This window comes from Mytilus trossulus, chromosome 11 (assembly GCF_036588685.1).
Source record: "Mytilus trossulus isolate FHL-02 chromosome 11, PNRI_Mtr1.1.1.hap1, whole genome shotgun sequence".
In the NCBI taxonomy this organism is placed as follows: domain Eukaryota; kingdom Metazoa; phylum Mollusca; class Bivalvia; order Mytilida; family Mytilidae; genus Mytilus; species Mytilus trossulus.
In genome coordinates this window covers 26,069,754-26,141,842 of record NC_086383.1, presented here as the reverse complement: position 1 = coordinate 26,141,842, position 72,089 = coordinate 26,069,754, and the positions used below count along the sequence as shown (strand labels likewise).

The following is a 72,089-nucleotide window of genomic DNA, read 5'->3' as shown; positions in this document are numbered from 1 at the left end:
GGATATAGTTACGATACTGTTGTCAGGTCATTAAAGATTGCATATTTTGGCTTTAACATTGATTCACTGATAGGGTCTTTGCATCGGAACTAAACACATTTATTTCTAAAAAAAACAGTTGTTGGCATGACACGGGTTATGTTCTTCTCATATATTTTATGATGGTATGATACTAAACCCCTAACGGGAGGAATTGTACCTGATATTCATATGATGAAGACATAATCTTTCAATCAGTTAAATTGAGGTCTTGAGCTGGCATGTCAGTTAACTGCTAGTAGTCTGTTGTTATTTATGTATTATTGTCATTTTAATTATTTTATTTTGTTACATCTTTTGACATCGGACTCGGACTTCCGTGAACTGAATTTCAATGTGCGTATTGTTATTCTTTTTCTTTTCTACATTGCCTAGAGGTATAGGGGGAGGGTTGAGATCTCATAAACATGTTTAACCCCGCCGCAATTTTGCACCTGTCCCAAGTCAGGCGAATCTTGCCTTTGTCAGTCTTGTATGATTTTGAATTTTAGTTTCTTGTGTGTAATTCGGAGTTGAGTATGACGTCCATTATCACTGTACTATTATGCATATTTTAAGGGCCAGCTGAAGGACACCTACGGGTGCGGGAATTCTCGCTACACTGAAGACCCATTGGTTGCCTTCGGCTGTTGTTTGCTCTATGGTCGGGTGGTTGTCGCTTTGACATATTCACCATTTCCTTTCTCAATTTTATGTAGTGCAGGAAACAATATTTTTGTTGAAAAATAATACTTTTCATTGGTTATAAGATATGAATAAAAATAACTAGCTCATTTATAATGTAATATATTCACATTAAGTTTTCCGTATGGTGTTTTTATCAATAATTTTCAGTGAAAGGTTGTTTTATAAATTGATTTAAACAATAAAAAAGCAAGTTGATTTATCTACTAGAATTTGGAAAAGTGAAAAGTTTTGTAATATAATTCATGATCCGAATAGAAGCAGACCACGGAATTTATAACAACTAACAAAGTATGGATAAGTAGAATGACTTAGTAAATAGCATTGATGTTAGAAATGGAGGAACAGATAAGCCATTTTTTTTAAACAATACTTACTGAATTATAAACAAGAACATGACTCTTAATTAATTTTATGCGTCTGTGGCAATGATCTGAATAATCTGAAAGATGTAAATTCAAATAAGTCTGCTTGGACAGGATTCAGCAGAAAATTTCTCCATTAATACATATTGATAAATCAAACGTAAATATATTGGTCGAACAGTGATTATCTGTTTATTGGGTATATATCGGTATGTTTATTTAACTAATTCTAACATAAGTTTTGATTTTATAACCCTGCATACCACAATTCTTCATGTCAAATTTTTTAATAGTTTTGAATAGGCATTAAAAGACAAAATTTATTTTTTCGTGAAAATTGCATTTTCTGACGCCCAACACGCGAAACATTTTTTTTTTAATTTGAAAGAAACTTTTTGTGTTTTTAGAACAGGTTTGTTTGTCTTACGATGATAACTGCTGTAAACATATTTTAACTATTTTACCGAATATGTCTGTTTTGTTCACGTATCGTTGTAAAAATAACGGAATGCAATGCGACTGTCATAAAAGTGAGAGTTTTAGCACTATAAAACCAGGTTCGGACAGTAAAACGTTACATTACATAGACATGTTAATTGACTTCGTAGTATGACTTTATCTTTAATTGCTTTCAAAATATTCGAACGAAAATATGACTATTATAATAATGGTTATTATACAATCTTTATCAAATAATTGTTGAAAGAAGATGTCGAACATATAGATTTTCAAGCAGAGATTTGTTTTAACACATCAATCAATAATAGAATTGGAGTAAAACATTCAACACATCTACAAGAATAAAATACCGACGTAACACAAAAATATGAATATATATAACGTATTTAACACCATGCAGTGACGAAAATTTACATTAACCGTTTCGTAACTGGAGAGCATAATCTGCTTGCTCGTGCGAAACGCATAAAAATCAACCCGGTTGTTGGTGGTGTTGGTGTTGCTGAGACTTTGGTTTTGTATGTTTTGTTATGTGTACTGTCTTTTGTCTGCTTGACTTTTTCTTTTTAGGCCAAATTGTTGTAAATTGTTTAAGCTTTTGAATTTGATTGTCCCTTTGATATCTTTCGCTTCTCTTTTATATACTTCTTGTTTTGTGAGTTGAGTGATATAATGCAATTTAAGGTCAAGTTACAGTAAATGGGCTATGTCTTCGATTTCAGTAAAATTTGGCATACAGCTCTGGCTCGATGAACTTCAACTGAAAATCGAAATAATAATGCATTTATCTCAATTCTCATTTGAACTATTACTAATTGAATTCTTACAAAATGGGTGAACATTTGTATAGAAACCACATAAAATCGGCGAAAACCCTTCTAAAATTTGTCTTAAAATCGCCAAATCTCTAATTCTACTCCATAGATTTTTCTTAAAAAACTATATGTTGTTAATACATACATTTTCGTTATAATGATGCAAAATAAAGATAGGGCCACCGACTTCGTTTTTACAGTATACATCATTCAAAGTTGCGTTCTTTGTGGAAAAAACCCAACAAAACGTCGAAATAATCGTAACGTTATCGCGTTGCAGGCCGTAAAACGTTGATTTTCGACGTTTTTCACTACTAATAAGGTAACAAATTGATTATTCGATAAAAAAACGAAGTCGGTGACCCTATGATTATTTTATATCATTAAAACAGAAATTTATGTGTCAACAATATATTGTTTTTTAAGAAAAATCTATGGAGTAGAATTAGAGATTTGGCGATTTTAAGACACATTTTAGAAGGTTTTTCGCCAATTTTATGTGCTTTCTTTATAAATGTTCACCCATATTAAGAGAAGTCAATCTGCAACTTTTCAGCAAATAAAAGAGATAAATGTGTTATTTTTTCGATTTTCAGTTGTAGTTCAACGAGCCAAGGTTGTATGCAATTTTGTAGCAAAATCTACGACATAGCCCATTTACTGTTCCTTTACCTTAAGTAATTTCATTGTTTTATTTCAGTCTTATCTCAAAATACGTATACTATCAATATTTACACATTGTAAAACAATACTAAAAAAAAAACAGTGCCATTATATACAACATTTTAAAAGAGACTATTAAAATGCATAGATAGAATACATTCAACTATATGGAATGAATTACGTTTTCTGTCGCTACATTATTATTCATTTTAAAATCTATGAACTAGTAATGCTTTACAATATAAACATTTCACTGTGCGTGTTGTTGTGTGTGGGTTTTTTTTGCCTTGGCCAGAGGTATAAGAGGAGGATTGACTTCTCAAAACACATGTTTAACTCCGCCGTATTTTCACGCTTGTCTCCAATCAGAAGTCTCTGGTCTTTTTGAGTCTTGTATGATTTTTAAGTCTAGGTTCTTGTATATAATTCGGAGTTTTGTATGACGTGCATTATTAATGAACTAGTTTACATATTTATTAGGGGCCAGCTGAATGACTCTTCCGGGTGCGGGAGTTTTTCGCTGCATTGAAGACTCATTGTTGGCCTTCGGCTGTTGTCTGCTCTATGGTTGGGTTGTTGTCTCTTTGACACATATCCCATTTTCATTCTCAATCGTGTCTGCTCTATGGTTGAGTGGTTGTCTCGTTGACACATAACCAATTTTCATTCTGAATTTTATATACTTTTATCTATTTAAGAATGGTAAGATAAAAGATTCACCTGTTTTATTATATTAGAAGTGTACAAGTTAGTAATACGATGTAATATTTATATGATACTGGTCTGTTCATTGCACATATATCTCAATGCAGTAAAATGGCACCGTAAAAAAACCTCTCCTGACCTCTATTCTATCTCCCTACCTTTTTCTATATCTAAGACTTAATTATTTTAGTTGTTTGTAATTATTGTCTCCAGCATCAAATATTACAAAAAATAAGTATTATATGTTATATGATTTCAATATGGATAATCATGTAGATGTAAAGTTTGGTTTAAATCGGCGCCATGTTGTGTTTAATTGTTTTTCAACAAAGTGTGTTTTCTCGTTATAACATTGACCCTGCTATCAATAAAAAAGTAATACTTGTCAGATTTTTTGTTACATGTACAACAATGTATTGAATAATTTAGGATTCACCGTATCAGATCAGATATGAGATTATTAAAAATATCATACTTGTGTAACGAGACAGTAGTTTACCAATGTTCAAATCACGTAAATGGATTAGAAGAAACAATATTTAGATAACAAACAATCACTGAGGGACTTTCTTTATGGCAGTTTTTTTATTAGGAAAATGTATCAACAATTAAATAGCAAGACTAGAATTATCAGTAAACTATTACCAGCTGCCGTGTCAATAAACATGGTACAGAATGTGAAAATTTCCATAATCGATTTGTGAAATTTATTTTAAAAAACATGGATGTGGAGAGTTCCATCATTGTTTAAAAATATTACGCACAGACTGTTAATAAAAAAAAACATATTATACGTTCATCATATCAAAACTGTTTACTTACAGAGAAGCTTTATATTTACAAATATTTATAAAAGGTCGCCATTTTTAAAAGAAAATTAACTTCAAATAATGCACATAGTTACTGAAAAAACCCAAACTAGAGGTATTGTAATGTGAACTGCACAGTGTAGATGGCAACAATTAATAAACATGAACTTATGCATTCAATAGTCTAATAGTGAAAACATCGTCAAAGGTTGAAATCTCTTTCAAAACTAGTCTAAGCTAAATGTCGATAATACGTGGTTGTCAATTTTAAGGCGAGACAATGCCAAACCAAGAAGTTGTTTTCTGGTAAAAAGCGTTAACAAAACGGTATCGGTGAAAGTATGTTTTTACAAGTTAAAACTAGACAAATAAGAACAAAACATTAAAACAAAATAGCGCTCCAGTAGATCAACTCTAAATAACGATAGTAATCCTACGAAGTAAATATGAAACCATTTTTAACAAATATTCTTATAAAATTAGTTTTCACAATACGTGCGTTGGATGAAGCAAGTTGTATTCACTCGGTTGCAATACGATTATCGGTGAGGAAAATATCAGAATACCGGTTATCAGAAGTGATACAAGCTGTTGTCCCATTAAATGAAATTTGTAGAAAAATTTGAATTAAATCAACGTTTCTTGCTTAATCAGTTGCAAACAAAACTACACGTAACAGAAATCCTCCAAAGTAAAAAAAAATTCGGGGGTCCAGGTACATAATGAGAGAAAACTTTAAGTTTTATAAAATATGACGCCTAATTATAAAATTTGGACAATTTTTCATATTGAGAAATATTAGACACATAAGTTCCAGGAAGTAATAAAATCAAGAATTGACAGGAATTACTTTAACAGAATAATTATGAAGCATTTGGGGTTTAAATCTGCATATCAAAGACATTTCATCTGCATATAACAAGGACAAACAAGTTCATCATATTTTTTTTTAAAGCATAAGTGTTCAGTATTTACAAAGAGACATTAACATTGCACAATGTAGAAAAAAAAATCTTTTAAAAAACTAATATTTAAAAAAAATTTAATAGTTAATGAAATAAAAAGTTATTAACATACTCCAATTTTCATCATAAGAGTACGCATTTATTACTTGTTAGTCTAGACCCGGAACCTGGTCCATATCCGATTATTTACTGTTTAAAAAGTTCTAGATCAATATTTACGCACTTGCTTAGAACATCAAAGAACATCCTTATGCAGATTTATATGTACTAAGTAAATGTTTTGGAAGGTGATATAATGTATTCATTAATTAAATCTAAACAGGAAGAAAAGTATAGCATGTACTTTCATTATTTAAAAGTTCATTGACAGACTAAGACTAACCTCTTTTTCCAGATTATAATTCGTTCAGTTGTATGTGTCCCTTAAACTACAGAAAACATGCATTGAATCCTAACCAATATTTGTGACCTGATTTCAGTAGAGTCTCTCTATTTTATTTCTGTTTGAAAATATAAAGGAAGCGTAATGCTGAAAGTCCAGCAAAATGAAAATGCTAAAGGTTATCACTAAAGCAACAACACCAATAGTTCCGATACATTTTGAGGAAGGTCTATTATCATTTATTGATATTAGTGAGCGTTTGTATTTGTTCGTTTTCTTTTTATCCACAGTTAGTTCTGATCTTAATTGTACAATCTTTCTGATTAGTTCAGGGTCCGTAAAAGAGATGTAGCTTACATTATAACACACACATGTACACTGAATAACTGTTGATGAAAGATTTGTAGTCGTACTGCTTGTAGTTGGTAAAGTTGTAGTAGTGTTTTTTGTTGTTGTTACTGGATAGGAACTTCCAGGGATACATGCTACAAACGATAAATATGGTTTAGTCAATACTGTATTAGATTTGACAAAATTATTGCTATAATATCGTTCTAGTGATACATTGTTACTGCGTTATTTCATTTTTTACAATTCAATAACGTTGTTGTTCATTTAGTCTAAACATATTGCCCTAGCTGCATCCTTTTAATTTTCACATTTACAAGTGTCTAATGTGATCCATATAGACAGTAAGGCAGCAACCATTTGATTTTCTGGGGGGTGGAGGGGAGGCTTTTTTTTTTTTTTGAAAACAAGTTTGTTTCCAGTTTTTGCAGTCACTAGTTGCCACTATATGTAATGCTAAAATTGTGAAGAAAAAAATCCATAGCCTCCACCCCACCCCCCCCCACCCCCCCCCCCCCCCCCATCTCGCCCCTTAAAAAATCAAATGGTTGTTGCCTAAGTATTTTTCTCTCGCCATTTACCAACAAAATTATTGAACAACTGTCATGCAAGTCGGATACTAACTTTGTTGTAACAACTCATTTTTTCATTCAGATGGTTGATAAACTTTACAGTTACATTTGTCATTTGTATTTGCCTTTATCTTTTTGCATCTACCTTATGGTCTGTATTATGATATACTTTTTTGTTAATGTGTTCAGTGTAATGAGTGACAGCGTTTACCGAGAAACATTTTTTTTTATGTTAAAATTTGTTTTGAACTTGATTTCCATACCTGTCGGCTGCATTGAGATAAGTAATTTATGTTCTTATTTCTTGCATTGTCTTTTTTGTGCTGCGCTTAAGTTGATTTGACGAGTCAACTACGTGCTAATTTTCTTTTTTCTAATTGGACTTTTTGTGTTACGTCATACTTTTTTGTAGTTTACAAGTTCTGATTCATAATTAATCAACCTGAGGTCGAGTTTGCAGATGGTTCAAATATCCAATACACTGGACCAGTGGAGGTTATTTGTATGTCAACTATAGGTGCATCGAACCAGTGGTCAATCCAGCTGATGAACATGGTTCCACCAATACTGGTACCAGTACCTGCCTTCAGCGTTTTGTTAGACCAGGAAACCCATAAAGGAACGTAACAGTTGCAATCTAATCCTGACCAGGAAATATTGGCATTTGGGTTAGTCGTGGTCATTGATCGTATTTGGGAATATTTATTTTGATTTATTCCAAACATTACATTGTACCTAGATGTTTCATTGCTTATTTCATTAAGTAAGCCGATGCTTACTTCACTACAGGCTTTGATCTTAAAATCAATTGACCCTTGATTTCTCATACTCAATCCGTAGTTGCTTGCTAGCTCGCTTGATCCATTATTCGTATTGATGTATTTCTCTACAAAATGAATATTTGAGTTATTTATACGCTTACAATTTCCATCTTTTAATATCTACTGAATAATATTTGATTAAACGAATGTGGCAAAGATAAACCATCTTTGGGCCGAGAACAATCAAACCATTAATATTAATGATTTCATTTATAAACTTGTTATCAAACCATTAATATTAATGATTTTATTTATAAACTTGTTATACCACTGTCCCATGTTAGGGGGAGGGTTGGGCAATATGGCCTTTGCTCGTTGTTAAAGGCCTTACGGTGACTTATAGTTGTTAATGTTTGTGTAATTTTTGTCTTTTTGTGGGTAGTTGTCTCATTGGCAATCATACCACATCTGCTTTTTTATATTGATCGATAGAGATGAACGGCCATGAATTAACCTGTCGCTGGATAACGTTGTCATATCATTGCAGACATTTTACATTACAAGAGGCCGCTCAGAGACACATTATAAGAGGCCACCAAAACATCTTTAGCCATTGCGTTGTCAATTTATTTTCGATTTATGAGCGTGACTGTTCCTCTAGTATCTTGTGTTCCTCATTTTTGAGGAAAAGGGACGGAATATACCATAGGAACATTCAAATTCATATATAGAAAATAAACTGACATCGCTGAAAAAGAAACAGACAAATGATATAACATATAACATTCAAAACTAAAAACTAAGCAAAACGAACCCAACAAAAAATTTCAGGTGATCTTAAGTGTTACAAAAAGGTATTCAGATCCTGTTCCACATGTGGCACCCGTAGTGCTCATACTACTTCTGCCTTATTCATGTTATTTTAAACCCGGTAAATAGTCTAATTCGGTATTCAGATTAGTGAAAAAGGAACGGGATGTTAGTTACGATATAAGGAACATAACCGATATCATCTTTGAAACGGATATTCCATAACAGTCAACCAATTCAATTTACCATTTGGAACTCTTGGTGTTATAACTTCCTAATGAGCAGCAACTCTCTAGCAATTATCAATTGGGATATAAGTTCTCCTTATGCAGGCGCTGCTGGGATATTGTTACATAGGATTCGAAAGTTTACATAGAAACTTGAATCATCGGTTTTGTCTTAAAATTCTGTTTTCAACTGACCCTCATTGACAACTTCTAGATGTAAGTAAAAACATGAGGCTGACTTAATATTATCTATTGTATCCTTTGTCTCTAGTTCGATGGGAGAGATGCGTTCAACAAAGTCACCACATTTGGATTTTTTTTGTAGAATTATTTAGTGAGAGAACATCATCTATATTGCAAATTGTACTTGAAAATGTTTCAAAGTATCATTTCAATTAAAAAAAAAAGATATTTTTTTTTCAAATACATGTCTCAAATACATCATGTACATGTATTATAAACGTGCAAAATATACTAATATCAAAAGAATACATAACATTTAATAAAACTGATCATGAGTATTTTTTTAAATAAATATTTGAATTACGAATATTACCACAAAAGACAGAGGAGGCACATACATTCAACAATATGTCCACAAGTAAATGGATCATGTATTCATCACCATAAAATGCTCTATGAAATGAAATGATTTTTCTGTTATTCCAAAAATCCGTTATCAGGTACGTCTTCTCAATAGTTGTTCATTGTGGAGTTTAATGGATTGATATCTTGCATATTTAAAAAAAATCAAACGATATTGCTACATAATTATTCATGTAGCAAGTTATTACGGGATGTGCTTCACAATAACAAGTTAATGATAAAGATAGGTTTAGATTTTACAGCAATGCTATAGAAGAAATAAGTTTAAATATAGTGTTATTGATGACATGTTTGTACTGAAAAATAATTTGAGAAAGCTCTTGATTCTGAAGCTCTTTCAAGATGTGGACGAATAATCTATTTTAACAGTAAATGGCACCACTTCATTTTGCACTGTACTTGTTTAAACTATTAAAGTAACTACTTAGGACATTGTGTGAAGATTATCGTCTAACTACAGGTGATTATCGCGCTTGGTTCGTTGCATCGAGTAAAGTTATGACGTTTGCCAACTGCAGTGGCGTTTGCAATTACGCATGTGTTTAAATGCAATATTTGTCATTGGTCGCATAATAATTTGACTATTGCTATTTAACTACAGAATACTTGATACCACATTATTTAAATATATATTTCTTATCACTAAATAAGGTTAAAATACATATAATAAACGGCCCAAACGGTGAATAGTAATATTGTCATTCATAGTATGATGACTGGCAGTAAAATCTTTGCAAAGCTTGTCATCGGTCTGACACGTCAAGTCAGAATTAGAACGTGAAATAGTATGTCTCTTGTAGATTTGTAGAGATTCCCACTATCTCTGTACATTTAGATTCCTTGCTTTATCCTTTAATTGGCCCATAGGTAGCATATGTATCTTTATTAAATGAACCCTCATTTTCCAGTGGCAGTCAGAAAAATTTCGAACTTTATCTGTCTCTCTTACATTATCCACCTATTGAATGTATTTTTAAAAAGGTCTCGCTTGGACATGCATAAAACATTTGGCACTGGCATGAACTATAAACAAAATAAATTGACTTCGAACACTTCAGTCATTGCTCAAGAAAGACTGAAATTAAGAATATTCATGTATTCAATTTGAGGGAACGACCACTATCTATTTCGAACATGTGGGGGAAATTAAAACGAACTTTAAAATTATGAATTAATCATTTATCATAGGACAAACAAAAATATCTTAACAAAAACAAAGTTTTCAATAATATTGTCATTTTGTGGTAAATATAATATTTTTTAATAACAAATACTTAAATGCAAGAGTAACATAAGAAAAAATATTGAGCTCCGATGAAATTTTCAACACTATAAATCCTTTATCAAATGGCAGAATCAAAAGATAAAACAAATCAAACGATTAGAGAAATACTGTCATAATCCTGACTTGGTACAGGCATTTTACCATGTAGACAGCGTTGTGTGTACAAAAAAAACAGACATAATAGCAGTAATATAGATTAAGTTTTTCTCTGTTTATGCACCCTATTTATTTTTCAGTTGTTATCCATTTGTTTGAAGTATTCGGCGTTCGTTATTTTTGTTATTCAAATTTTAAAGCAAAAAAGGGAAATTCTTTTTTTAGAATACTCCGCCGATTGTATTGAAAATTAGGTGAAAGAAATTGACAAATAAAAAATATTCACTGATGTTTAAGTTGCGAATGTTAGAAGCATATTTTCGTGTTATGGAACAAACGAAGGTCCATCAATTTTATATGTTTCGTTCCCGACTTTATCACCAGCCCAGTAGTCAGCACTTCGGTGTTGACATGAATATCAATTATGTGATCATTTTTTATAAATTTTCTGTTGCCAATACTTTGAAATTTTCGAAAAAATAAGGAAGAGATAACGTTAGCCGTATTTGGCACAACTTTTTTAGAATTTTTTAGCCTCAATGCTCTTCAACTGTGTACTTGTTTAGCTTGGCTTAATAAACTTTTTTTATATGAGCCTCACTGATGAGTCTTGATTAGACAAAACGCGCTTCTGGCGTACTAAATTAGAATCCTGGTACATTTGATAACTATTATATTAATTATTCTTTCATTTAACAGCGAGACTTAGGTTCTAAAAGCTCGCCAAAAGTATAAATACCAAATATTCAAAATATATTTAAAGCTTAAGCCATCATGAACAGAAAGAAAACATTCTATTTGCATCTGATAAAACATGTAAAGTGTTACAGAAAGACGAATTGATAATTAAATGATAAAATACTAAAGATTAAAGGATGTTTTATAAAAAAAAGTTAGTTTACACAAATAAGTTAGTACAGTCGAGTTGGCAATAATTAGAAAGTAGAAAAGACCCATGATTTTTATTAAGCATGATATAAAAATTATACTATACCGCTGAAAAATCGATAGCAAATTACAGATTCTTATCTTTAATCCAATGTATTGTTTATATTCATGCAACAAACTTAATGTTTTCCTGAGATCTGCAAACAATTTTATTAATCGACAAAACTATAAAAGATTTAAGCATGACAATAATACATGTTTTGAAATAATATAACTTCCTTGTTGAAGCCGAAAAATGGTGCGCCTCTAAGATAATTTACCTTTCATCAGTTTTTGAATCAATATCAAAGCACTTGATTGTTAATCTTAAACATATTATAGAACAATCTTCTTTAGAGATTATCAATTTCTTAACGTTAAAACCAGATTTCAATGCATAAATTCATAAAAATTAAAATGAATCGATTTTTAGAGTAAGCTTTCTACTTTAAATGATTTTCTCACCAAATTTTCTGAAAAAGATGTGCTTATTGTCAAATTATACAGCGAAGCACAGCACCAAAGTATTTCAAAACCTGAATAGTAGAAAAACCTTAAATAGCTTATTATACTTAAAAGTATCCAAAGTATATTAAAATTCTAACATAGTATCAGAGCAATGAACAAGAGAAATAAAATTCATCACAATGCGTCTGTTCATAAATGGAAGCACAGACGAGCTGTCTTCTAAAGAAGTTATATACTCGGGGCAAACCATTTCATTAGATGATGTATTGATCAAGTGGTAGTAATATTTCTAACGGTACAAATAATAAGGTATATAACCAGCAATAAATAGGTTTTACAAGTTTTAAACAGTTATATTATAGAATGCCTCTATGTACTAATATTAGTAAAATGAAAAAAAAATCTTTGTCGGTAGGTCAATCGTGAAAGGGGAAGAGGTTGTAGTTACGAAATACAGAACATATTCAATATCATCTGTGAACCGGACATACCATAACGGGCAACCAACTGTGAATGGCGTCCGTAAAATTAGCGAAGAAATGATTTCAACTTCATCATTTGGAACTATGGGTTTAATAGCTTATTTTTGAGCATCAACCCTTTTTGAAGGAAATCAGGATAAGATATGCAAGCGCAGGAATATCCAATGAATTTGGAGATATATACTCTGTATAAAGACGATGCTTGAATGTTGCTTCATAAAAATGGAAATTTAACAATTTGGAAGATAAAATTATAACATATGCATGCATGACGTTATAGTTTCGTAAAATTGGCTTTCGTTTGTGCAAACTTTATTTTACAAAGCGTACACTAGTCAGAAACCAGTGGTTGTCGTTTGTTGTTGTTTATGGTTTTATATAAAGACGGCTTATGATTTTTCTGTTATTTGAGTTATTTATCACTAGCCATTTCGGGCCCTTTTTAGTTTGCTGGTCGGTGTGATCGACAGCACAGTGTACTTTGACCTATAATTGTTAACTTTCTATACATTTTGGCTTCTATAGTGAGTATTCTCATTATTTAGATATCTTAGTTTAACCCAAGAATATTTGCTATATCAAAACTCTAAAACAAAGCAAATTTCCTTCAAAGACTCAGGGATAAATATGATAAAAATTAAGTTCAATCAATTTAATAATGATAAACCTCTCATAGCGCATATCAATTAATGACGGTCTTCTTGACTATGTAAATATTATATTGGCGTTGATAAATATTTACTATTGACTTATTGTAAAATAATAAATGAGTTGACAAAATTTAGAAGCAGTGCCCTGAACTTGAAATAAAAAAAGGAAAACACAACGGAACATTCCAAGACAAAATATATTGATGTCCAATGCAGAACTTAGTTATAATAAAACGATAATATTTATACATTGCAATGGATAGTTTTATGAATATGAGAAGAGTAAAATGGAGTAATAAAACATAAAAAAGCCCAATGTTCTTCTTTCAATAATACAACGATACTAATTGTTTTCACTCAATTATCATCCTTGGAATACACTGTTTGTTGATTATATTTTGCTATAGAATTTTAGCTATTTTGTAATGTAGTGAAATAGTTCATAACCAAAGTCACCACAACCATATGGACACTTTAATTTCAACTGTTACGGTTCTGTTCCTTGGTTTCGTTTTGACTTGATTTTAATGTGAAAAAAAGCGTTGCTGTAGTTGTCATTGGCACTTATACCACATATTGTTATTCATATTGTCAAATGATAAACAAACAAATAACAAAAACGGAATCAGTTCAAAAACAGTTAAATACTTGCAGCACAGTATTCAGTTTAATCGTAAAATGTACAACTTTAAGCTAGCATCAATTACATGTTATTAAAAGTAAATACAATATTTGCAGTAAAGATTATCAAAAATGTTGTTGAACTGATTCAGAAAAAAAGAAATTCCAGACAAAACATATGCAGAAAGCTTCGTATCAAGTTATTAGATCTGAATTTTTTTTGTTTTTCCTTACCAATTTCATGTTTTGCCTTGACATTGTCAGTTTGTGAACTACTTTTAAGTTTGAATATCCCCTTTTTTTTCGTCTCCCTGGTAGTAAGTTAATTTTCGAATGGAAAGAGTTCTTTTTTTTTCACTTCGTGTTGGCGACTAGTCTAAAAAAGAAAAGTGTTACACATAGTTATCTGATTACAACAAAAAACTTAAAATTATTTTTGAATATCCTTTATAATGTATTTTAATAATTTAGAAACTGTTATACATTAATTTTATATATACATAATGAATATCACATTTAAGATAAAAAATAAAAAAGCAGGATGATCAAAGGATGTAAATTCTGGTTGGATTCAAAAATATCATGTTATAAATAAAGTTTTGGTAATGATATATTACGATCATATAGCTTGATATACAGCCAAAATACTAGAATTTTCAACAATAATTCAAATATATAAAAAACGATTTTTTAGATTATGTTATTTAAATTTTATAAGATGATGTTATTTAAAATGTTTTACTGACCAAGAGTGATCTTTTTAATGAGTATGTCTCAAGCAGAACGTATTACCTTATCAGGAGAAAACTATAATTCATATCTTTATTTTCTTATTGCTTTTTAAAATGTATATTTTATAAGAATATGTAGTGATTTTAATGGCTGTTGTTACAATGTACCTGTGATAAAACTATTGTATGTAACCATGAATCATATATAGTTTTCTATTCAAGAATTAAGGAAAATCATGTTTTGTTTAACAAATACAAATGCCACACATTAAACACCTTAATGGTGTTATATAACCCTCAGTATAGGGTCAGTGTTCAGGTTAAAACATTTTTAAAACTAGAATCAGCTTCTTTAATCATCTCTATTTCATTCATCTGAGAATATTGTAAGGATGTAACAATCTGTCTGACATGAATATATAATAAATCATATTCTTTTTTTTTGTAACATATTGCTTGTACCCCCATTATACAATAAACTAATGAAAAATATGCATTTAAAACAATCAATACCAACCTATGGAGTTGGTTTATCAGACACATATTTTCAAAACATTTTACAACGAAGTTATCTTAACAAACAAAATATTAAAAAGTAGAGGATATTCGGTCTTGTATGGTTCAGACTGTTCGAATATTGATCAGACAATTGATTGAGTATAGTTCAGTCTGAAAAATAGTTCGAGAGCTGGTCAATTATTGGTCGAGTACATGTCGAGAACGGGTTAAGGCTGTTTCAGAGTGGTCGAATACTAATTCAGACTAATTTCACTAGCAAAGATAAGGTTCAAGTATAAATCAGTACAGTCGATTATATAAGACTAGGTCGAGTGATATTAAGTTAAATTCAAACCATATTTTTAATCGTCGAGTACAAAAATCAGTACCTTCGAGCCATTTTTTATTTGACTAGTTTGAAGTCACAATAAAAAAACGACAACAAAATACCACTTCGAGGGGCTTAACATATCCCTCGCATCTACTTATTAAGTGCAATATCTGATTTGTACTCGCTATAAGTACAACAAAAGACTAATATAATTTGTGTATTTGAATTAAAGATGTAAATTTTACTCACGGATTCAAAGTACAACTTCGCACATTTTACATTAATTCAAAACGATTAGATCCTCCAACATTTGTCTAATTTTAAGAAACTGTCAACAAAGTTTAGACATGAGCAACAGCTCTATACATAGCATAACCTGCTAAATAGGTATTTACAAAATGTTGCGTATCTAATATATATTGTTAATAATATATGTTGCTCACATACATATTTTGACAAAAACACAACACTTGAAATTGTAATCATAGCAAGTGTAGGTAATTTTAAGTATGTTTTTGACGTCAAAGTGTTATCTCTTTCTGTCAAGTAAATCTTCAAAATCTTCAAAATCTTCACGTATTTGTGTATCAACAACTTTAATATAGTTGTGATTATGCAAAAATAACTATAAGATGTTATACGATTGCAAACGTAAAATTATACGTCAGCGAATAACGGAGTAGGTCAAAACTACAAAGGTCATCAAACGCATAATCGATGTACTAATTTTTGTTATTGTTGGATACAATTCATGAATCTTATGATACATTTTCTTTTACATTTTTTGTAAGTATTCAGTATCTGATTTTTGTCATTTTCTTTTTTAATATATAGGAACCAAAATGTTGAAGGTCAAGCAAAATAAAAATGCTAAAAACTATTACCAAGATAAAAATTGCAAAGCATCCGATACATTTAGAGGAAAACCTGTCATCAGCCATTGATATAAGTGACCGTTTGTACTTGTTCGTTCTCTTTGTATCCACAACCAGGTCTGATCTTATCCCTTCAATCTTTTTGAAAAGATCATCTTCTTTGAATGAGATATTGTTTATATTACTACACAAACAATAACAAGAATCATTTTTTGATGAAAAATCTGTTGTTTTAAGAATGTTTGATTTTCTTAATTTAGTCATTGTTTCTGTGGTGCTAACAGTTTCAAACTCTGAAATGAAATCAATTATATATGGATAAATACATTTTGATGAAGGATGTCTGTTATCCGAAAAATTTAGAGATAATTTCAATTAATGTTTCTTTTTTATAATCGGTGTTGTTTTCTACACTATTTATCCGTTTATATATAAGAAATCGAATTATACACATGCACCATACGAAACAAAACCGTCAGTACATTTGATTCATGTGTTTAAGGTGGCTCGGGACTATTCGACTGCGCATAATTTCACGCATGAATTACAAAAGTATTTGTCGTTAATTCGATATAGTTTTTTTTAAATTTTTTGAATGATTTGAAATGTTAAATCATTGTAGTTATATGACTAATATAATATTTTCGTTATTATCCGCATTTGTCAAAGGGTCAAAATGACACATCACCCATTTTGACCATTTTCCCGCCATAATTGGGGTTTAAAGGCAAAAATTCTTTTTTTTTTCCTTATCGGTGACCTATGTTTTTTATTGGCCCATTTTTTGAAGCTATTGTCATAGAACGTTTTTTTTGATATTCCGATAAAAATATGTCAAAACCTTTATTTTTACCTATTATTTCATTTAAGGAGGTAGGCCTAGGTTAAGGGAAATAACTCTTTAAATCATCAGTATGTTTGTGTCAACCATTTTCATAAATATATATTCTAAGCTTCTATGTTACATAGATTATTTTCAATCTGTTTCAGGTTAATGCTTAAAATGCGTTGATGAAACTTGACTTTTACAAGCGCATAGCTGATTTTAAGAGTTATTTCCCTTAACCAAGGTCTACCCCCTTAATACCTGTGTAAAAGTATGTTGAGCTTAAATGGTCTGTGACCCCCTATTTTTTTCCACCAACTTGATTCATTTTCTTTAAAGAATAAAATAACAAAAAATATGGCACTTTTGATAGAAACTTCGAAAAGTCCCGAGCCACCTTAATACCAGTGTAAGATTTGATAGGAAATACTCCAAGTATTTTCAGGAAATTTGTGTCTCAAACATGATTTTTGTAGATGGAATCGACGTCTGGCGTAAACAATTTGAATCCTTGTTGGTATCTTTGCTCACTTTTTTTCACGGATGTAAATTTCGCGATTTTGGCGGTTTTTATTTTGACGGATTCTTTAATCCAATTAAATTTTTTAGCGGATACTGAAATGGTAGCAGAAAAACGTTTCTTTAATTGTATATTATTATGGTTAAATGATGACAGCCAGGGAACAATATTTAATTCGCATTTCTATTAAAAGGTCAAAATATAAGACTCTGTGGCATATTTTAAAAAGTTATAGAACTTAAACGTATAGTACATTTCTATTCCTCCCCTATCTCTACGTTTGGACCTCCTCAACATTAAATTTTCGGCACTACCATGTTTTTCCATATTGGTAACATTCCCAAGTTATATATACGGGTTGAAAAACAGAAGGTCCGAGTAAACAGTTATTTCGTAATGCATTTTATTTCGACAATAAATAGAAATAAAAAAATCCCACGCTTTTTCAATATTATTTTTACAGTGTGTTGTACTACGTTTTGGACAAATTATATCAAAACAAGTAAACTGCGAGCTACTGCTCACTGATGATACCCCCGCCGCAAGTGGATAATATTAATAGTGTAAAAATATGCAAGTGTTCGGTAAACAGGAAGTTGTCAAGTGATCAATCTGAAAACGCATCACACGGTATAGCTGACTTATATAAATCCTGAAACAAAATTTCAGAAATCCTTGTATTGTAGTTCCTGAGAAAAATGTGACGAAAATTTTCAACTTGGCTATCATGTGTAAAATCATACAAGTGTTCGGTAAACAGGAAGTAAGCAAGTGATCAATCTGAAAACGCATCACACGGTATAGCTGACTTAGATACACCCTGAAACCAAATTTCAGAAATCCTTGTATTGTAGTTCCTGAGAAAAATGTGACGAAAATTTTCAACTTGGCTATCATGTGTAAAATCATACAAGTGTTCGGTAAACAGGAAGTGGTCAAGTGATCAATCTGAAAACGCATCACACGCTATAGCTGACTTAGATAAACCATGAAACCAAATTTCAGAAATCCTTGTATTGTAGTTCCTGAGAAAAATGTGACGAAAGTTTCATTGGACGGACTGACTGACGGACGGACTGAAGGACTGACGGACAGACAGAGGTAAAACAGTATACCCCCCTTTTTTAAAGCGGGGGTATAATTATAGAAAACTTCATCAGCTCTAATTCAAAATATGGACAGTTATATGTAAAGCGGGTCTTGAAATCTTTTGACAGCTTCCGAAATGCAAATTTTTATCCCCCTTCTTGCAACTTGAGACATACAACATAAAGAAATAAATTTGGAAGGGGTATAAACAAATTGACATGTAATACACTGTCCACTCTAGGGACTATATTCGTGGACAACGAAAATCAAGGGACAATAACTGTGTACTCGGATCAGAAATCAAATCTGGGAACCAGTACGTAAATACATTAACAAATCTTTGAATATTATTAGCCATATTGTGCTTTTTTTTTTTTAAATTTTGGGTGCTCAATGCTCTTGAACTTAAAACTTCTTTAGCTTTCTAACTATTTCGATCTGTGCGTCACTGATGAATTAAGACGAAATGCGCGTCTTGTGTATCAAATCATAAGCCTGGTACATTTGATACTTATATATCCCCATAAGAGGATATGTTTGTGAAACAGCAATATTTACAAAGTGCAACCTTTAAGAAAAAAATATTCAACAGTTTTAATTCAAAATACGGATAATACTATTTTAGAGGGTCTGTTATTTAGTTTATAAACAGTTGTACTTAATTTTTACCTTTCAAAACTAGTCTATCTAGTCTTAAATTACTACTTAACCTTAAATACATGCCGATTTTTTTTTACACGTAATTTTATCCATCTACTTTCTATTGTATGTATCAAAATAAAACGAAATTGATTTGAGAGGTATATGAAAAGTATTGCAAAAAAGAAGTAAAAGCCACAACGGAGACATTAAAACACAAAGATCGAAAATAAACTAACAACGCCATGGCTAAAAAAACCAAGGCTTTTCTACCTCAGGCATATATTACCTTAGCTGTTTTTGGCAAAAGTTTAAGGAAATTTGGTTCTCAATGCTCTTCAACTTCGCACTTTATTTGGCCTTTTTTAACTTTTTGGGATTCGAGCGTCACTGATTAGTCTTTTGATGACGAAACGCGCGTCTGGCGTTTATCTAAGTTTGGTCCTGTTATCTGTGAAGAGTTTATGTACATACCTTGCATGGACATATTCTGTATGTGCATATCCGAAGTCATGAGGTAGAGATTAGTGCAAGCGTTTGTTTTATGTATTTGTTTTTCTTACATTAGTCATATCGGGGCATTTTGAAGCCGACTATTTGGATTCACACTTGAAAGTCAGAGTAAATTTCATGTTTGGCTACTTCAATGTAACTATTTACCATTTTTACGAACACTCCAAATAGTGGCTGTTATGGTGCTCAACGTTTAGAGAGCGTAGCCATAAATTAATACGAGACATGTGATCAAACATTCCTATTTTGACAAGGATTTAAATGCCAGTAGAAAGACCATATGTTGTATTCCCGACCTTTGGGCATTGTACTAACATGATGCTAATGAAAGGAAAGACGAACATCGATTTAAATAGTTATCAAAGTTACCAGAATTATAGTTTAGTACGCATTACAGCAATATACATTATTTCTAATTTCACACATTTCGATTTTTAGTTTACCTGTGATTTCTTCTGCAAGAAAATCAAATATCCAGTCGGATGGATTAGGCGAAAATATCATAACATTATCTATATTAGCAGTATAACTGATGTCAGTCAAACTGATAAAGATGCTTCCAGCAATCGTGGTACCTGTTCCAGCCTTGATGGTTCGATTTAACCAGGAAATCCATAAAGGTACGTAAGAGTTGCAATCAAGTCCTGACCATGATGCATTGGCTAGTTGAAGTTGTTTGCTTTCTCTATAACCATAATAAACAATATGTATTGTTCTGTCGAAATGTACCTCAAAGGTATGCAAAAACATATTTATGTTATCAAATAAGACCATGAATGCATCATCGCAGGCCTTAACCTTGAAACATAACGACTGTTGGTCCGTTACGTGCAGTCCGTGGTCTTTCAATAATTCACCTTGCCCATTAGTTGAATGTATATGCACTTCTATAAATAGAAATCTAGTTATTAATATGGTTTATCATTTTCTAATCTTCGAGTACCATCCAATTATTTCCGTATGACCTGTATATTTTGTATACAAATTTGATTTTATGGACAATGTAATTTTGCTATATCTGTATATGACTGCGAATGCTTTGTATAAAGTTATTCCTTAAGGTCTTATGGAAAAAAGTCAACTCACAAATATACGGATTTCTAAGGTCAATTCGAAACGGAAAATCTCTAATCAAATGGCAAAATCAAAAGCTCAAACATATCAAACGAATTGATAACCACTGTCATATTCCTGACTTGGTATAAACAATCCATATTTGTCAAATTACATTTTATGTTTTTCTGTGGTTTGCATATTCCTCTGAGGCCAGTTTGGTCGAAAAATGTGATCAAGTCAGTTTTATAATTGAGGTATCACATGTGGCTGAACAAATATGTAAATGTTTTAAAGATATGGTTGAATTGGAATAAAATTTCAACATCCAAATCTTCATGAAAACAAATGTTTACCAACCAAATCCACTGTTTACTAAGAAACAATAAACGCATTATAGCTACCAGGATTAAAATTTTATATATTTACGCCAGACATGCGTTTCGTCTTCAAAAGATTTCTCAGTGACGCTCTAATCAAAAATTGTTGAAAAGGCCAAATACTGTCCGAAGTTTGAAAGCATTGAGATTTGAGACCCAAAATTCCTAATTTTTTTGCCAAATTCAGGTAAGTTAATCTATTCCTGATGTAGAAAAGCCTAAGTATTTCAAAAAAGCAACGTTTTGTTAACAGTTAATTTATAATTATGAACAAATCAATGATAATTCAAGTCAATACAGAGGTGCTGACTACTGGGCTCGTGATACAGAGGTGCTGACTCCTGGGCTCGTGAATTAAAACTCCATCAGGAGTGGCATCGATCATTATCGAAATTATACAATAAAAATACAGCAATAAGGAAACAAAAACTTTAAAATATAAATCCTTCGCCCTTTTAAAAAAATGACCAAATTGCGAACAAATGTGCGAAATCCGCGCAATATATAATGTTGTGTCACGATGGTGACTGCAATTTTTAAAGTCGTATCAAGTATATATACCAGCCAACTTGTCTTAACTCCTCTCAGTAGCGGTCGTGGACCCTTTTTTCAAAATCCCAAACCTTGCGTTTAAATAGGGCGCATTTCGGATTTTGCAAATTCAGTATTCCACTTACTGGACAATGGAACCTAGTATTTGCATCTTATTTTTTGTTCACTTACAAAATGATAGAAATTATTATAAATTAAGGAATGTATCTCCCTCGTGCAAAGCTCTGATTTCTTTCACGGATTTGGCTATACTTTTTGGACCTTTTGGATTATAGCTCTTCATCTTTTATATAAGCTTTGGATTTCAAATATTTTGGCCACGAGCATCACTGAAGAGACATGTATTGTCGAAATGCGCATCTGGTGCAAGAAAATTAGTACCGTTAATTTTTATTTACTGCGTGATACATGTATGCTTGAATATTGGTATCTTATCATTAAGGGGGTCAAGGAGTGATGAGGAATTTTTACAATAGAATGTTGGCTCGGTAATTGCTTGGTGCATACTATTAACTTATATAATATTTTTTTTAATTATTACGGTTGGCCAGCAGTTAGCTTTCGTTAAAGTCCCCCATGACCACTATATTTTCTATACCGCTATTTACTTCATTTTCGATTAATTGATTTATATGATTTCAAATATGATACGGTGAATCCGTAGGTCTGTGACATTACCCAAACAATATTTTACAATTAATAACTAATTTCTCAACCTATAAGAAAAAATCAAGAGTATTGAATTTAGATCAGTTCGTCGCATTTTGTGATATTTTGTTTTACATAAATCATGACTTTCCCTCTAAGCTTGTCACCCTCTCTGTCGTAACGATAAGGAGCCTAAAAGTTTGATTGTACAGCTTAATTGTAGGATGTAAACAGCTTTACCAAGATTTTGTTAACACAATTATATCTCTGCCTCTAAAATATCAAGTTTTGAGCCTACGCTTTCAATATTATTGCAAGTAGAAGTAATCAAAGCAAGATAATACAAACAACAACAAATAATCTCAGGTTTCACAAAGCGGTATCTCGATACAGCTTTAAACAAAGCGGAAGTTAAACGTGTACTTGAAAATTGCATTATGGGAAGTTCATCTAATTTATTAACTACGGTACGTAATAAAACAATTGTGATCCTTTAACATGTATATCAAAGCCTTAGTAATATCAGCACAACGAAAAATATTTAGATTTTAGCGTTCCTAGTGAAGGTATATTAAGACTTATTTCTATATTCCTTTAGCAGGAGAAATCAATTCTGCCAAAAATGATACCAAGGAACTTTTAAATATTCTCTGTCAAAATGGAACCAATATAAATTGTTTTAAAAGTGTATAGCCACCTTTAATGGTCATTTACAAATACAATGAAATAAAATATGGCGGAATTCACAAATTTGTAAATGTTTCATCCTTCCTCTTACCTATAACAGTCGTGTGTCAGCATAGAAAATTTTTGACACATCAGATCAGAATAGAACACAAACCGTAAAGAATTTTCAAGTTAATACGCTTCAATTTTTAAAAGCTAAGTCAAAGATGATTTCTGAAAAATAATCAATTTTCCAAGTATAAAGTATTTATGAGTCAATACCAATTATTTCAAAGATTAAAGAATAAAAATGATACGAAAATATACGTACCAGCATGTACGGAAAGAGCCAGGATATAAAATATGTCCGTTTTTAAAATCATGCTTAAACCTGCAAGTTGACTGATCCCAATTGACGTTTTGTATGGTACAAGTATAAGAACTGAGTTTGTGATAAAAGTTATGGATATGCATAGCATTATGTGAAGTTGATTGACATATGGTATCTGTAGCATTTCTCGGATCTGTTCTGCATAATTATATAACAACCACTAGATTAGTGAAACAATTGGAAATGGGCGTCCAATTTTATATTTACACGTATGTTAAGAATATTCCTTTTTCTGAAATTGATTGAAAGTTGTAAGCACGGTATCTTTATATTGTTCTAAATTTATTGTTTAAAACATTGACCAGAAATACAAACTACCTACTATTGAATTTGTTTGCATAACCTGTACAATTAAATAATTGGATCTGCTTGCCACTATGTTCTGGGCCTAATTTGGACAGTCAGAACTTGTTAAAAATATGTATTTGATTTTAATTTTGCGAACAGTCTGGTTTCTCTAATTCGAGACACATGTCTGTGTTTTTGATAACAGATACACATAAATATAGAAATGATCTTTATATAATTGCTGATAATAAGTTGAGTATTCTCTTCTTACATTTTTTTATTTTTATCCTTTCATTTGACACAAATGATATTGCATATCGAGCATGGTATCATAAACAATGCAAAAGAGTATACATTGTTTTGGAATTTTTCTATAATAGGGTATAACTTCTTCAATGTTTTTTGCATTTATTTATGCTAGTTCTGATGCAAACTTTAAGTATGGGAATACTATAAAAGCCAGATAGAGATTTCCAATATATTGACAATACTATAGACATAACCACTCTACCTGAATGTATCTCAGCTCAATGTTTGAAATTGTGTTTTTCCCGTCTGCTATTTGTAGTAATTATTTATAGATGGGAACTAGTATAAGAAATTCTGATACTGGTCCTGCAACAGTGTGTACTATTTATAAATTTGATGTTCGATGCATAAGGCACGAGGAAAGTTTTGGGGGTTTCTACGGGTGGAGTTTAATGGTACAATATAAAGTTTGGCATTTAAATGTATAAGAATTGAAGGTGCTCGCAGTTACGTCGAAATGAAGTTGGTCACATTGGTATGTATGCAGTTGCTGCTATGTTTATTGTACATACAGGCGTTGTACGCATTAGCAGAGGAAAAAGAAACGATGCGAAAGAGGAACACTCTTATATGTTATGAATTTATATGTTGTTTCAATCGAAGAAATCTGTAAAATATAGTAAAATAAACTGTTGTATCGCAAGAGAAAATATGTTAATGCGATTAACGTATCCTTTATCTGTGTTTTTCTTGTTTATAGTGTAGTGAATTTAGAGATTAAATACTTTAAATTCGGACGCGCAGGGCGAGTGAGAATTTAATTGACTATTGTAAAAAGTAAAATCACAAAAATACTGAACTTAATGGAAAATCAATTAGGAAAGTCCATAATTACATGGCAAAACCATTGTGTATCATTGTCACCTGACAACAGGCATCCTACGGTAAAATTCGAGCGTCACCGCTGAGTCTTTTGTAGACGACACGCTCATATGGTTTCCAAAACTGTTAGCCCTCTAACTATGATTTATCTTTTTATGTTTCATTATGAATAAATCACCCAAAGTATAACACAGAGGGGATTACATGAATTGTACTCTAATCTGAAACTATTTAAGACCATATCGTTACCGGCATATTTTAGTTATTGTATCCAAATTATATATTTTGAAAGAGGTAGTAGATACCAATGTCGAAGACAAATGGACAATTTTCTCAAATTTAACATCATTGTCTAAAAGAAAACGCAAGTTAACAAAACATTGCAGAGACCAAAACCTAAACAGCACAAACCAATCAAAAATGCTTGTCATATAATTTGGGAATGCAGTCATATGTGCCAGTCGTATTGCCCCAGGCAAGCACATAGTCGGTGTTAAGCTGTATTAGTCAAACAATGTACAATTATGGGATTTTTATTATATCATTTTGTGCTTAATAAAGGTAAGTTAACAATTGTTCGTTTCTCAATCAACACTTATAAACAATTTCATGATGATTGCCAAGTTATAAAACAGCATTAACTGTATCTATGGTACGCTGTATTTCTTAAGGAGATCAATGAGATAAATTTCCGTTGAAAACGGAACTATTTCAGGTTGTTATGTATAAAAAAGCAAAGACCTAAACATGGATTTAATCATCACAGTCTCTGAGTGAAAACAAACATTGTATCTTCAAAGTGATTGATATTGAATATCAATAATTAAATATATTAAACATATTAATACTAGTGCGTGCATTTACATAATACTACACTGATAGAACAATCTTTTCCGTGTAGATTTAACAATTACTTCAAGTTCAATGCTATTCTATAATTTGTCGAGGGAATCTTTTTTTTTGGAACTAGCTAAACTAATTTACTTGAAACGGAATGTACTTTTGATAATTACCACACAACAGAAAAAAATAAAATAGCTGAATTGTTTACTTCACATTAATACATAGCACAATCTTTTGATAGAGTAAACTCATTAGACAACTTTGGAGTTAATCTGTTCCGTCAATGTTTCTTTGATTCTTTTGTACTTGAGTCACGTGATATCAATGAACTAGGGGCTATGTCTTTTTCCGGTTTGTATTATTAACATTGGAAACTCGGGAAATGTGCCTACGTCTTATTGAGGACAGGCATACGTTTCTTCCCGTTTCCTTCACTTGCAAACTAAAACTGTAACAAGAGATGGACGGACTTGATTAGGCGAGAGAATTTTGTTCACGACAAGTTCTCCCGTCTGTGTTCCCCTCATTTTATTAATGTAGAACCCAGTGTGCTAAAGCCTTACCCAGAGATTTTCGCCTACAACAACTACAAGACAAGACAAGTTTATTGATACACTCAGGCCCACAGTGTGTGCAACAAGGGTAGCATAATGTATATAGTATACAATAATAAATTTGTCAACAAATATAACAAATAAAAAATAACGCAACCCTTTTATCACTACGGGTGAAAAAGAGATCAATGATTAGAGGGGTAAATCTTCAATCTTGAAACGGGAAAACACAGTTACACCACATTCGCACATCAATGATATTAGAGAGGCTCCCAATAAACAGACAACATCAAGATCATACCTGGTAACTAAGGTTTTAAAATTGTTGGTACATTTTTTTTCTTTTCTTTCAACAGTTTGAAAATTAAACTCCAGGTAGAAATATAATTGTTCTTATCTTTTTGGGGCCTATAATTTATCTGATTATTATAACTTTCTATTTAATATATGGGTTCATTGCTACATGTAACTTCTTTTATCTATGTAATTCAATCTCATAAGCTATCATACCACATTTTCTAAATTATTGTTGAAAGCAGTATATATATATATCGGTTTTTATCCAACGCAGTCATAGGTTTGAACGTAGTTTTCAATTTAGACTCGTTTATATATATATATATATATATATATATATATATCTCAACGTCTGAGTCAGTGACAACTCTACAACAGATTAATCCATCAAATCGCCATCAATGATGGTGATACATGGCTGTGTACATTATGTATATACAACTCGTCTAAACATCAACCCAACAATGTTAGATCTGTAAATTTCCTTCGCAATTTATTTGTTCTTCCCTCGTTGGGATTCGAACCCATGCTATTGAGATATCGTGACACCAAATCGCCTGCACTGTAGCCGTCCCGCCACGGTCGTGTGGTCTGGCGTGACGGCTACAGTGCAGGCGATTTGGTCGTGTGGTATTGCGGGACGGCTACAGTGCAGGCGATTCGATGTCACGATATCTCAGAAGCATTGGTTCGAATCCCGGCGAGGGAAGAACAAATTTACAGACCTAACATTGTTAAGTTGATGTTTAGACGAGTTCTATATATATATATACCAAATCTTCTTCTTGTCTTTGTTATTAGTTACAAGTCATATTAAGAATCGCACCACATCTGTTTTTTGCTTATTTTTATATTTTTTATATTAAATACAAAGAACTTATTTGCAATACCTTGTCCTTTTTATATTTAAATTTCTTTAGTTCAAGTTTAAAGACATTACAATTATAGTTTGAATTTTTTTAATAATATCATGAATTTAACATAGATTTATAAAAAAAAAATCCATATTATATGTAGATGTGCCGTTTTATGTATAATTTTTTTCTTTCTTGGGAAAATTGTACATTTTTGTAGATAGGTTTGCTTTAATTCATCACTTTTATAATGATATGTATTGCTTATTGCAGGTTGATGAAGAAGGCAACTGTCACACTATTCTTTTTGCCATTTTCAAATGAAGTGACTGTAGAAACCGCCAAGAATCCAACTAGCAGTAAATAATAAGTAAAATGCATACAAAATTTATGTTTTTCTTCATGCTGTCTAAATGTATAGCTAGACAAATAGATTATTGTTTTTTGGATTAACTTTAAAGATGTAAAACTTAATTAAGTATACAATATTTGTCAGAGATGCCTTTACATAAATCCAATTTCTAATCATCCAACATTTTGTGACAGTGAGACCCAAACAGATTTGTCGATGAATAATATATTTGAATTAGAGGCTAATTTAAAGCAGATGACGTTTGACCAGGAGAATTTAGACAAGACAGAAGAAAAACCTTGTTTGACTGCTGAATTTGTAGACAAAATAACTTTACCAGACAAGAATGTGTCAACATACAATGTACCTTGCTTCGCATTCCTTCAGTATTGGCTCTTCTCGGAATATTTGGTAAATACTAAATATAATGATTTGCATAAAAGAATATACATGCAGGGTTCTCATCATCTTTGAAGTAAACAAATGTCCAGGACTCAAATACACTTTAATGAGAATCTGTATACTGTTTGTAACTCAAAATCAAAGCATTCAACTGATCATGAATATAAAAATCTTCCATAATCATTTGAAAATAATCTCATTTCAACATGATTCATGGCAAATCTTTTGAATCTTTTTGTAAATACGCTTTAAATGATTCAAAATTATGAAGACCATGTGGTATATACATGTAATATAACTGAAGACTTTAAATTGTTGTCCTGTAGATGTTTATTGGTTTATTTTGTGTTTGCAAAATGTATTATCCTCACTTATTTTTTCAACACATAAAAACAAAGTGTAACACATCATATAAGATCACCTCTGACCTTGTTCAATGTATCATAGTTGACTTGTATGGCTCTTTCATTTTATTTTTAAAATTTAAAATCTGTAGTCAAGCCCTAGATTGATAGATATTATTTTCAGCTATACTTGACAAAGCATCCCCGTCATTGACGCACTGGAAAGGACACGAAGGAACGCATCATGATGCAAAATACCAGTTAGAAAGCTCAACAAAAAAATTGGTCCTTCAAGAAACCTGTCTCGGTTCAATGAATTTCTTATTACACTTTTAAAAAACAGATTGGCTTTACCTTCATTTCTTTTGGGAGATATTTTAGAATTTCAGGATCAAGAGTTTCACAATTTTTTTCAACCTGGATCAATTTTATGAATACTGTTTTTACTCCTTGATTACAGTGGCCAAAGTAAAAAAAAAAACAATCAGAAAACATCATCCGAAATCTTTTAGAACAACTTTTTCCAAAATCAACATGTATAATTGACTGTACCGAGATATTTATTCAGAAGCCAACAACGCCATCAACTCAAGCCCGTACATACAGCACATACAAGCTGAAACTGTTTAATAACAACTATAAAAGAAAGAAAAATACAATACTTAAGGAATGACTGTAATATTTTTTTCTGTCTATGGAGAAATAACATAAAAAATGTGGTGCACACTGAATAATCCGCGTAGTATGTTATTTTACAGTGTGCACCGCATATTTTTTATGTCATTTCGAATAGACTGACAAAATATCACAGTTATTTTAAATAATTTAATTCTAAATTCCATTTTAAACCGGCGTAAATGATGAATAAACGTTGATGACGTCCAATGATATGATAAACAAAAGAACGTCAGCTAATCAGAAGACGCGTTACATCCAAAATTAAATTATTGTCTTTACTGTCAATATTAATTGTCTCACAAGCTCACACTTGTCTTGATGAAAGAAGTTAGAGTGCATGTCATACAAGTTAGGAATAGTGTACGCATATTTTATTACTCTTCTTTGTTAAATTCAATGTCATATTTGATTGAAGCTTTCAATAAAAAAACGAGATCTACAATATCTGTTAGTGAGTTAATCAAACAATAAATATGCTAGGCGTATCCAAAAGTAACTACCCTACTATAACAATTGATACAAATCAAATTAAAGTATCAATCATTTGCTTTAACGTGCACTTTATTTTCTACGAGGTTTAGCTAGCTTTAAACCAGGTTTAATCCACAATTGATTTTGCCATTTGATTAGACAATTACCGTTTCGAATTTTCATCGAATTTAATATGTTTGTGATTTTACTATTCAGCAATGTACATGTAGTTTTCTACTTCAGAAAAAAATATTACCATAGCTGGGTTTTTTTCAAAACGGTCTGGTCCTCAATGCTCTTCAACTTAGTACTCTATTTGACCTTTTGTATTCGAGCGTCACTGTGGAGTATTTTGAAGACATAACGCGCGTCAGACGCAAATGCAATATATCAATTCTGGTAGCCTAAATGAGATAATTTTCAAGTTTTGCCTAATCATTATATGCATAAATAGGTATACATTTATCATACATAGACAACATCAGCAAGAGAAATTGAATTGCGAACGTCATCAATATAGTTGTTCTTATTCGGATTTAAAAAAAAAAATAGCTGACTTGTAACCAATGAATTGGTTTCTTAATCGCACATTAAATTCAAACAGTGAATATATTAAAAAAAACATATGCACGTATAATTGATCTAAAATCTGAGTACGGTATACCACATTTACATTACGTGTAGGTTCATTCCGGGTAAATTTGTTTTTCTGAACAACAGCTGTTTTGTGGATTCACCCATCAATGTCCTTCTCGAGTATATTTTAATTTGTTAAGCATATATAATTCTTCATATCATCGGAATTTTAAGTTTGGCGTTTTTTACCGGTTGCAGACCGAAACTACTGAGAACATATACACAATTTAAATTAGCAGCAGTATTAATGGTAATACGTGAAAATGGCTTGTTATTTCGGCAAAAACAATAATACGTCAGGGTGTAAGCGAAAAATTGTAGTTCGGTTAGGCGGATGAGCATCTTGACTCTGGTAAAAAATGAAGGATTTTATAATTTAGATTCAGCATAATATCAGAATAAAAAGAGGAATGACACAAATCTTTTTGTTTAAACTAACGAGCACATATCATTTTGACTTATTGGAGTTTTATTTCAGGCATCTACAGTCTGAAATAAAATAAAACAATTTATTAAAAGCCCACAGTTCAGAGATTAATTGAAGTTCTTGTCACATCAATTTTCGAAATATATGATTAGAAACTGCTTTCGGTTTTCTCAAATTACTATTGACGCTTAAACACATTTTTCTACATACTCATACGATTACTTAATAACATTCATATACTTTTGTGTGAAATCAGGGAGATAATGTGCTACCTTCAGATAAGTATATCTCACTTTCGGCCATATAAGATATCTATTTCATATCGTCTTCAATATATTGTTTTATATGCTTTTGTCTGAAAAAAAAAGAAGAGATAACTTCAAACTCCCGGTTGTGATAATATCTAGTCAGGTGTCAATTGATAGCTGTATTCACACTGATTCGTTAAAAGAATATTGTTTATGTATTCTTTTTCCTGTACAATTAGGGGGACAATTAGTCACTTCCGGTTTATCTTAAAACGCGTCCTGTCTCAGTCCGTTAATGAAAAATTATTAAAAAAAATAAAAAAAATCTTAGTTCTTTTCCGTGATAAAAATGCAGAATGGCTCCTTCCGGCTTTCCAAAGGTCCCCAACGGTGAAATTTTTATGAACATGTTCATTTATATATTTAAAAGTGTCAGACAGAATTCAAAAACTGAGAAAAGGAGAAAAGAACCTGACTTATGATCTAACTTCATTTTCTAGGTTAAGGCTCAAGGACTTCGGTGTGAGAATATAACATACTAAAAAGATTCCAAGTTGCATAGAAACGATGGATAAAGAAAATCTAGAGCATGCAATGTCATTTTTTTTCTGGATCATAATTTCATACAGATTTATAAGTTTGGAAGTAAGAACTTGCATTTGATAATGGAATGTTCAAGATAGTTTGCAATTTTATGCATTGAACAATCTAGGAAATGTTTTACTTTCGGAAAATGTGACCACCTAAATTAGAATGACTACTCAAAATGATTACTGTCGACCAATGCAAGATCTTAATTTCACAATAAAATTTAGAAGATACAATTTAAGATTTTCTTTAAATGTCGAAGAATTATAGTCTTCTGGAAAGATAAAATCTTTAAATTGGACATTTGGTCCAGCAAATACATATACTTTGGCTATATTCTTTATTTTGTTGCTAGATCTTTGGTCAGATAATAATAAAAACAAACATTTGAAAATGCATTCAATGTTTGTCATTCCAATGAATATTTGGCCTTTATACAGAAATAATTTCTGATTGTAATTTATTCTAAATAAAATATATTAAACTTTAAGATAGACTTATTGATAACCAATAAAACTAGTTCGAATTGAATTTCTTGATTCAGTTAAAAAATATTTCGTATAATTCTTTGAATTGGAACACGTGTTCTAATGATTTCCAACAAGGAATAACTATGTCTTCATCTTCTTAAAGATCATGCTACAACATTTGTAACCAGACACTCATTGTTTGGGATGGGTCATGCCGTATTTGTCTGCCTTGTTTGGGGAAAACAGTCTGATTTTCTCGCCAGAAGGACAGAGCTTGAGCGTTACAACTGAAATTTTCAGAGCTAAAGATAGATAATTAAATGTTTACATATTTAATACTAGCTTAACATCAACAAATTATGCCCCTGCTTCAGATTTCGTCGTTCTCATTCCTCGTTTCCATTTTTTCATTAAAAATTGTTTACAAATATCGCTAACTTATATTTAGACTTGTTTCCAGTTTTGGGAGGAAAAAATATGTTTTTGTGCCTGTTTCACCCTCAGCTGATACTATATGTAATGCTAAAATTGAAAGAAAAAAAATGTTTTCAACGTTTTTGTCCGGAAAAAAAATCCAGAGCATGTTGTTTAAATAAGTAGATTCAATAAGTTGTGTGTCAGGATAGGGGAAAACCCAACTAAAGTATGTATTCAAATGCCAACTTATTGAATACCAATAATATAATAATGAATTAAAAATTAACAGATGATAGCTTATTTACATAATACTACATAAACAGAAAAATCTTTTTCTGTGTAGTTTTTCCTATTACTTGTAATTCAATGATGTCCTATATTGTATCGTGGAAAACATCTTTTCTGAACATGCTTGAATAATCTATCATATTTAAATAAGTTCTTTCAATAATTATCTCACCTAAGAAATCTACCAGTGGAAGGATTTGTTTTATTAAAATTGATACGGTATACCAAAACATTAATCTTTCTGGTAGATATACATCTATTTAAACAAATTTATAACATATCGTTTAAGTTTTTGATGAATTATTATGTGATGTTAAACTTGACTGCTCCATTCTTTAAATATAATAATTGTGGCTTAGAGTTTATTTTGTACGATAATTCCAGACAGCCATAAAAAGGGGGATTAGTTACTTAGAATATATAATGTTTACAGGAGTGTTAATAAATACTAGCATATACTAACAGTGCAGGAAATAATATAAATATAAAGATAAAAATCCTAATATAATTTTGTTAAAAAAACAGCAAAAAACAGCATTTTCAAGAATTTAAAGAAATTGCACAGTTTAAACTACTGTACTCAGCTTGACAATGAAGAACCAGTCAAAGTGGTTCACCATGATAAGTTGAAATCATACCGAGAACCATATCCAGAATGGGATACAAGTGTTGTCAGATTTCAAAACGCCAGAATGCATATTTGTCATTTTGATGCTATAAATATTGATTGTAACCATGTTTTTGCTTTAATTTAAATATATGTAAGCAACTAATTGTTGCACAGTGAACAAGATCAAATATCTAAGCCAGTCTTTCAAATTTTGGATCTTTTTGATGTTAGAGGTTCTTCGCCTCTCATACCTCCTTGGCTAATCACAGTCCCTTTGTTAACAATCTAGTAACTGCCAGTGTTCAACCAGAACTTAAAAGTTGTATATGAAATTTGTCTTATCATTCTCTCTCCTATCTTTCAGCACAATGGATTACGACAGAGGAAGAGTATACGAAAGTACCAACTGCTGTTTTTCCAGCAAGAAGAGGGCAGCCATTAGGCATAACGCCAGTAAAACATTTGGTGTGGATGAACATATGTTCTCTTGTGAGCTATGTAATTTTTCAACCGACAATAATTTAACAACTGATGAAGTCATCCGTCCTTTTACGCTCCACATAGTAAGGCAAGACTTTTGCCGCTGAACAGAGAATATACAGGAGCAGTAACGAGGCCTGTTTGAACGTAATCTAACTTCACAACAGGTAGATCCTGAATAACACCTTTAGAAGTGGGAGCAGGAGGTCTCTGTGCTGTTTTGGATAACAAAGAGGAAACCGAATTTTGGTTTTGCAGTATGATTTAACATCCCATTGTGTAACCTACCTCTGTATTCAATCCTTCACTGTTGAGTACATGTTGAACGTGACATTTGTACCACCCACTACTGAATAACAACCAACTTGTGCCTTGCATAGTGAAGCTGAGGGCTCCACTGAGCTCGTGGATACGAGAGTTGTGGAGGCTGAGGATTGTGACCTAGCCGACCAGTTCATACATCTATCTGACCCTAAAGCCATGCCATCACCGTTTAAGTGTCCAACAAGTTCAGTCCCGAGACCATCACTACTAGATTTTGTCCTGACGCCTCTTTCTGATGATGAGGAAAACTTGATGCCCCAGTTAAATGGCAATCAGTCTGATACTATCACAACGTGAATCTCCTGTTGAAAAGCTTTTAAAAAAGCAATAAAAGTAATAATTTAAAATATCTTGAGACAATGAATAAGCAACTGGTCAAAAACCGTAATATGTTAGAAAAAGTTGAGATTGCGGTAAGAAGTATCATTGAAAAACTTACGTTGCCCGTAAGACTCCGTTACCATCCAACACCTATAAACGTTCCCGTGTTCCCCTCTGAAGAGGAAGGTCATACCCGAGAGAACCATATCCCCGTCCAAGAAAGTGAAGTCGTGCGTAAGAAGCCGTTAACTTTATTTAATGTAAATTGTTACTATTTTTACTTTTTAATTATAATATTTATATACAGGTACAATGTAAATGTTATAATTGAAATGCTATGGTATTATTACTGAGGTCTTCCAGTAATGTTTACCATTTAAGCACTAGCATATAGCCAGTACTATGTAGTTTATATATCAAAATTTAAACTTTTCTAAATTTTATGGAATATAAGGAATCATTGACCTTATATTCTAATTTCCCATGTTAATGTTATTTATTAGAGTTTTATTGATTAACGTTTACAGGATGAGACATTCTGAAAATGCAAGTCCTGCTCCGGGTGGTTGTGAAAATTTAAACATTTGTATATTTAGTCTGTAAGCGACAGTCGTAGTGTTGCTTGTTATTAGCAATATGTTTATTTCTTCTAGTTATGAATTAATTTTTACGAGGTATAAGAATTCCTTGGCCTTATATCTTAAATCCAGTATTGTAGTTAGTAAATTAATATTTGTTGGTTAATTTTTGCAGGATGAGACATTCTTAAAATGTAAGTCCTTAGATGGGTAGATTTTGAATTTATATTGTTATTTGAATGTTGATAGCGACATTAATTTGTTACTTTATTTTTTCAAGTTGTATGTTGTTATTTTCATTGTACGTTGACAAAAGTACTATAGAAATTAATTTTTTTGAGAAAAGATTATTTTTATGTCGAAAGTAAAATAAAAGACAAGTTTATTGAAGACCATTTTAATATAAGATAATCGCTTGTGAATTTTTGTCAACATTGGAAGTAAGATTTGTTTCGTTACAGCAACAAAGGTAAGTTTTCAGACTTATTTTTTAAACAGCTTACATTTAGAAATCCGTTCATATCAAATTAATTTGAATTAAGTAGGCAAGTTTTATAAATATGTGTTTTTATGTCATTTCTAATTGATTATTTTGCCATGTTGCAAACTGTTAATTGATATGCATATTTTGAAATGAAAATGCATTTGTACAATACGAATGAGAAATATATATATATATGCTTAATTTTTTTAGGGATGTATAAGTACCAAGCCACGTCCAACTATTTTACTTTAGTCAAGATTTGTTATTATATTCAAACGGCCGTTTGTTTTAAACATCGCAGACTCTAATGTAACTACCCTACAGTTGTCAAAACTGAAATATTTAAAAATTTAGACCGTTCAGTGCTGTTTATTTATAAATTAGACCGTTCAATGCTGTTTATTTGGAATTCTTATTGACGCAATCTTTCTTGTAACATCATAATTATCGACACTGTTAAAGCCTTAGAATTGTGCTAGTTCATATCGCACGTTATTATTTTTATTTAAAGCATTTATTTGAACTCTCTGATTTAATTAGTCATATAACCTATGTCATATTCAACATATTTTTGGAATGGTGCAAGCGTTTTAACTGATGTTCGGTTTGCCTTTTTTATTGTATAAATTTCAAGATTTAGTAAAAGTTTAATCTAAGAAGACTTAAAGATGATTCATTTAACATCAGAATCTGACTGACGAAGGATATCTGTTATCCGAAATATTTATAAATAATTACATGTATAGTTCATTTTTGTGTTATTGGTGTTGTCATGTACAGTTTTTTGGCGTTTGTATAATTTATTTTATTGTGTACATGTATCGTTACTTGTAACGATCCAGTGCCCTCGTGGGAAAAAATGTTGACTATTATTCAGACGTTTTATATATACATATACAATAACATCTTCATGCCTTATATATCATGTACTGTAGTACGCCACTAGATTAAAACTGACGTGGAAAAGTAACATATGGCCACCGAAAGCTCTTTTTTTGAGAGCCCAGGTGGTCGTGTGGTCTAGCGGGACGGCTGCAGTGCAGGCGATTTGGTGTCACGATATCTCAGTAGCATGGGTTCGAATCCCGGCGAGGGAAGAACCAAAAATTTGCGAAAGCAAATTTACAGATCTAACATTGTTGGGTTGATGTTTAGACGAGTTATATATATGTATATATACAACTCGTCTAAACATCAACCCAACAATGTTAAATCTGTAAATTTGCTTTCGCAAATTTTTCCCTCGCCGAGATTCGAACCCATGCTACTGTGATATCGTGACACCAAATCGCCTGCACTGCAGCCGTCCCGCTAGACCACACGACCACCTGGGCTCTCAAAAAAAGAGCTTTCGGTGGCCATATGTTACCTTTCCACGTCAGTTTTAATCTAGCGGCGTACTACAGTAGCATGGGTTCGAATCTCGGCGAGGGAAGAAAAAAAAATTTGCGAAAGCAAATTTACAGATTTAACATTGTTGGGTTGATGTTTAGACGAGTTGTATATACATTATGTACACAGCCATGTATCACCATCATTGATGGCGATCCGATGGATACATCTGTTGTAGGGTTGTCACTGACTCAGACGTACTTATGTATATATATATATATATAATGACTGAATAAATAGTCAACGACCAATCTTACAGGGCGATGGATCATGTAATATGATTCTGTACACTACAAAATATAAGATATCCTTCTTCGGTAATTGCACAATGACAAATGAATCATGTCAATTCAAATTGAGACTCTATCAACATCTTGATTTATACAATTTAAGCGAACGCTGGAACAATTTTTAAATTTCCAAACACACCGCAAAGACTACAGAAATATGCCAAAAATAAAAATAGTTATTTACGATGTGAAATGGCACAACTCTAGATTTCCAAAGGTTGTGACAGTTGAGATGTTATAACTGCATTGAGGGCAGTCCTCAAACTATGGTCTATGATCGTGATGGTAAGGTTTTGAGATCAGCTTGTGTGTGTCCAGGTGATCTCAAATCAAAAATGTCCTAACCGATCCAGGATGGTATAAATTAGACAACGGTAGGGCAATTACAACAGAAACTACATATTTGAGCCTCCCAAACGAATAGCAGTCTAATAATGATTGAAAAAAATAAGTTTTGTATAATGAGGTAAAATAATTGAACGTGGCAACGTACTTATACATCATCCCGAATCAATGAAAACCTGTAATTTAAACTGTTATTTTAAAAATAATTTCGAACTGTAAAGCCAGTACTAAATCCGGCGTTGTTTGAAACAGGTAGTCACAGGAAAATGAGGGAATCGTTCTATGTTTTTTTCATTTATACCCTCTGGGGAGACTGTCCGTAACTTTCTTATTCAAAATCTTTCCCGAGCGACTTTATGCTTAATATACACACAAATGATTCATGCGTATTTGCACCAACCCAACTTTCCTGTGAAAATTTGTTTTAAATTAAAAAGTTGACAAATATCTCGAAGCTTGCTACTTTTTTTTTATACATAAAACACGTATATCAGAGTCAAAAAGTATCGCAAGTAAGAAAGTTTGACTGCAACAAAACTCGCGCACAGATATTTCGTGTCACGGTGGTTCTATCTGTCATATATCCATTGACCTTGACCTCATTTTCATATTTCAGCGATTTCCTAACAAAATGAATAGCTGATAATGACTGATAACTATGATCAAGGTTAATATTTCGTATCTCTAATACCATAAGTAATAGGTCGTATGGTGCACATGACTATTTGTCTCACGCTGGTTTGATTTACTTGATCAATTGATAAAAGTTAAGGTTTTACTTTTTTTGTGGTTTTTTTTTATTGGTAACGTCTTAAATTATTGTAATGTGTTCATATCGTCTGGCAGGTTTCAGCAGACCTTGACTTTTGTATGGTTCCATAAATAATGTTTATTTAGATTAGTTTAAACATATTACTCTAAAGTGGATTGGGAAACAAGTTATTGCAATTTATATTGATTCATTTCCACTTTGCGGGTGCGACTTTTTGAAGCGGCATTAGCCTGCTCTTTTTCGAAATCTACATGGGTTTCTTTCACGTTAATTGTATGTGATACTTTTATAGGATTATAATAATTATTTATCTAACAGACCTTCAAAATTTATTGAATAATGGTCAGTAATTTTGTGATTGGTTGCAACATATCAGTGCATACAGTCACTTTGTATACATTTTTAGTATTTATTTTTGTAAAAAAGTAAAATGTTAACACAAAGATATGTATGTTTCGCTTATTTGTTATTTTGATTATGCAAATGATGAATTTAAAATAGCAATACTTAAATATGTAAGTTATGCAAATAACTTAAGGCAATGACTGAAGGTACAGGGCTAAACAATCTCCATGGAACTGAGATATGCCATTACTTATACAACTGTATACCAAATACCACTGAAATCTCAGACTGAAAAGTCGCTCCCTTTACACAAACCTAAACACAAATATTAACTTGTTAACTATGGAAAAGTTTCAAATTCAAAGAACCATAATGAGTGTATGGGTTAAATTATTTCCATGGAAATGAAACTTGGAAATGTCAAAAACATTTGCATACTAAATATCGTTGACTTAACATTAGTGGTTCATCTTAAACTGACCTAATATATATTAACGAAGCAACGTTCCAAAGTCCATAGAACATGACTGAGTGGGCAGGGTCAAATAATCTCCATGGAAATGAGATATGCCAATGCAAATACAAGTTCATACCAAATATCATTGACCTACCACTAGTGCTTCCCCATAAAATGACCTTTTCACAAACTAATACATGTAAACTAAGCAAAGTATAAACGTCAATAGACCTTGACTGAGGGTGCGGAGTCAATTGATTTCCATGGTAATGATATCTGCCAATTCTAATACAACTACATACCAAATATCATTGACCGAAAACTAGTGGTTCACCATAAACTAGAGCGAATCACAAACTCATACATTATTGACATTTTTTTTCAAATTTATAATAAAAAGTATGGGTTATCGTGCTGTTTTACAACATACAAGTCGTAAGAATTGACTAATTTGCGCAGAAAAAAATCTGTTTGTAAATTAAAGGAAATCTATGAGATAGATTAAAAAATCTTTAAGAAAATTAAAAGAATATGTTGTCACAGAACCCTTTTGTTTTTGGCTATTTCACAATCAACCAAGTATAAAAATATTACTATTTGAGTAATCTACCCCTAAATGGCAAAGTTGACAAAATAATTTCAAAAAACACAAATATATCTGTTATTTGTTTAAACATTTTTGATAATACAACAAATCACTAATATTTCTTTATCATGTTTATAGAAATTAAAGTATTACACATACTTTGCAAATCTTTCTCAAAATGCACTAGACCGATTTTATATTGCTACTGCACAATCAAAGATGGCGACATTCAATGAATCTGTCTTAAGGAGGTTCTAGAGTGAAGTTTTGGAATTTGTGTCAGATGTTCAGACTCCAAGTTTTCCCCCCTTATATACAGGGTCAAATATTCTGCTCTATAACATCTAGTTCTCTTTAATAAAAGATTTCAATATCTCAAAAAGATCACGTACCAAATTTAAGCAGAGTTTTACGAGCAGTCTTTTCCCGCCATTTAAAAAAAAATAAAAAAAATATCTCAATAAGTATGTCCATCATCTATTACTACTTTTATTGTTCCTAAACTATTGCGCTTTTGACTTAACGTATTAATTTTAATTTTAATGTCAAGATTTGTTTACGTTTACCTTACATCTTTTTTAATCTTTACATTAAATTTATCGGCAATACCAAATCCGCCAAAATAAAAAGTGAACACATAAAAAACAAAAACGCAAAATTATTGATGTCTTTACTTTTATAAAAAGTTAAATTATATACATACATAAAATGTTCACCTATATCAATACAATAGTATGTTCGATGAAGATATATCTTATTTTTATTTTCTTTAATGCTATATACGTTTTCTTTTTCCTTTTTTCAGATAGAAACGTAAGTGAATATACAGGAGGTAAAATGGGGAAATGCAAAAAAAAATCAAACTTAATTGAAAAAACGCAATAATACGTATGATCCAAGCTTATTTAAGTTAGAGCAAATATGAATCCGGATGAAAACATTTCAAGCATCGTATCTAAAACGTTATATGTTTCAGAACTAGGGATTAGTAGTAGAATTGCAGATATGCACAAAAACTGGGTAAACACTCAACAAATGTTGTTTGCTGCTGTGCATCCAGAAACATTTGAAGGTGGAAGTAATGCGGAAGGTACGCGTTCTAGAGGTTGTGACGTTGGTAAAATGACGGTCGTTCCAAATATTTCAGTACTTTCGAATCGAGGGGAAAAAGTCTTTAGAAGGGGTCATATTTTCAGAATGGACTCTAGAAATTGTCGAGAAGGTTTCTACAGGCTCGTTTCACAACAGCTTCAAAGTAGGAAAAATGATTTCTTTGAGTATTATGAACAAGATATAAAAGATATGCTAGAAAGAGACAATGAAGATTGTTCTTTTTTGTCTAGTGACAAAATGTATCAGTTTTCAGTTATAATTAATAAGAAGAATGACCCTTTTGAGACAGATTACTACCGACATGGCCCAGCCGCAGGAAATTTCTATAGCATAATGAATAATGAAGTTTCCGATGAATTTAATTTTGACAATTGCTTATGTCTCAGGGTGGATGAATGGCCAGCAGAGTTAGACGAATGGGTGACAAGACAACGTACATACCACTGGCCTCAGAAAGATCTTATTGCGAAAATTCGTTCTCTTGATTGCCATCTTGTTCCCGTAGGAGACAAGACATCACAGAATAGTCGTCTATAATGGCGGTTGTCGTTTTTGCTGTGTGAATTGGGGCTAGTTTGGAGTTTTAATGATATTCAAATTCAACTTTTTGTTTTGCTGAAAAGATTGCTAAAATCCGAACTCGAACAACTCTATCCAGATCAACTAAGCTCTTACTGCATGAAAACAGTTGTATTCTGGTATTCCGAATCGCATGATACAAATGAATGGAGCGAGTATAGTTTATTAGGCCTTGTCAAAGACTGCTTGCTGTTTTTACTTTCGTGTATTGAAAACAGAGAACGCCAACACTTATTTGATCGTACAAGAAATGTGTTATATTCAAAATGCACAGATGAGAATGAAACACGTGCAGTTTTAGAGAAAATAAACGAAATAACGGAAAATGTAATTGTAGCAGTACTTAATACTCTCAAACAAAAACATGTCTTATGAACATAAATAAGCTTCTGTCCAAGTTTAATACAAACCCAGGATAGTTTAAGAAAGTAATTAAAATTTTAAACTTTAACCACAGAGTGAATGTAATGTTTCCCCGCAGAAAAACTAAGTCCATTTAAAAGTAAAATACGGAAAAAATGATTTTGTTTTACAAAATTACTTCTGTATACTATCTTATGATCATTAACAAGCTTCTGTTCAAGTTTGGTACAAACCCAGGATAGTTTAAGAAAGTTATTAAAATTCTAAAAACTTTAACCACAGAGTGAATTTTATGTTTCCCCGCAGAAAAAACTAAGTTCATTTATAAGTAAAATACGGAAAAAATGGAATTTTATTTTTACAAAATTTACTTCTAGATACTATCTTGTGATCATAAACAAGCTTCTGTCCAAGTTTCAAAAACTTTAACCACAGAGTGGATATTTGTGGACGCCGCCGACGACGGAAAGTAGGATCGCTTTGTCTCGCTTTTTTCGACTAAAGTCGAAGGCTCGACAAAAAAGAAAAGGTTTTATTAATACATCTTATTGCTATTTGTCCGCTATTTAAAGGGGCACTTTTGTTCAGGGCTTTTCCATAAATAAATTGTATGGGGATGAAGGAAGCCACTTTTATTAATATTTGATGGGTGGTGGTAATTTTAAGAATAATTGCTTGAACATTTAAATGAAATATCCAATTTAAAATGTATGCATGGTGGGGTCAAATAAAAAGTGCCATACCTCCCCCTCCCCCCTAACATATTTTTTTAGAACAGCACTCAGTCATATTAGCGAAATGTGTAAAAAAAAATATGAGCTCATTCCTTGTATTAGAAGCAATTTTAATCAGAAACAGAACAAACCACAAAAGTGCTCATACTTTACATTACTTACGGAGATGGATAATGTATGAATTCCGTTGTTAATTTAATGAAAGTGAAACAAAAGTAAATTATTTGATTGACTAATACGATCCACAAAAAATCATTCTTAATATATATACTGTAATAAAATGCCCTGCTGAGCACAGCCTGATATGACTGTTTGTTTGGGGAAATCATAGCCCCATACTCAATCCAAGCCTTTCCTGTATTATATGGAACCATGTTGTACAATTTGAATGAGGTCCATACACTAACACCAAAGTTATTGTCAGGAAACTACAAAAAATGCTCTTTTTTGCCCCTAATTTCCTAAACAGTTGGTGCCATTGCTAAAAGAAATCACAACCTTAAAGCTTCCTTTTGTTGTATTGAACCTTTTTGTAAAATTTCATAGAGATTCATCTACTCTAACTAAAGTTATTCATTTATTGTTTGGCAACCAATTGTGTCTTCAACGCTGACGGTGCACACTGAATAACCAGAAGAGCAGGTTATTTAAATGTGTGCACCATATTTTTGAGGAAAGTTTAAACTGACACAAAAATATTAGAGTCATTCCTTACAATTTAATTCTTGGATCTGTTTTTCAGGAGTTATTTATGATGGCTCAAGTCACATGACAAAATTATGTTTATGAGCTGATAGACAAAAGAAGGCTTTTAGTCAATCAGAAGACGTCTTTCATCACTGTTCATCCAAAACTAAATAATATGTTGGTGACTAACACTTACAAATACTGTTTGATCTCAGGCTGCTTTTTTATTGCCACTTTTTTCCACTGCGCTATTTTCTGTAAAATAAATTAAGTGAAATCAGAACACAAATGCATTGACAATGAAAGATTGGCTAATATATTGTGAATTACCATGCAAATAGTAACTTTCAGTCAGTGACAACTTTTTATTACATTTATATTTAATATGAAGATCTCTCACTTGTGTTAGTGTAAACAATATTTCTATTATGATAAATACAAGTATAAATTATAAACACATTTTTACAATAAGGATCCAGAAACAAGCAGTTATTGCTTATATTAATCTGTCTCCTTCACTTGTGTTGCAACTGCCAGAGAAACCATGGTCTCAGAGTAGCTTCTGCAGGCCATCTTTTGGTGAAAGAGTAAATTTATATACAGTGTAACCTGCCTAATCTGAAACCTCAGTATTCAAACATTCTGCTTTAACCGACACGTATTCATGGTTCCAAAATATTCATGTCCTTGCAGAAAAAAAACTGATCATTCTGATACACTGCTTAATCTAACATTTTTTTCAGGTCCACTAGTGTGTGGGATAACACAAGTTAAACTATCATCATGATCAAACAGACTGGTAAATTGTTAACACTGATAACTGTTTCCACTGTGAAACTAAACAACAAACTTTTAAACATTGTTGACACCGCTGAAATAACAAACCTAAGTTTTGCTGACTTTTTTTTTTTAAAGTGCTTAAAATTAAGGAAAATAACATTATAATACTATATAAATTGTCCAAAGTGCCGACTAATCTCAGAGACAAAATTTACTGACCCATTTTACTTTGTACTGCTGTTTATAGTTTCTGTCTTCACTATTAAAGTTTTCTTATTACTTTAAACTCAACTTGTTTTTATGGTTACCTAATTTTATCGTTTAACCCAAACTTGCCAACTTTGTAGTGATTTCATGATGCAGTTAAGATTTATATTCACAATTTTTCTTTTAAATTCGTCTCTGGTAAATTTATTCCTAATTTTTCAGAGACTCTGGGCATGTTCAGATATTAACATACCTCTTTTCTTTCATTCTCCTGTTTGATTACGTTCATTTCATATATCTCCCTTTCATCTTCTGGCAAGCTCTGTAAAAATCTTTCGTATTCTTCTAATTTTGTTTCTGTGATCTAAAAAGTTATTTAGAAAAATCAATGGTAAGTCTCTACTTTTTTTTTAACATTATCAATGTTCTTCAGAGGGCATTAAATCACTATGGTACCCAGGTGTTATGTTTTCTACCATGATGCTATTTTCGTTGATTTTATATTAAAATGCATAGGGACCATTATGCTATATTTTTGAATGGTTTTACACAAGTCATTTACCGGACCTTTAGAGCTTACTGCTCAGTGAAGACATTCCCCAGGATTTTTGGATAGAACCAGGGTAAAGCATGCTCTTGGTAAAATAACTGAATAATGTGTGGTGTCGCGTTGCGTCTCTTACCTATATTTCTAGTTACTGTTGTTTTTATGTCTTTTGTTTTGTTTTAATACTGTGGTACTGTGTTATGTAGACATTCAGGCTGAAAATTATTGGTAAAAGCAAGGATTTGTTCCTTGGTAAAAGAGTTTGAAGAATTTAAAGAATTTGTATACTTGAATATTTTTTTAAAATATATAAACCATGATTCATTACTATAAAATAATTATAGTTATTTAATATTTTATAAAATCTACGATCAATTAAAATAAAATATTATTTAAGAGTTCAATTTAAAAAACTTTCTTGTTTCTAAATAAAAAATTTTGTATAAAAGGATAACCATCTTAATGAGACATTAGATTTACAAGAACTTATATTGTTTTATTATTTGCACCAGTTTCTATCTACAATAAAAAAAAATCTAAACTTTTGAACATTTTGCCATCAATATAAATTTCAAGCAAATATTAACCTTTCTTGTGATGCACTAAAACTTTAATCTTTGTTTGTCAAAATTCATTAAAAAGAATTCCCTAATAAGTAACCATATATTCAATGTCAACAATAAAGTCTCCCTATTTTCCCCACCTAAATGTCAGGAAGTAGATATAAATAGATTTTACATGTGCTTATGGACATTGTTTACTTCTTTCATTCATTAATTTTGATATACTGTGAAAGTACTTTTATTCGTGGGGTACCAATTTTCGTGGTTTTCGTGGATGACTTTATCCACGAATTTAAGTGTTCAACGAAATAAAACAACTATTGTCCAAATCAAGACATGGAAAGATCCATATCGGTAGGTTTGACCACTGATATGATCTAGCTATAGAGAATATATTGAATAACGCCAAATCTGAGAATACTTTTTAATAGCAGTCACAGAAACTACAACCGCATGCAGGATTATACCCATTTTATCTTTAATAACTTAAACTGTGAAAGTCAGATTGCCGGTAATGCTATGCTAGTATGATAAAGTGTTCATTTTAAATTCTCATAGTTCTCGTACATTAAGAAAACAATAATTTCATGCTGGGCTTGGTTTTTATAAGAATTATTTGACAATTCTAGATACGTTTATAGCATTTGTTTATGTTACTATTTTCAATAGGTGACATGTTTATGGCCTAATTGACACCTTTGATGGTTTTTAATCTGTTGATCACTTTATCATGGGTTAATTAGTGTTATCACTACGATTTACAGGGTCAATGTTTACTTTGCAATTTCCTTCAATCCAGACTATTTGAAACCGTCGTTTCTAAAGGCTTTAATTTTAAAATTTTTTTTTAGAAAATTAAAATCCACGAATTTAAAAAATCCACGAACATGTAAATATTGCTCAATCTACGAAAATTGATACCCACGAATTAAAGTACTTTCACAGTAGATATTCAGTTTGAAGGTACAGTCATGTCTTTAATTTATAATAATAGATCATGCAGATTGCAATTATTTGTAAAAAAACTTGAATTCTCGACTTGAATTAACTGGGTCATGTGTTATTAGGCCAAGATTACTCAGATGTCCAAATGGTTTTGCCAGACAAGCTGAGTGTGTAGTTATTTGTGATCATAAAATTATCAAATCTTATTTAGGACCCAAAACAAGCATGTTACAAGTGTTAGTAACATCGATTCATTCCAATCAACAAAGCTTACCTCATAAGGTAAAGTGATCATGTGGTGTAAACAATCTGGATTAGAACTGGTTTGAACTGGTTAATTTCACCTAAAATTTTTGCACCACGGATAAGAATTATACATCGCGGTAAGACCGATAGAACCAAAGTCAAAAATTATACATCGCGGCCTGCGGCCCTTTAAGGGCTGGGGAGAACACTGGTGTAGGAACAAGACTGTGTTGAAGACCACACTTTGACCAATAATGGTTTACTTTTACAAATTGTGACTTGGATGGAGAGTTGTCTCATTGGCACTCATACCACATCTGAAATCTAAGTACCTTTTGAGCTTCATAACTCATACCACATCTTCTAAAACCCAATTACCTTTTGAGCTTCCTCAGCATATTTTTCTTTCTCTCCCTCACTCAAATTTTTCCAATCTTCCCCATTCTGTCTCATGGCATCATTGTTGTTTATTTTGCCTTTCATTTTGTGCAGGTTTTGAGACGTAAATACTTGAAAAGCTGATCTGAAAACAAAAAGAATGTGTCCGTAGAAGACTCACTTTCGTGAAAACTTGAAAAGCTGACCTGAAAATAAAAAGAATGTGTCCCTAGTACACACACTATCCTGAATACTTAACAAGAGGCTCTCAAGAGCCTGAATCGCTCACCTTAATTCTTTTGGTTAAATCTCTCATCAATGATTATGTTGGCTTTTCAATTTATTTAAATGTTTTTTGGATCGTCCTATTTTCTTCAAAAGCCAAAAAAAATAATCATTTTCTCCTATGTTCTATTTTAGTCATAGGAGCTATGTTTCTTGACATACAAGGAAATGAAATATAAAATTTATACTAGATACTCTGAAACTCATTTAGCCTAAGTTTGGCTAAGTAAGTCAACATGATGAACAAATTGTGAAAAAAGTCTTTAAAGGGCAATAACTCCTTAAGGGGTCAATTGACAATTTTGGTCAAATTGACTTAATTGAAGATCTTACTTTGCTGAACATTATTGCTGTTTACAGTTTATTTCTATCTATAATTATATTCAAGATAATAAACAAAAACAGCAAAATTTCCTTAAAATTATCAATTCAGGGGCAGCAACCCAACAACAGGTTGTCTGATTCATCTGAAAATTTCAGGGCAGATAGATCTTGACCTGATAAACAATATAACCCAACGTCAGATTTGCTCTAAATGCTTTGGTTTTTAAGTTATAAGCCAATAACTGCATTTGACCCCTATGTTCTATTTTTAGCAATGGTGACCATGTTTGTTGATAGATCAAAACTTCAAATACAATTTACAAATAAGATACCCTAAGGAACATTCAGTTAAAGTTTGGAAGTATTTGGCCCAGTAGTTTCAGAGGAGAAGATTTTTGTAAAAGATTACTAACATTTACGAAAAATGGTTAAAAATTGACTATAAAGGGCAATAACTTCTAAAGGGGTCAACTGACCATTTCTGTCATGTTGACTTATTTGTAAATCTTACTTTGCTGAACATTATTGCTGGTTACAGTTTATCTCTATCTATAATAATATTCAAGATAATAGACAAAAACAGCAAAATTTCCTTAAAATTACCAATTCAGGTGCAGCAACCCAACAACAGGTTGTCTGATTCATCTGAATATTTCAGGGCAGAAAGATCTTGACCTGATAAACAATAATACCCCCTGTCAGATTTGCTCTAAATGCTTTGGTTTTTGAGTTATAAGCCAAAAACTGCATTTGACATCTATGTTCTATTTTTAGCAATGGCGACCATGTTTGTTGATAGATCAAAATTTCGGATACAATTTATAAACTAGATACCCTAAGGAACATTCAGTTAAAGTTTGGAAGTATTTGTCCAAGTAGTTTCAGGAGGAGATTCTTGAAAGAGATTACGACGACAGACGCCAAGTGATGGCATAAGCTCACTTGGCCCTTTGGGCCAGGTGAGCTAAAAAGAAAGACATAACTTGTTTGTTATAGAAGATAAACACAAATTGTTTTTTGTTAAATAATCGATAATTTCTGTATTTTATAGATATTCTAAAAAATATGCAAATTTTTATTCAAAATCACTCATATTTATCAAATGTTCATGAATTGAGAAAAAAACGTCATTTTTTACTGCATGCTTATCAAAATTAAAAAAAATCCTCCATTTAGTTTTATAAAATTTGGGTCACATAATCTCCCTGCAAAATGAAACAAAACGCCGTTTTGAAAAATAGGGGTCCATGAACTCGTTTTCAAAATAAATCAGTTGGAATGATAAAAATCAGTCGAAACATGCATCTGTTTCCAATATGTCACAGTTTGACGTCGCGAAAATAACAAATTAGGTTAGCAACGTCATTACCTTCCCTGTAACTGTATCGTATGCCCTTAAGATTCAAGTTGATTTAAAATCTACCTTGACCAAAACCTTTAACCTAAGCTTAAACCTGAAGTGGAACAGATGGATGAATGGAATGATGAACAGATACACAGTCCAGAAAACATAATGCCCCTAAGTGTGACACCAAAAATGTATGCATAAATGGAAAATGTGTACAGATAACCACAAAAATGCTTGTGCTTACATATTATGGTTTAAAAGGGGCACAACTCAATTACGGTAAGGAAACTTCAAACTTAATCTGTTTTTTCAAAGCAATAAGCATACATTAGTTTCATAATACTTGATTGAGGCAAACTAAAGTTAGAAAACAGAACAGCCGAAGGTCTGCATTACCTATTACTTTTTTTGTAAAGCTCAAGGTCTGCATTACCTATTACTTTTTTTTGTAAAACTTAAGGTCTGCATTACCTATTACTTTTTTTGTAAAACTTAACGTCTGCCTTACCTATTACTTTTTTTGTAAAACTTAAGGTCTGCATTACCTATTACTTTTTTTGTAAAACTTAAGGTCTGCATTTCCTTTTAGTAATTTTGTAAAACCCAAGGTCTGCATAACCTATTAGTAATTTTGTAAAACCCAAGGTCTGCATTACCTATTAGTAATTTTGTAAAGCACAAGGTCTGCATTACCTTTTAGTAATTTTGTAAAACCCAAGGTCTGCATTACCTATTAGTAATTTTGTAAAACCCAAGGTCTGCATTACCTATTAGTAATTTTGTAAAGCCCAAGGTCTGCATTACCTGTAAGTAATTTTGTAAAACCCAAGGTCTGCATTACATGTTTGTAATTTTGTAAAGCCCAAGGTCTGCATTACCTGTAAGTAATTTTGTAAAACCCAAGGTCTGCATTACCTGTTTGTAATTTTGTAAAACACAAGGTCTGCATTACCTATTAGTAATTTTGTAAAACCCAAGGTCTGTATTACCTACTAGTAATTTTGTAAAACCCAAGGTCTGCATTACCTACTAGTAATTTTGTAAAGCCCAAGGTCTGCATTACCTGTAAGTAATTTTGTAAAACCCAAGGTCTGCATTACCTGTTTGTAATTTTGTAAAACTCAAGGTCTCCATTACCTATTAGTAATTTGTAAAGCTCAAGGTCTGCATTACCTATTAGTAATTTTGTAAAACCCAAAGTCTGCATTACCTATTAGTAATTTTGTAAAACTCAAGGTCTGCATTACCTATTAGTAATTTTGTAAAGCACAAGGTCTGCATTACCTATTAGTAATTTGTAAAACTCAAGGTCTGCATTATCTATTAGTAATTTTGTAAAACTCAAGGTCTGCATTACCTATTAGTAATTTTGTAAAACTCAAGGTCTGCATTACCTATTAGTAATTTTGTAAAGCACAAGGTCTGCATTACCTATTAGTAATTTGTAAAACTCAAGGTCTGCATTACCTATTAGTAATTTTGTAAAACTCAAGGTCTGCATTACCTGTTAATTATTTTGTACAGACTGAGGGTGAGATTTAATAACTATGCATTATTTTGAGTCACTAATATATTATTCATTTAAATTAACACAGAGACTTACGCTTTTGTTGGCTTCTTTATAAGTGGTGCTGTTGTCTGATTAGGAAAAAATAAAAATAAACATTATGTAATAAATACTTTGCATAGATCAAATCTGAGTTCCATTCATAAAAATCTTTGTCAATACAATAGATGACGGGGGTCGAGCCAGCACCACATTCCAATATATTAAAGAGAGTGACTTGCTTTTATTTAGTAGTATACGGCTGTACATGTTCATTATAATAGTCATAAGTCAATTTATTAAAAATAAATCCAGATACCAAAACAAAACAGAGTAAATGTGTTTACGTATAAGAGGAAAACAGACCAATTTAAACATGGAACTGTAACAAAATCAAATGCCAACATACATATAAACGGACAAGTTGATAATGTTTGTGTCATTTTGGTTTTTTTATGGAAAGTTGTCTAATTGGCAATCATATTACATCTTCTTTTTTTATATTTGATAACAACTGTCATATTCCTAACTTTCTCCAGGGTGGTAGGTTAAACCAGTTTTTATGACTAGCCAAACCTCCTGCTTATAAAATTGTTCATACATACCTTAGCTGATGCCTTGGCTACATCTTGTGCTACTTTCTCAGCTTTCTTCTTCCACTTGTTCTTCTTTTCTTCACTTAAGCTCTTCCATTTCTTTAGGTAGTGCTCATGGGCAGCATCACCACCTCCCTGAAAATATTGAAATATATTACAGCTGATTGAAATTGGTGTGTAGGTAACAGTATAATCTTTGGTAAGCTTGCTTCTTAGCTTTTTTGAGAAGTCTAGTCCTACAGACAGATATACTGTTTATCTGTCAGATTAGTCTACTCTGAAAGGAGAATAGTTTACTTCACACTTCAGCTAGCAAGCAAGCTTACCAAAGAGATTACCTTTACCTACACGCTTAATGCATTCTGCTGTAAAAGTTTTTTTTGTGTAATGCTCACATTCACACAAATTCAGAACACATTATATATCTATCATCATATATCATTCAACAAAAAGAAAGAGTGGATTAAATAATTATGGTGGTATTTATTTCTGTGGATTGAGAAAAAACTCTAATTGTTGTGGATATTTGATTTGCAGCATGCCTATAGCTAGAAGGCTTTATACAAGCCTATAGAAATTTGTGACCTGTTGAGCATTTCAGTTTGTGGTTCATCTGCACCAGCATATTACACAAACATTGGTATCTAACTTGGAATAGTAAATCCACACAGTATTTGATAATTACACAATAAACAATTTAAATAAGTGTGGAGATGTTCTAATTCAAATAAACCACTATATACTACATGTACTATGTAAAAATACAACTGGAACTACTTGTTGTCATTATGCATTGTAATTTTGCCACACCTTTTTTTTCATGATGTATAAAATCATAAAAAGAATAATAAATTATATCTTTTTCTACTATATTGGTCCACCAGTATTGATATGAGAATATTCGGTTTGCAATGAGCCAAGGCTTCGTGTTAAAGACTATGCTTTGACCTACAATGTGTTTTTTTTCTCTCACAAATTGTGACTTGAATGGAGAGCTGTCTCATTGGCGCTAATATCATATCTTCTTTTATTAAAAAATACGATTAAAACAGCCCTTATACGGATAAATCGGCATGTGCAATACTGATAACGTTCCACTGTCGACATAAATCAAGAGCTCATATTGCTTTTAGAACAGGGCCAATACAGATAAAAGCTGTATTGGCCCAATGGCTCATACAGGACGTTTACTTCCGGTTTCAATTTTCCAACGCCATTACTTTAAATAACTTTGGAGGTACATTTGTGTAAGCATAAAATAAAAAGGTTAAATGATGAGCAATGTTTTTTAACGTCTTGCAGTCTTAAGCTTGAAACGGAAATAATTCACAGCCTTTTCGAGTACGACTTTCTATTATTGACACTGTTGCATTTCCGTTAAACAATCATCACATTCAAAACGCAGACGATCCAAGACAGAGTAAGAATAGTTAAACTGTCTGATTTATTCTTCCCAGTTACTTTATATATGCTACATAAAATGAATTGTAATAGCATTTTATTAAGTACTTGGACGAGGAATCAGAAATTTCATCTTACAATGTTGACAAGAATGATGATGTAAAAGCGAAAAGCAGTGACGAGTTCAGATATGAAATGATTTCTGTATCTTTTTTATGGCAAGTCCTTTATTCTTATTGAAAGAATATGAATCTTACAAATTTGACAGTTCATACAAATTTGTCTTTTGAAATATTGGCCGCTGATCACATTATGACACATATCAATGACATACATGTAACTCTGTAAGCTAGATTCATAGCAAGTCAGTATTTAAAAAATCATTGGCACTGTAAACATACATTGTTAACAGATCATAAATCATGTTATGGAGTGGTATTTGCGAAAAATACCAGTCAAGGGGCTGTGAAATTTCCTGAGCCTGCAAGGCGATGGAAATCGGTCCCAAGACTCGTATTTTTCGCAAATACCACTCCATTACATGATATATCTGTTTAATTACACCGAATGGTTAAGGACTAAAATTCTCTGTACAGGTGAAGTTAATTTTTTTCTTTTACTTGTAAGCTGTAATTCATAAACATGTTTATGCATCATTTTTAGGATAAATAAGTGGATATTATCATAGAAGCGCGGTAATTATGCATGTACTAATACGTGCTAGCTCTCTTTTTTTATGTAACGTCATATCCGAAACAAATAGGCGGAAATATACCCGGGAGGGTGAAAAAGGAATATCCAAAATGGCAAATACCATGGTATTTGAGGCATATTCACCGTCAGTGGTGAAAAACAGGCAATTTGGTTTGAAATGAGGAAAAAATGTTAGAATATGCGAAAAATACACTGGCTACCAGCGGTTGAACCAATAAAATTCTGGCATTCTTATATTAGGTGTAATTATGCATGTAATTCAGGATTCATTGCCAGTCCGTATTGGAAATATTGGCCCTATATTCACATCATTGCCAGTCCGTATTGGAAATATTGGCCCTATATTCACATCTGATGTATGTAATACAGCATTCAGAACAAGTCTGTATTGAAAACGTTGGATTATTTAATAAAAGTGTTATGAACTGGCTGTTTCTGTATTGGCACTGGTATAGATTCTCGGTCAGCTGTATTGGCCCTCGACCCTACGGGTCTCGAGGCCAATACAGCAAACCTTGAATCTATACCAGTGCCAATACAGAAACAGCCAGTTAATAACACTATAATATCTGTTTAAAGTCCTTTGTAGCTTGCTGTTCAGTGTGAGCCAAGGTTCCATGATGAACCTTTCTTTGACCTATAATGGTTTTCTTTACAAATTGTGACTTGAATGAACAGCAGACTTATCGGCACTCATTACACATCTTCTGTGTTGAAGACCATATTTTGACATATAATGGTTTACGTTTATTAATTGTGACTTGGATGGTGAGTTGTCTCATTGGCACTCATACCAAATCTTCTGTGTTGAAGACCAAATGTTGACCTCTAATGGTTTTCTTTAACAAACTGAGACTTGGATGAAGAGTTATCTCATTGGCACTCATACAACATCTTCTTATATCTGGTATGGTATGATTTCATTACTAAAGAGACAAGAATTACTCTGAAAGTCTTACATCTTCACCATCTTCTTTACTAACTCTGTTCTTGATGTACAACTCCTGAGCTTTTTGACTGCAACGACATAAAAATCAAATTAAATCAAATTCAAAAAAACAAAAAAATAAATTACAATGAATTTTTTTTCTTTCCAACTGCATGTAAAGAAAAACTTTGGTTAACTTGCTTGCTTTGTTTGTTTATAGTACAATTGTAATTAAGATAATGTCCATTCAAATTTAAATATAATATATATACAGTAAAAATATGCCAGATATCTGTTAATTACATAGCTCGAAATTGACATTTTTACAAATTGAGCAAGCAAGGCGACCAAAGTTTTACCCTACAAGCATAAGGAAATTAGCTGTAAATTATCCAATAATTTCAAATATATACATTGTATATTATATGTTATAAACAATATCACTACTTTTTTTGGCTTTATCTCTATTGTCATGATTGTATTATACTTCCAGTATCAGTGGCGGATCTAGAAATTTTCACAAGTGGGGGCCCACTTACTGACTGACCTGTGAGGGGGCCTGCTCCAGTGATTCCCTATATAAGCAACCAAATCCCCCGCCCCCTAAATTCGCCTCTGAGTATAATTATGGAAGCTAAATAACATGTTGCAAGCATACCTTGAATTTAAGGACTGACTTGACTGATGTGAAAGTGATAATTTTTTTCTCCATTTATTCAATATAAAAATAAGCCCAATAAATCAAGCACTAAGCTTTGATGCCCACTCTTCTTTTTTTTTTTTTAAAGTCAATGAATTGATGTGGGAAACCTCAAAAGACAAAATAGCAGACGCACATTTAAATTTAGGACAGTAGTACAAATAAACTCATCAAAGATACCAGGACTAAATTTTGTATAAACACCAAGATGCGCGTTTCGTCTACAAAATACTCATCAGTGACGCTCCAATCCAAAAAAGTTAAAAAGGCCAAATAAAGTACGAAGTTGAAGAGCATTAAGGACCAACATTTCTAAATGTTTTGCCAAATACAGCTAAGGTAATCTATGCCTGAGGTAGAAAAGGACAGACTGATTGACTGTGTCTACCCATCATGATAAAGTACATACTTAACAAGAAGGAGAATACACTCATCACCAAATAATGTTAACATTTACCCCCTAAATTGATACTTACGTCAAAGTTGATTTCTTCTGTCCTGTAGGGTTCTTTTTAACTGGACTTGGCTATAAAGTAAAAAAATGCAATCTTCAAATTTGAAGAACTATGTACTGATTAGCATGATTAGTGTATCAGAATTTGGACCTTATTACTAAACATCTAACATCAATATTTTTTTTAGAAATTTCCTTTTAAATTTTCTTTTTCAAATCTAAAATAACAATATTTGAAGTTATACTTCTTGATGTGGCATGCACCAATCTTGTCTTTTTTTAACTATGCCAAACAAATGGAGAATGTGTTATGGAAACAAATATCCAGATGATGTCCCCACTTGTTTATAATAATATAAAAGGGCATACCTCTAGAAAGACAAATGGAAGCCACTGAAATTTGAACTTAATCTTCATTTTGTGGTTTATGCAGGAATCTGATGTACAGTAGTTGTTGTTTGTTTAAATAATTTATGTGTGTTTCTCCCTTCTCGTTTTTATATATAGATTAGACCGTTGGTTTTACTATTTGAATAGTTTTACACTAGTAATTTTGGGGCACTTTATAGCTTGTTGTTCAGTGTGAGATAAGGCTTCATCCATGTTGAAAGCCGTACATTGACCTATAATGGTTTACTTTTATAAATTGTTATTTAGATGGAGAGTTGTCTCATTGGCAAGCATACCACATCTTCCTACAGTACGCCCAAGGAGTTTGTAATCCCAAACTCCATACTCCGATATTTTTCCTGGTGTAACAACAGGAAACTCCGACATCCCTCCAAAAATTGTCGGAGAAATTTGGGAGTATTCCCTCCGACTTCCGCGTAAATCCGCTACCTTTTGTTTATTGTATTAGCGACATCTCTCCCAGTCTGGTGTGACACCAGGTAATTAATTGCCCTAATCCGTCTGATCTATGCCGGCACGCGACAGTCAAGGTATGTGAGATTTCTATTGTAATTAAACAATTGTATTTCCTGTCTATTGATTATCAGGTTATATATGATTGCTTGAAACAAATGAAAGATTAAAATAAAAAGCAAAACGTTGTTGTTAATTCTTTCAATTACACTGTACATTTTAAACAAGTTTTTAAACAACTGTATTTGATTTTGACTTCCGTTTTTTTATTAGTAAATAAATATTTAATTTACTAAAAGAGATATAATTGTGCAACAATAAACGGAGACTAACGCTGAATAAATAAGGGCAGTTTAAAGAAAAATTACACGTCTCAAAGTTTTGTATACTACAAGTAATATATGTTATGCTAATAATTCTACGCCATTTCCATTTTACGATTACAAAATAAAAGTTTTAAAATCCAAAACGTTGTTGTTAATGGTTTCAATTGTATTAAAGTTTTATAAAAAAAATCTATACTTGATTATGACCTCGTTTTTCATTTATCGGTAATTGATATAACTTACGAAAAGAGACATACTGGCGTGAAAATAAACGGAAACTAACGCTGAAGGTATAAAATGTGAGCATGCAGTGAGAAAATTACGTGTCTTAAAACTTGTATATGCAAGTAAAAAAGAAAATACTATTCACCATGCATTATGCTTAATAAGTCTATGGCATTTTCTCTTCACGATTAGCATTACTTTAGGATATATATAATACATTTCGGCTACAACAGGAATACTTCTATAGCTGCATCAACTCGTCGTTGCATAATATTCATTTACGCACAATGAATGTAAACTTTTGTGTTGTATTTAGAACAGTGATCTTAAAATATTTTTAAAACAATTAATTGCCGTGGGAAGACGACACGCATCTCAGTGATCAACAGTGCGTGGTTGAACTTGAACTTGACTTCGCTCACAATATTGAATGCTAAAAATAGTGACATCAATTTTGTCCACGAGATTTTTATTTGGCGGGAAATAGTATCATGTAACAGTAAACTCAGGTGACCTTTCTGGATAACTGTGGGAAAATTCATTGAAGGTTTAAACTTGCTTTGTAATGATTGACATGTGTGTGCGTTAAGATTGAGGCTCTAGAAGGTCCTTTTACAATTGATTAACCGGATTCTAAATTTTATTCCTTTTCTGAATAAAAGAACATCAGCCTTTTATTTATACGTTTCTCAGTCAACAGAGGACATACACCTGGACATTATTTATACTTCCATAGTCAACACTATACATTAATGGTAGATGAAAACAGGATGCATGTCGTTCAGTTCCTGATGGGCGTTGGTAGAGATCCTCTGTGAAAATGTGTCGATCGTAAAAATCCGATCCACATTTTTTTTACATAGTTCTTTCTTGTACGATATAATTTCATTTTAATATTCTATAGTTTAAATTGTTGAAATACTTCTTTTTATATTTCGCCGAGGACTTTTAACGACCAGTAAAATACGAATTGCGCCAATCCAATTTTATTTTAAAATATAAAAGATCAATAACAGATCATAACAGATAAAAAAAACACATGATTTTATTTCTTCATATAATTAAATAAGGTTGTGATTACTGTGTTGTGTCTGGGCGGGGAATTATCTCAGTATTTATGAATATAGGGCTGCCACATTGCATACAAAAGTATTTGTCACTTTACAGTTTCTTTTTTAAATTCAAATATTTCAAGTCGGTAATCTACCGAGGTAGTGAAACATAATATTTTACATTTCAAAATAAATTGAAAGTAACAGAGTTCACTTGTTGGTCCAATAAATTAACTCTATGGTTTGATTTAGATTGGACAAATAACCGTAAAAACATCATTTTGTTTTAAGCCAGTTGATATTAATTATATAATATTGAACTATTAATGAACCGGATATTGCTCACTGAGTAGGTCATTAAAGGTTCTAGTTGTGGTAAAATCATCTTTGTTGAAACTTTGTTGAAAAAACAAAAATTATGAACTGATCGGACTATAATGAAACTACTAAATACTAAGTATTAAAGTGTTTTATTCGTATTTTTATACGTTTTTACGTTTTATTTCATATGACAATGACATGGGCATATACATACAAGCATAATTATCTTATTTTAAATAAAAATGTCACACTTTTATCTGACAATGAATGGACATTTAAATAACGTATTTTAAAGCACACAGGTGCAATCAAGATCGATTAAATGTACAAAGATAATAAATCTGGCTAATCCGATTATGTTGTCACGCGTCATTAATTTTCAGTTCATCTGATTGGCAATAAACCAATTAACAGCCACGCGGTGTTGGGAGAGAATCTTTGGAGGAAATTGGGAGTAGAATCCGTGATTCGCGGTGTCACACCGCTACACTCGGAAATCGGTGATAAAAGTTCGCGATTACACACTCTCTGGGCGTACTGTATATCTATTGTGTATAAGTGTCAGAATATTTGATTGACATTATGTGAAGATAAGAGATCAAAATCCAGAAGAACTGTTGAGTATGCTCAAGGTTTTACAGTTGATGTGTTTTGACAGAATTGTGCATAAGATGCTAAAACAAATGTACCTCTTTTTCTTTTTCTTTTTCTTCATAATATTTTGTGTGTTTCTTTTATTCATCCACTGCAAAATGAATTATGTAAATTATATAAAGCAAACATAGCAACTTAAAGATGAAAAATAGCAAAAAAAAAAAACACTGTTCCATTGCTTTTCATATTAAAGATGTTAAAATGTACTAACGGACAAACACACAAATAACAAGAATAATTTTCAGAAATGGCTACTTAATGTATTTATAAGACATTGTAAGATATGTATTAAACTTATGAAAAGAAATAAGGTTTAAGCATGACAATAGTATTATATGACGTAAACAAAAAATAATTATTTGCAACTGAACATTTTAAGTATGATTACTTTAAATTAACAATATTTAGTCAACAAAAATTTTCAAATACAATCGTATTGCTGTAAACATGGTTCAGAGGTGCAGCAGACTTCAGGGATGACTGAATAAATATTCATATTTAAAAGTGTTAACTGACCTTACTGACCAGCAGGGACAAAACTTAAAGGGGGCCCAGTCGCCTGTGGCTCCTAGATTTTGAGCTGGGCCCCTAAACTTTCAGTTAAATTTCAGTTGAATATATAGAAACTAATTATGAAATATCTGGTCTGGGCTCCTAGCTTGAAATTCCCAAGTTTAGTCCCTGTCCAGCCTCGCTGATGGTAATTATGTTCTAATGAAAAACCACTCCAGTAATAATATATGAGCAAGAGATGGCAGGTTGACATTATTTATGATGGTAGCCTTAACCTTGTCTTGATAAAAAAAATACTTACATATTTGCAGTAGAATATCTGTATTGTCTACACACTTACAACTCATCTAAAACATACACAAAAATATATATTTTCTCATTATAATATTTTGTTACTTTTTTATTTTCTTCAAGTATGTCTCATTGTTTACTGAATCAATATTACAAAATGTAGCAAAATTGTTCCAACATGTCCAATCCAACGAATGACATTAAAATATCAAATCTGAGACATATATATATTTCAGTTGATTACAACCACTACGAGGGACATTAATCTAAAATGTTAACATAAAAACAAATTGTTTAGTTTGCCTAGACATGCTAGATGTCCTCAAATTACTAATGAAATGATGACTTAATTTAACACAAATTTTTTTTATTTTGTTCTGTATGTAGGTGCCTGTTCCAAGTCTGAAAGCAGAGAAATTATTCCACTTTCCCTGACTTCAGCCCAACCTGTTAATTCTACATTAAAACAATTTTCCACTAAAAATGAAAGTTACTTTATTCAAATATGAGGACTTTGATAGCTTTTTTTACTATATGAATTTTTATGACAATACGTCATTTCTGGAATCATGTTTCTCAACGGAAGAGATCGTCAAATTTGCTTTTCAGTCAATTTTGCACGCCTTCAAGATGTCATTTACGCCTTAATCCCTGCTATATTAAAAGTTTCCAACACTTTCATAATAATCAAGTTCTGTATGGTAGAACATAAATAATTCATGTTTTGCAAGTTAGTACATAATCTTCCTTCCCATAGGACTGAGGGAGGTTGACCATATAATCAAATTTTAATTTCCCAAATATTATAAAATCAATCATGAACACCAAATTTGCTGAACAGGTGTTAGAATGCTGATGCATATATTTTAGTCATGTGGTGATGAAAGTCATACAGTACAGTTCAAGAGTACCAACTCTCCCACACCCTACACCGAGGAAAATGTCGGAGCCACTCCGACAAACTCCGATATTCCTCCCAAAATGTTGGGAGGAATTTGGGAGTAATCTCTCCCAAAATCAGGTAAATGTTTATTGTGATAACGAGCTCACTCTCTACACCGAGGAATTAATTGCCCTTATCCTACTTTGATCTATACCGGCACAAGACTGAATGGGTAATTGGATTACCTGACAGGTAAAGGTTGAAGTAATAAAGAGTTATATTTCCGGTCTACTGTACCAGTTTAAGTGTCAATCAGGTGTATAATTTTAAATGTCTTTTATACTAATTAAATTTCATTTGTGGTAATAAAAACTAAAGTCAAAATATTTTCGTATTTTTTGTTAGCCCATCTAAAAATATCTTAACTTTAATGTACTTGCTTTAAAAAAAAAAACGATTATAAAATATAGCGGAATATGTGAAAACAAAATATTCTACTTCAAAGTTAAAGTCTTTATTTAAAAATTATAAGTCTAAAAGTTTTATATATGCAAGTAAAAAGGAAAAGTTATTCACCATTCATTAGACAAAATGATTGCCCCGTATTAATTGTGTAAATCTACGGCATTTTCTTTTTACGATTATCTAATTGCTGGAATGAATAAAAGATTTAAAAGCAAAATGTTGTTGTTAATTCTTTCAATTGTATTTAAGTTTTATAAAAAATGAAAAACTACTTAATTTGACCTCGATGTCTTCACCAGTAAATTAATATTTTATTTACGAAATGAGCATACTTGTGTAAAAATAACCGGAAACTTTCGCTAAATTAATCTGAGCAGTTAAATAAAATTACGTGTTTGAAAGTTTTGTATATTCAAGTAAAAAGGAAAATATTATTCACCATTCGTTATGCTTAACAATTACGGCATTTTCGTTTTACGATTTGTTGGCAGTACAGCAGAATAATAATACATTTCCGTTACAACAGGAATACTTCCAGCTGCATTAATTCGTCTTTGTTTAATATTAACTTTCGCACAATGAATGTAAATTTGTGTATTTTCAACAAAAGATTTTAAAAACAATTATTTGCCGTGCGAAGACAATTCCACGATACACATCTCAGTTATCAACAGTTTGGGTTGAACTTGAACTTGACTTACTTAACAATGTTAAATGCTAAAAATAGTTAACATCAATGTTATCCACAGCACGAGTTTTTTAAAGGGCGGGAAAAAATATCGCGTACTAGTAAACTCAGGTGACCTTTCTGGCCGACCGTGGGAAAGTCCATTCAAGGTTTCTAAAGTTGCAGAACGACATTTTTGTGCAATCGTATTGAGGCTCCAGAAGGTCCTTTTACAATTGATTTATCGGGAAAATATAATTCTTATCCGAATAAACGTAAACACATTTTTAACTATTTGAATTTTAATGTTTTATCTTTCAAAAAAGAAAGTACATTAGTTATATGTCCATGGTCAATAATATAGATTTATAGTTGGTGATTTATTAATTGAAATTATGATGGAAATTGTCCGGGGTGACTGATTGTATTCAAATGACAATAATCATGATAATACGATAAAGAAATGCCAATTGTAGGCGGTTGGGAAATTTTGAAAATAAAATGATGACTGATTTAACTGGAATAGAATATTATGATGGGCAATTATGAGGTTTGATAAATTTTATTAATAATTAAAGGATTAGTGACCTATCGGGGTTTACTCCTTGTTTGCCCACTTTTAATTCTACCAATTATCTATTAGTAAAGAAAACAAAAAAGACAAAATGTAAAATGAGCATACAATTGTATAGTCTGTTCCAACTTAGGTATGGTCAGGTATATAGTTAGTAAGTGTTTTCTGCATATTCAGGTTGTTTTTTTGTATAAAAAAAATATTAAAAAAATCAAATATTTTTTCTCATTATTTTAATATAAATTAATTCAACAAACATATATATATATATATATATATATGTGCACAACAATAACAAAAAAAGATATTCAGTTACAAAAGTGTATATATTATTCATTAGTTTCTGAATGATTTTCATGATAAAAATACATAAATAAAAGATTTCTTTTATTGCAAACATAATTTAATAAATTAATCAATTTTATAAATGCATTGCATAAGGAAATATGTAAAATGAGGATAAATACAATCTTTTATATGTACACCAAAAGTCACAAAACATGATATTTACAAATCTTCACTTCATTGTCCAGTTCAAATGGAGAAGATGGGATCGATCATCGGCTGCGTCAGAGTAATCTACCACGCTGATTAGTCCTTATTGGAATCTTTCTTTCAGTAGTTGGAGGCTGGTTCTTATACTCTGTATCGTCATCTTTTTGGGCTCCTTCTGCTGCATACTGGATAATGTTGCATTATGTTAGTGCCTGTGTCTTTTGCAGTAGCTCAATGATCTCGTAGATGTTTGCGTGGGCATGTTTGAGTCTCTTCTTAAGTTTGTTGTGCCATCCTTCCAAGTGATTTGTGGTGGGGGTCCTTCTGTGTAATAGTGATTCCATAGAAAACGGTAGCTTTCAATCCTGAACTCGGTCATGTATTCTGTAAATGAAGTTGTAACCAGTATATTTTCAGTTTCTCAAATGTCTTCTTTAGTGTTTAGACAAACTTCCCCAACAAGGTTGGGTGGAACAAGAGGTAGTACTGTGGCTCCTCGTTTCAGTTGAGTTATGTCTTCATTTTCTTTTTCATAGAACTGTAGTCCATATTTCTGTGACTATTGCCAAATACACTGGGTGAAGTGGAAGTAGCAGCCTTTCACATTAACCCCTGGCCACACTGTTCGTGCTGCGTTGTTGGAAGCTGTTTCATAGTCAGTAAATAGCCTTTTTGGTTGAAGTTATAACTGGTGTTGTTAGCAATCATGATTAATAATCGAAAATATTTTATTGTTGTTATTTGTTTTTTTTAAAAGAAAATGCTAGCTTGGATGCAGATTACTGTGTAAATTGTGTTATATTTATAGCTTGGCTATTGAACAGTTGCATTTATATTCTAGTTGATAGAATAAATTGGATATTTTTATATTAAGTTTCAGAACAGTGTATTTTATTAAAATTTAAAAAAAATAAGTTAAATAAAGTTAAAGATATTCAATGAGATTTATTCTAATAAATCTTTAGTTTCATTCTTTTACTTTTTACCTTTTTTCAGAATGTACCAATAATTAAAAAAAAATCATTTCAAGTGCACATTTTTCCTATTTTTTGTATGAATAAAAATATATTTTCCTGCCAAAAATATATAAAATTTAGAAAGTTTTGCACACTTTCCTTCAATAACAGAATATAATGTTTTTTTTGTATAATGTTCTTATGAACATTTATAGGTAAAATAAAAGGTGAAAAATATGACTATAATTCAGAAATAAACTATAATTGTTCAAACAACAATTCCCTCTATGTTTACATATACATGTAATTAAAAGTTGGCAAACCAGGATGACACCCCTATCGGATAGCGATAAGCGGATTACTTATCATCACAACTTTTAACATCTTTTGTAAACGTAAAATGATTGAGCGTCATAAACTTGTCAAACACCGGTAGAATTATAGTACATTTATAATATAATTAATGTGAAAATATTTTTCACTTTCCAAATTCAAATGACGAAATTGATATAAATACTTTCGTCAATTTGAAAACCGTTCCGTAAAATGCGAAAATGACGAGCACTATCAATATCACCTGAAATTATTTCCTTTGTCAACAGAGTTGTCATTTAACAGTTTCTGTTCGTAATTTGAATTATTCAAGTCTGTATAAATTTTAATGTACCGAGGTGGTGAAACATCATATTTTACATTGCTCAATTAATTAAGTTTACTTGATGATCCGATGAATCGGGTTACCGAAAAAAAAACATGATTTTATTAGCCAGTTGATTTTTTAATAATGAACAATTAATGCGCTGATATTGCTTATTGAATAAGTTATAAAAGAAACTAATTGTGGCAAAATCGTCCTTGCTGAAAGAACACAATGTATGACCTGACCGGACTATAATAGAAACACAAAATAACAATTTTCTTCATACTTTTTCGTATATACGTTCTATTTTAAAGATAACGGCATAAGACACAAATATAAAAGATAATAATTATCTTATTCTAAATGATATTGTCACATCTTTATCTGTCAAAGAAAGGAAAACATTTGTTCAATTTATAATACCGTGATTTTAAAGCACACCTGTGCAACCAAGATAGATTAAATGTTCAAAGGTAAATTATCTGGGTAATCCAATTATGTTGTCACGCGTCGTTAATTTGAAGTACATCCGATGGGCAATAAACCAATTAACAGCCACGCGGTGTTGGGAGAGAATCTTTGGAGGATTTTAGGAGTGAAATCCGCGGTACGCGGTGTGATTCCGAGAAACACGGAAATCGGAGAAAAAAGTTATCGAATCGATATTTTTGAACAGTACTGTATGACAGATTTGTCTGTAAACTGTATCCTGGAACTGGCCCATGGAAAAACATAAATATAAATATTTGCATATTTTGAGTCTCCAGACCACAAACTCTCTTGTAACTTGAAGTTCGTTTAAAAGTTAAAGTCAAAATGCTAAAATCGATGGGTCTCTATGAAAACTGTAAAAATATGGAAAAAATAAAGGTTGGAAGGTAGGTGAAACTTACATAAATAAAGAGAAAAATGAATAATAAACAGATTGATGCCCAATTTATATAATTTCCAGGCTGTCAGTCGGCACCAGAAGCGACGAAGCAGCGCATCTATTTTGGGTGGGCAAATATCCACTTTTTGATATGGAACGAGCTCTGACATCCCACTGCCCCAGCTTGTCTGGCAAAACAGCTGTTCGATGTAGAGTAATCTCGAACTACTAGTCCAATTATAATTATAACCTCCTGGAAGGCTATTTTAAATTTCTGCAGGTCGAGATGTAAATTAAGGCGTCAAAGAAAAAAATTATAGACTTTCAAGACCTAATTATTATCTTGACACACGTGCTGTTTTAAACCGCCACAAGGGAGATAATCAAGAATTGGATGGCTACAAAAACAAGATTTTTGCCCCCAGCCCGTAACGTAATCTGACGATACTCATTTCTAATATGATTATATGTATATTTCGGGATGATAAGTTTAAACGAATTAGATATGTGTAGTTCACTGTATTAAAGAATAAACAAATAAATAAATCGATAATATTATGTTGGAATCAGCATATTTGATATATCCTGAGACTACTATAACACTGTGTTATAGTAGTCTCAGATATATCAGAGGTTGAAACCAAACTACGTTTAGATACTAGACAGTAATCTTTATTTATTTTACTAAAAAGGTGCATATGTTTAAAGATATATGTCAGCGTCTTGGTGGTGTTACTTATTTGATAGGCTTATAGTAGTAGTAAGCGTTGAAAACGTAGCAGTTAGTTCCCTCCAACAATTCCCGAATAAGCCAAAGGTTATATTGCAAGGAAAATATTATACTGCTTTCCAAAATACCCTAAAAGTTTTAAGATCAAATGTGTCATCCTTCATCGATCCCTGCATGTTGGTTGACTCATGCATAACCAAAAATATTAGATTTGTTGTTGATGGTTTTTTTTTTAAAATGTGTCCATATTCTTGTACGACTGACCTGTGAGGAAAAAACGACTTTATCATCATTTGTTTTCAAGTGGTGTCCTACATATAGTGCATCGTAAGTTATACTATTCCCTGCAGAATAAGAAAAAAGAAATAGGGCAGTGGACATTTTTTGTAAAATCATGGTCAAAACTATAAATTGACCCCAAACTACATGAACCAACTTCAAAAATAAAATAAAAATGGTATTAAAATAGACTTCTTTAAGCATTGTTAAACTGACCACACAATTCTTGCAACTTTCTGCTTAAGAAATAATTCTTTCATGCCATGCTCTATGCTCATAGATACTATGGATTGATATTATAAAGCCTTTATATAGTAGTTGGTTTTGTTAAAGATTTATCTTTATGTTTTATAGCGTATCTTGATGAGTTCATGATTTCATGTTATAGATTAATCTAATATTTTACCAATCGATTTTACTTGTCTTAGAATGATTTTGTTAAGGATCGAATCAGTCAACGAAATAGCACACCCTTCCAGATGTGTTGCGTCTGTCAAATTTTCTCTCTTCATAATGGTTGTCATGATAAAAGACTTGTTAAGTTGTATTTATAGTATTGTGAATGTCGGGCAAATTGTTTGGCTGGACGCGTGATCGGACAACTTTTAAAACTAGATACCGCAAAAATGTTTGTAGACAAGCATGATCAATAGTTGTCAAAGGTACAAAGCTTTTAATTTAATACGCCAGACGTGAGTGCATTTTTTCTTCACAAGACTCATCAGTGACGCTTCGATTAGAATAAGTATAAACCTAAACCATGTAAACAAGTACAAAGATAAAGAGGATTGAGGACCATAAATTCCCGGATTCATGTGTGCCAAATTGTCTCGGTATGTTCATAGTATAAAATGTTTGTAAAAGTTCAAGGCCGATGACAGACGACACTTGATGAGAACCTGAAGGCATAACACTTTGCTAATTGCTCTAAGCACAAAAATCATGCTCGAAACATGAATCCAGTAATTTGATTGGTTGATTTTCGAGTAATGGTACAAAAACCATGCTCGAAAGTTCTATGACCGTGAGGCCAGGTTTGCGAAAAAATTAAATCAATTATGTTTACAAAAATAACATAAAAAAACCCAAAGATTTAACAATCTCAGTAGTTCTGAGATAAATTCAGAAAAATAATAACATCATATGGTTATGAACTATATATATCATTGATATTCATTTTAAGGTCGATCCTCTTTGGGACGAAAAAAAACTTATATCAAGATTCCTTATCGTGCACAAAACTGGTTACAAAAACTAAACAAACAAAACAAAATGGATCAAATTGGATATAACGTAATAATACCATGCAAACTATAATATATCAAATACGTAACGAAAGAAAGTTACAAACGATCTCAAAATATAGAATAACTTGTAAATCCATCAATCTCTCACGCAGAGTTATCGATCCTTGCACAAAAGAGAGAAATCGTTTAATCGTAAAAAAAAATTAGTTTAATCGTAAAATAATTCAAAGATCCAGAACTTTATATGAAATAAAGACTTTTTGTCAAACAGAAAACATCTAGTTTTTAACTTGTTTTTACATATGCAATATTATTTATCATGTTTATTACATGCATTATATCAATCTTCAAATCGATGAAATGTGTTATTTTGTACATATCATTCTCTTTATTCCGATTTTATGTCTTACTTTATTGTTATTAAAACTAATGAAGCACGAACAAGACGTTTAGTGTTATTTTCATACATGTGTTCAACAGATTTTAAAATCGAAAAAATCGAAAACAACACAAAGAATAAAATATATCCATCCATGAGACAAAATCAACATATACACACTAAATAAAACCTTACGAAAATACTCACAACAATTTTTTATTGGTGTTCTTCGAATTCACAATGAGGCCTTCAACACTGAGCAAAATATCAAATTATGTCGAATACATATTGATTATTTATACATGAAATGAATCAGGTGGATTGGACACTTTTTAACTCATAATTTTGAATAATAAAAACATGAACGAATAAATCTTAAAAGGAGGACATAAAAAACTATTTCTCAGATATATAGTTATTTAATAGTACTTGATTTTGTATATATATATCAATGGTTCTGGTAACCAATACGTTCTTGTAAGAAATAACGGTAAATTGACTTTTTTGTATCAATTTGTACAAAAAAAGGATTTAGATATTTAGTATCTGGTAAAAGTTATATAACATGTATAATGGCGATGTGTTGTTTGAGTTCGTTTTATCTTCCACCATTTAAGGAAATTACTCAAAAATGTCAGTTTGATACATTTCTGGGGGTGTATGTGGGGAAGGGGTTCACTTTATTTCTGGATCTTTATTTTAAGTGGAGTTTCCCCAATTATATGTCTAAAAGATGCGATGTGTGTGAATCTATCTTTAAACATTTTTTAGTGAGAACCTTAATTGGTAAGATATTAGGCGGTGATTATCTGACCTTATTTTCTTATTCGTGCCCTCAAACGCAAATAAAGTATTAATGAACAAAAACTCAAACTCATATCTATGGGAAACAGCTCGCCTAGACGAGTGCAGCAAAGTTTTATTATCAAATAATTCAACTGTCCTCAAATCACTTTGCCAGCATACTCAGACCGCTGCAGCAAACATGTCTAACAAACATATCTCTAATTAGAAATAATGCAATAGAATCTTTCATATCACAAAAGCATATTTTCATAATGTTCTTTTTAACATTTGCAGAATCACAATATAATAAGCTTATACAAAAACATGTTCAAAAGTGGGAGGGGGAGGGGGAAAACTTCAATGCACTACGACTGTGCTTGGGATGGTCAAGCTATGAACATGTATTTTTCAATGTCAACTTTTACCGCGAATGACCAGTCCGTGCTATCATACAAATAACTTTATTACTCTTAACTTTGTTGAGGCGACTTAATGTTATGCTAAAATAATGTAGATGTTAAGAACAAACCCATGTGCTATCGTTAGTTAATAAAACATTTTGTTATATACCCTTTTAGCTCACCTGTCCCAAAGGGCCAAGTGAGCTTTTCTCATCACTTGGCGTCCGTCGACCGTCGTCCGTCGCCGTCGTCGTTAACTTTTACAAAAATCTTCTCCTTAGAAACTACAGGGCCAAATTTAACCAAACTTGGCCATAATCATCATTGGGGGTATTTTGTTTAAAAAATATATGCGGTGACCCGGTCAACTAACAAAGATGGCCGCCATGACTAAAATAGAACATAGGGATAATATGTATATTTTGGCCTATAACTATGAAACCAAAGTATTTAGAGCAAATCTGACCCATGGTAGAATTGTTTATCAAAACAAAATCTATCTGCCCTGATATTTTTAGACAAATCAGAAAACCGATTATTGGGTTGCTGCTTCTGAATTGGTTATATCAAAGAAATTTTGCTGTTTTTGGTTATTATCTTGAATATCATTATAGATATAAATAATCTGTAAACTGCAATAATGTTCAGCAAAGTAAGATCTATAAATAAGTCAAATGACCAAAATGGTCAGGTGACACCTTAAGGAGTTATTGCCCTTTATAGTCATTTTTTTAACAATGTTTTGGTAATTTTTTATTATCTTTAACAACAATCTTCTCCTCTGAAACTACTTGGTTAAATTTTACCAAAACTGGTCACAATCATCATTGGGGTATCTAATTTAAAAGTGTGTGCGGTGATCCGGCCAACAAACAAAGATGGCTGCCATGGCGAAAAATAGAGCATAGGGGTAAAATGTAGATTTTTGCCTTTTACTTTGAAACTAAAACATTTAGTGCAAATCTGACGGGAATAATGTTTATCGAATCAGGATCTATCTGCCCTGACATTTTCAGATGAGTTGAACAACCGCTGAATTGGAATTTAAATGAAATGTTGACAATTATACAGTGGTTATTATCTTGAATATAGTGTTCAGCAAAATAAGATATACACATAAGTCATCCTTACAAAAATGGTCAGTTGACCCCTTAAGGAGATATTGCCCTTTATAGTAAAATTTTTACAATTTTTATATTTTTTTTACAATTTTTACAAAATATTTTCCACTGTTACTGCTTGGCCAAGTTCATTACAGGTAGAGATAATTGTAAGCAGCAGGAATTTTCAGTAAAGTAAGATCAACAAACACATCACCATCACCAAAACACAATTTTGTCATGAATCCATTTGTGTATTCTCATCTTTATTTTTTGCTAGTATGCTTGGTCTTTATACCATTTTGTGCTACTATGTTTACATATTTGTATGTTTATTTTTGTGATAAAGATTATGTTGACTGCTGTATTTTTTTAATTGTTAACTATTATGTTCGTTTGTTTGGTTCACACATCGTTGTCAAAAAATGTAATTTCATGCGACTGTCATACAAGTGAAAAGTTTGGCTATAGCTATACTACAAGGTCCAATCCACGAATGTCCACAAAAGTGTCTGTACCAAGTCAGGAATATGACAGTTGTTATCCAATCGTTTGATGTGTTTGAACTTTTGATAATGCCATTTGATTAGGGAGTTTCCTTTTTGATTTTTTCCTCCTAGTTCAGTAATTGTGTGATTTTACTTTTCGTATGTTCAAATTCTCTTCAATTAATTAATTCAGTATTTGAACATGAAAGATAAGTCGAAAATGTTTTCTTAATGAATAAACAAAGAGAAACATGTTGCTTAACAATTTCAAAAAAGGTTATTTGTCAAAAGGATAATTTTTTTAACAAAATAATTTTATTGCTTAGAAGTAGTATTTAAATGGATCTCTTTAGAAGTATTCTATAAAAAGATGTCAATATATATGTGTCTATGGTATTGCATAGCAGCGCTTGTTGCTATTCAGAATGGTGCTAAATCTACGCATGATATACTCGGTAAGTTCTAACTTTCAAAGATAAGTTTTTTTTAACTTTGATAGCATATTATTATATGTCAACGTTGAGTTAATGATTCGTTGAGGTTTTTTGTGCAGTGTCTTGCAGATTGTTTGTCCTTTTTTTTTCTTTTTTTTTAATACTTAACCATGTCAGTTTTATAGTGGATGAAACATTGAACAACTTAACTATCCATTTATCCAAAAGTTTCAATAACAATAAATTTTCAGTAACGTTTTCTACTTTTAGTTTTTGTTTGCAAATGACAATTTATTTCATATTTTAGTAGTTCAAATATAACCTATATACAATTATCAACTTTTTTTTAACAAATAAAGCTTGAGTTTATGTAATTTAAAATGATTGGAGAAACGGCAAAATATTGAGTGTTATACATGTTATAGGTTCAACAATGAAAATAAATGCTGATTTCCATTCTTAATTTTATGAATTATAATGGACTTTACATCTGATTATCATTAACTGGTGGTTCTGATTTGTTTTTTCTTAACTGTGCATTAGTTAAATGCATAAAAAAGATAAAATATGCCTATTTGATCTGACATATATATGTATTTATACTGCAACTAGTTATGTTTATTTCCTGAATATACATGATATATATAGTATCAGAGCTTTATTTTGTGCAATATATCATGGAACACTTTTTCAACGGTCAGGGGTTCATAAAGGGATGAAAATAAGTTTGAAATTTGTGTTACAATTTAAATAACTATGAATTTATTTATTTAAGTTGCAGTCTAAAAACAATATAAGGTCAATGTCAGAAAACTATCATTTTTTTGTACTCGGTGTAAAATTTGGAAAGGGCTCGATAAAACCTCACCCTTCCCCAGTTTTAGCCTCATGCAATTAGTTGATATTTTTCTGACATTGAACTAATATTGTATATAGATATATGAAAATTCATGTCTTCTACAAACATGATATTGTACATGTATACTTTAATTATTAGATTTTTGCTTTTGAGTTCTAGATTAAATATTACAATGCTTACTAAAAACGCTATGATATCATGCAGTTACAGTAGTATTTTGTTTTTGTGTATGGATAATAAAATTCTGAGGTTTATCTCTAGATTGATAAGTGAGTTTTATTTCACTTTTTAAATGAGCCGTCGGGCTAACTAAAACATGAACGCATTAAAAATGAATATCTCACTTGAGTGGTTAGTAAAATAGGATGCTAAATTTGGCAAATATTTATAACAAAAATATTTTTTGAACGGTATATAAGTCAGATAAT

The 72,089-nt window shown here is 31.6% G+C and overlaps 1 long non-coding RNA gene and 1 pseudogene across 1 annotated transcript; one reads left to right on the top strand and one right to left on the bottom strand.

Annotated features, from left to right (window-relative positions):
- The first annotated feature begins 40,644 nt into the window (after positions 1–40,644).
- LOC134689896 (uncharacterized) lies at positions 40,645–41,790 on the top strand (annotated as a pseudogene).
- Positions 41,791–46,989: 5,199 nt separating this feature from the next.
- LOC134690937 (uncharacterized) lies at positions 46,990–59,514 on the bottom strand. Its single transcript, XR_010102061.1, has 7 exons — positions 59,418–59,514; positions 58,639–58,694; positions 55,184–55,233; positions 54,039–54,096; positions 50,974–51,099; positions 50,426–50,460; positions 46,990–47,010 (listed from the first exon to the last, which is right to left on the bottom strand). It is a non-coding gene; the product is annotated as an uncharacterized LOC134690937 (long non-coding RNA).
- Between the last annotated feature and the right edge of the window lie 12,575 nt (positions 59,515–72,089).